The sequence below is a fragment of the Lutra lutra genome, chromosome 3 (assembly GCF_902655055.1).
Source record: "Lutra lutra chromosome 3, mLutLut1.2, whole genome shotgun sequence".
Lineage (NCBI taxonomy): Eukaryota > Metazoa > Chordata > Mammalia > Carnivora > Mustelidae > Lutra > Lutra lutra.
The window spans coordinates 179,493,261-179,560,107 of record NC_062280.1 but is presented as its reverse complement, the minus strand read 5'-3'; the positions used below and the strand labels follow the sequence as shown (position 1 = coordinate 179,560,107).

The following is a 66,847-nucleotide window of genomic DNA, read 5'->3' as shown; positions in this document are numbered from 1 at the left end:
GAAAAGCATTAATGTTGATCTTGCCCAACATAGTCATTCTGCAGATGAAAACACTAAGACTAAAACAGTTACAGTTTTTTGGAAGTACCTTCCAAAAAAAAAAAAAAAGTGATCGATTGAAGGAGAAAATTTGAATTTGAGCCTATGTCTTTCAGTTCCAATGTCTAATTATTAATGGATAGAATGCATGCTTATTAAGTTTTGGTTAAGTTGGTTAAGTGTTGGTCACTGTAGTGAGTTTTGGAGAGCTAGTTGTGAAGTGGAAGTCCATGTTCTCTTACATCACTATTCTTCATCTAGTTTACATCATCAATATAGGGAGGTAAGCAGGAACTCAAGATATGCTACAATAAGCTACAGCATTAATGGGAGAAGAACAGCATGTTTTCAGATCAACTAAGAGCAATATCTGGCCTAGCCTCAAATAGACCTATGGGGTGTTTTAGGGAAGACTGGTTGGATGAGGTGGTATAAATTAAAACCTGCAGTTTGGTATTAGCCAGGAAGAGCAGGAAGAACATATGTTCCTGGCATGTGTACCACCACCCTGGGCGTAAGAGACAACACAATTTGAAGCATGGAGTTCAGTTTATGAACTGTCCTTCTTTGCCTCTTTCCCTTTTTCTTAGACAGCCTTTGCAAAGATGAAAGATGAGATGAGATGAAATGTAGAGGAGAGAGGGGGCGATAAGAGGGAAGATAACTGGCAAAAAGACCTTCACATGCAGACCTCTAGCACAGATGACACATTCCTAGTCAGCTGTTTGTAATTATTTTTCAATAGTTGACAACTTCTGGATATCCTTTTTTTGATTTGCCCATGTTTAGCATTTTTCAAAAGGGGGAGAGGTACTTACTCCTGATTACAACAGGTTTAATAAAATAGACAAAGTTTTCCAGAAGTTTCTCCAGAAAACTTTCACACTTGGAGAAGCTTGAGTGGGGACACTCGATTGCCTACTTCTTACAGAAAGGGAAAATGAACCAAATTCTCATGACTGACTGCTCAGCCCAGTGCAAGATTCTATTTATAAACTCTCTTATATATTCAAATTAGATGATAAGAAATGGTTCTCTTATTCCTCAATGTGTTAAACATGAAGTTATATAGCCCAGAAATTCTATCCCTAGTTATAGACCCAGTAGGTAGAAAGCATATGTCCATCCATTCAAAAACATATGAATGAATGTTCATAGAAAAATTGGTCTAATAGTCAAAAGGTAGAAAAATCCAAAGGCCAATCAATGATGATTATGTATAAGCAAACTGTGGCATTTCTATGCAGTGCCATATTATTTGGCAATAAAAAGGAATGACATTCAGGTACATGCCACAATGGGAATGAACCTTGAAAACATTATGTTAAGTGAAAAAGCCAGACATAGAATACCATATATTATATGGTCCTTGAATTCATGTGAAATGTCAAAAATAGGTAAATCTATAAAGACAGAAAATAGATTAGAGTTTGCATAGGACTGGAAGTAGGTGGATGAGGACTGACTGCCAGTGGGCATGGTGTTTCTTTTGGGGTGATGAAAATGTTCTAAAATTAGACCATAGTGATGGTTGCACAGCTCTGTAAATACACTAAAAAACAATTAATTGTACACTTTATTGACAAACTTTGTGACATGTGAGTTTTGTTTTTATGTTTTTTAAATTAGTGTTTACTTACACTCCTTGTAAGTCCTTCATAGATATCTTGCACTTTGTTTAAGATTAGCCTATGTGAAGGAAAAATAAAATTAGCCTATGGGGTACTTTACACCAGTTGTTTACAGCTTTGAGAACAAATCCCAAAATAAAATATTTATGTTAACATATATATACAATTTTACTCTCTTTAGTCACAAATAACTAAAGATGGTTTATAAGAATACATATAATACAAACAGAAAAGTATATTTTTTATGGAATCCAGGGCCAAATATAAAATTAGAAAAGTAATAGGTCAGTAAAAAGGATAATTTTCAGGAATGCAAGCCATAAACTTTTTATAAAATTTCAAGATCCTAACTATATATTAGTTATAAAAAGTGTCATAAGCATCCTAGCCACCAAAACAAGTAGGAAAATATCAGTTGAAAGTCTAAGTTTGTAAAGATTAAAACAAACCTAATTTTCAAGATATGCAGTGTTTTTTTTTTTTTTTCCAATACAGATAACTGAGAAATTTTTCTCCCCAGGGACATAAGAGGATTCTAAAAGATGCAGACTAATGCAGCCTTAACGTCATTAAAGCAATAGGTACAATTTAGAAAAAAAAAAAAAAAAGTCATGTTGTTCTTCGTTTTAAAAGCTTTTAATGTTAGGTAAAGGTATACTCTGGAGTTCATTACAAGAAATGAGACCAATAAAGAAACTAAAACGATACGTTTCCAACATTTTGTTCTCTGATTATCTGTCTTGGTCCATTGTTTCAAGTTTAACTTGAATAAAAATAGAAGGATTACCTCCAAATTAGTTAAAGACATGTCCCATTATTTAAGTGGGCTTTTCCTTGAATAGCTGAAAATTTCAAAATCATGTCCTCTGAAAAGAACATATTTTGTGTTGCCTTTCATGGAAGGGCCCTTTGGATTATTAATTAATAAAATACAGTAATATAAATATAAGAAACCCTAAATACATCAACCAAGGTTCCAACAGAAGACCAATTTCATACTCATTTTGGGAAATTTGTAGAAACTTTAATAAGGACCACTGATAAAATCCTGGGAGTATAAGATAACCACAAGAAACAGCTCATCATTCTAGGAGCTAGAAATAGTAGGGTTCTTCCCACCAGTAGTTCCTGAAGGAACAAGGACAGGAAGCAATGATCACAATCCAGACAGAGAAAGGGACGGGAGACAAGGCTGGTTTCAAAGAGCTGTGATCTCAGATCAAGGGAAACTACATAATGAGAGAGGAGAATAAGAACCCAGGCCTTCATCTTCTCCCATGCATTGATTTCATGCCCCCATGGTTATATGCAAGCAAAAGCCAGAACACAGGAAAACCTATTGATATTTGGATTCCCTATAGATCAGCCTGCTGGGCACTTATCAGGGTAGAAAATGATTGTCAATGGATCAGGAGGGACAACACTGAAATTATGCATCCAAATCGTAGAATACCTAACTCATATTAGAAAAGTCACCCTTGTTACCAAACTCAACTTAAATTATGTACTTATTTTTATGTAGTATTTTCTACCACCCAGAGACTATCCTTTGAATAATCAACATTACTATAGATGTTTTTTAAAAGATTGAAAGGATCAATATTTAAGGTGATGACAATAATCGAGCAATGCTGTTGCCAGATAACAGTTGGTTTACTCTAGATGAGAAAATATTGGAATGAAATATTTAGTTTTTAAGTAGCAATAGGACTTGTAAAGTCATTTCAGCATTATATTACAAATGCCCTCCTACCAACTCCCCTAATCTACTGTTTTTGTTTTTTTTAAGATTTTATTTATTCATTTGACAGACAGAGATCACAAGTAGGCAGAGAAGCAGGCAGAGAGAGAGGAAGGGAAGCAGGCTCCCCGCTGAGCAGAGAGCCTGATACAGGGCTCGGGGCTCGATCCCAGGACCCTGGGCAGAGGCTTTAATCCACTGAGCCACCCAGGCGCCTCCCTAATCTACTGTTTTAACCAAATTACTCTGAGTGAGGGATGGTCGTGCCAGAAGCAGATTGAGGGAAATTGGAAGGGGAGGTGAACCATGAGAGACTATGGACTCTGAAAAACAATCTGAGGGTTTTGAAGGGGTGGGGGGTGGGAGGTTGGGGGATCCAAGTGGTGGGTATTGGAGAAGGCACAGATTGCATGGAGCACTGGGTGTGGTGCAAAAATAATGAATACTGTTACGCTGAAAAAATTAAAAATTAAAAAAAAAAAGAATGTAAAGCTATGTTTTTCTCTCTAAGCATAATAAATGCCTTCTGCAAGTATTAAAAAAAGAAAGAAAGAGGAACCAGAAAGAATATTACAGTTACAGTTCTGTTAGTGAGAACACCTGGGTTAGTCATGAGGCAGAGGGAGAAAGGAGAGTTGTCACCAAGAACACCTATCATGGTTCCCATGGGAAATAATGCTTAGAATTAGTAATTATAATTTCTGTGGCACAGGGGCTGTCCCAGATTATCTGATATTTAGCCTGGGGGAGATAAGGAGTGCTGTATGAGTTGTGAAGGCCTGCTAAGGCAGGTGACCAGGGTGTGAACTGATTCAGCCATTTAATAAGGGGAATTGGCTGGCCTTTAGCCAGTATTTCAAAAACTGGTGAAGATTTTTAAAAAATTATATTACATCTACTCACCTTCTAAAACTATTTAAAAGTAAGAGGAAGAAAAAAAAAGAGGAAAAAATTTACAGCTTCAGTAGTGAAAGAGTCATGTTACCTCACTTTTTCTACTATGTAAATCTGCATTAGGAACATTTTATTGTAAGGCAATTTTATTTATTTTTTATTATAATTTTTTTATTTCACAGATTTACATAAATTGATCACCAAAAATATGTCCCTTTTATTGATACAACAAAATTATCTCTCCAGACTCATATCCGAGTATCTTGTTAGAACCAGTGACTACAATAAGGCAGAAATAATATTATTTTTAAGTGTTGAATTAAAGTAAACATTTTATCACCCAAAATAACAATAATGACAAAATTAGTTGACTGATTACTGTGGGTCAGGCACTGAGCTGTTTTACTTATGTTGCTTATGATCTCAAGGAAATATTTGAGGTACATATGATATTCTCCATTTTATAGATCAGAAACCTAGGGCATTAAATATTACATTGCACAAAATCATTTAATTACAAATAGCAGTGAGATTTGAATGATACCTTCTGCCTTGAGTACTCATGTACATAACCCCTTATTGTTAGTATTAAGGAATTATTTATGTTGCTTTATATATTCTTGGGTTTGCAGTTAATATGAACATAAGAAACAGGAAGCAATTATGACTAATTATATGAATATTTTATGGATATATTGAGCCAAAGAAGCCATGGTTATTTCCCTCAGAAAACTGTGTGCTTCTCAATTGGTTTACAAAGTGTTGGGCAGAGCAGATGAGCACTGCTAAAAGCTTTTAAGCATCCTAACATATTATTTAAATAATATAATATTTATATTGTTATATCTTCTGTGATTTTTAAGAAAATAATGACAATCAAAATAGAAGAGAAAAAAAAATGTGCGTTAAGCTTCTGCCTTTGGCTCAGGTCATGATCTCAGGGTCCTGGGATTGAGCCCCACATTAGGCTCTCTGCTCAGCGGGGAGCCTGCTTCACCCTCTCTCTGCCTGCCTTTCTGCTACTTGTGATCTCTTGTCTGTCAAATTAATAAATGAAGTCTTTAAAAAAATAAAATAAAATGATCATTTAATGAAATTAGAAAAATACATAAGCAAGAGATTTGTATAAAAGCAGTGCACTAAAATTCCTTAGTTATTTCACCTAAATATTCTAATTCATTTTCTAAATATTTTACAATGGATATGAATTTTTCAAAGCATTTTATATTTGTATGTTCCCTAGAATGATCAAAGTCATTATTTTAATTTTTTTCATGATACAACACAGTAAATCTTATCTGGTGGTGGGCATTGTTTTTTTTTTTTTTAAAGATTTTATTTATTTATTTGACAGAGAGAGATCACAAGCAGGCAGAGAGGCAGGCAGAGAGAGAGGAGGAAGCAGGCTCCCCGCTGAGCAGAGAGCCCGATGCGGGGCTCGATCCCAGGATTCTGAGATCATGACCTGAGCCGAAGGCAGCGGCTTAACCCACTGAGCCACCCAGGCGCCCCAGTTTTTAAAAAGTATCTAACGGGTACAAAATTTACAACGAGGATGTTATTTAAATACCTCATGAGTAGGGTGCTGTAAGTCTGGCATGGACCGGGTTTTGAAGTATAAGTCTGCACCTGGAAATGATACAGTAGATGCCAAGGTAATCTTGAGGAAGTAAATCATGACAAGTTATAGACTTTCCTACTATCTCTTATTTCTGTGGTGCCTTTATCTAATGTGATATAAAGATCCATTCAACTTCTGTTCTATTTCTAACTGTTCTATGTTCTGATTAATGGCATATTTGGAAAAACTACTGACTTGGGAAGGTAGGAGGAAGTGCCACTTTGTATAAAATATGTAATTATTTTTGTACAAGTGGGAATATTTTACTGTTCTCACCCTGGGTTTTGAGGGTATGAATACCAAAGAGTTTTCTATAATATATGTGTTTCTTAACAGCATCTCTCTTTAACCTTAGTGAACAATTTTCCTTCACCTTACTGAGAAAAATAGTTTATGAAGGATATGAATGACTACTTACACAAACCAAGAAGGACAGAGAGGAGGTAACTAGCAGTTAGTAAAAGAAAATAAAGCGGCTCAGAGAATATTTCTCCTATCAAACAAAATGAGTGATATATACCATATATATCTATATCTATATATCTATATATAGATAGATATCATATGTATATACATATATATGTGTATATATATATGTGTGTGTGTATATATATATATATATATATATATGAATGACCACTTTCCTCATCCTTTGAGAAATATTTAAAAAGCTTATTGTGTTTTGTATTAATGGCTATCTAGTAGGATTTAAAATACCTAATGATTCATAACTATTTTGCCTTAGTTTATAAGGCATTTCTGCATAAAGTATCACAAATAGTCCTCATAATTATTCTAGGTACCTCTTATATTTTATAAGCAAAAATGTTTAAGTTGCAAGGTAAATATCCATAAGGTATGTCCAATATTTCATATGCTGGTTGAAAAATTCTTTTCCTGTTCTCTTCTCATTTAAAACACTCAATGGAATAAACTATAAGTGGGTATGAATCACAGTACCAATCCCTGAATATCATAACCTTTCAAAAATATCTCTTCGATCTGTGACGAGTCAGAATTAATGAGCATGAAAATAAAATGCCTGAGGCTGAAGGCTCATAGGACGCTACATGGACCTTCACTGCCTGATTTTGTAAAGATTGTTTCCGCTCTTTTGTCCAACACTAGTAGAGTTGTTCTTTAATGGGTCAGTAGTATTTGTGTATGTGTGAAGCGGGTAGGTGAGGTCACATTACACACTCTATTTATTCAAGATCTCAGGCAGTCCTTGCTTTAACACTCGATATGGCATACTCTAGCAGAGACACTAGCTTCTTTCCAATGGACAAAGGCATAGTTGCTGAACTATATTGTTGATGAAAAATAATGCTTTCTTTGAGTGCATATACATGGGTGAATAAAAATAATTTTGGGTTATTGGACTTCTAGGAAATTTGTGAAACTGATTGCTCCAGATTTCTAACTGTTGCCCTTATACAGAAGTTTATCCATTTTAATTTGGATTTTATTTTTTTTAATTTTTTTAAAGATTTTATTTATTTATTTGAAAGACAGAGATCACAAGTAGGCAGAGAGGCAGGCAGAGAGAGGAGGAAGCAGGCTCCCCGCTGAGCAGAGAGCCCAATGTGGGGCTCGATCCCAGGCCCCTGAGATCATGATCTGAGCTGAATGCAGAGGCTTAACCCACTGAGCCACCCAGGTACCCCTCAATTTGTATTTTAAATTGTATTTTATTACTTACTTACTATTTTATAATTTATCTAATGCTTTTACAATATTTTCAGTTTTTCTTCTGAAGTTCATAAGAATTTTCTATATTAAATTATATTCTAATATTGCCTGAATATTCTCATGCTCCCCATTTCTTCATCTGTAATTAAGTTGAGCAGGCCATGTAGTATACAGCACTACTTTCTAATCCGATATGCATATTTATCTCTACACTTCCTTCCAGTATGTTTAATTCCTTTACCTGACACCAGTGAATTGTGTCAACCTCCTGGTAGATATGACATTTTCAAATAAGCAAGTAATGAAACACAGACACCCACCCACATGCTCAGACACACAGAGATACACAGATTCATAGATAGATAAATTGATCGAGACTTTTGAGATCACAACCTGATACAATATATATTCTCCTTTATATTACCCATTCTTTCATGATTATCTTTTTGTTTGTTAGTATAATCATGTTCATGGGTGCACAGTAATACATGTGTTTTACTTTTATAAATACTGAAATTTTTACCTAAAGTAATGTTCAATTTTGTTTATATCTTTTAGGCCCAAACCAACAATATTTCCAAGTCAAGTGACTAAAAAGTGTGTTATGTTTGATCCATCAGTTTCCCAAATCACATTGGTATGTTTTCTGGAAAATATATCATTGCTCTAGAGGCACATTGCACATATAACATAACCCCTTGATAGTGCTGAATAGCAATCCTTAATGTCTTTCCAATTTGATAATCAATGAATATATTTACATTTTAATATTTTATTTAATAATTTGCTGAAGAAGTTGACAATTCATATATTTTGAAGTAGTCACACATTAAGTCTTACAAAAGATAAAATGTTTTATAAGTATACTATTTAACTTATAATATTTTTAAGGTAAATCATAAGTTCAATTATCCAAAGAGAGAAATTCAGTGAGATGAATATTCACAATTAATATTTATATCTGATTTGTAGGAATCCATATCAAACATAGACTCTATTCCTTCAGCTCCCAACATTTTCTTACCATGTTTGTAGAAGATCAAGCAAGAGAAAAACTGAAATATGCAGTTACCCCCTTAAAATAATTTACAGCCTCTTCTAACACTGTGGTAATGGAAAGTATCAGAGGTAGAGACTCTTGATTTATTTGAGATGATAATTTTTAAGTGAAAATGACTGCTAGTCATACATTTTTGCATCTGACACTTTATTAATATTTTCAATGCCAATATTTGCTCTCTCCTCTTCATTTTCTGATTATCACAGCTTTTAAAAACACGTCTAGAGGCTTTTGTGATCCACTTGCTATGTGAATGAAAACGTGAAAGAAGCTGCTGCGACCACCCAAGCTTCCTTCAAATTTCTTAGGACCAGCTGTTCTTCATATTTCCAGTGTTTGATAGGAGAAATAATCAGATTGCTCTATTCCTACAAGACAGCACTGATCACTCCCCGAAAAAATTGGTATGTGTAACTGAGAAAAAAGATATGTATTGTTTTAATATTTATGTGTATGATTACAAAAAAGGTTTCTCTGAAAATATATGGTAACTATAGTCTTTAATATTTCTGCACATTAATCACGTATTTTAATTTTTTCTTTATAGAACATCTTTACTTCATATTCTATAAATTCCTGGAAGAAGAAAGGCAAAAATAACTAATAATCTTAATTTAGAAAGTATAGTGGAATTTGATGGCCTATCAGATATAATCATTTTAATCCTCCTATAAGACAGTATTAAATACTGGCCTATGAAAGTGACATTAATGGACATAACATGAAATCCATATTTTTGTAGTATTAATTTTTCAGAGAATATACCTATTATATTATCATTTTTAAAATAAATCGTGAGCTTATTTTATGCATGTGTACATGTTTAGGGAAAGTGGAACTCCAATCACATAGTGTGAGATATTTGCAAACAGCTGCTTTTTAAAGGTAATCAAGAAACTTATATGATATCATGGTGTTAATCAGTAATCAACTTTTGACATAGAGCACTAATTATTTGTTTTATAAAAGAAATTTGCAGGAACATACACATCAATAATTTTAATAGTTAAAATAATAATTAGTTGTTATGCCTCTTGCTGATAGAATGATAATCACAATGTATGAGTTCTCGAATTCTGATTTCCTTAACAAAATAGAATTCATATCATTTTTTTCTGTCATAGAAATGGATATATTCAGTCTTGGATCAATAAGGAGGTATCTTATTTACCCAGTGCAGCAGCCTCTGTTCATAAAACATCATAATCTTATCTTTCTACTCACATATTCTTCTGAAAAGTGAAATTGTCTCTCTCCTATCCAGAAGTAGAGTAGTGTATGTCATTCACTGAATCTGAAACAATGGAATATCATAGAAGTAATGATGTTGGACCATCAGTGAGCACAGTCGTTAAATTGCTAGCCATTTACATTTTCCAGAAACCCTGTAGGAAGTGCAATTACCCTGAGACAAACATTCCATTAGGGGGGGGAAAAACCTGAAAGAAAGCCAGAGCCTTAAAAACGAGATGAAATACAGACAGGGAGAGAACGAAAACACTTAAGATGTGTAAGAAAAGGATCCGCCAATTCCAGGCACTCCATTTTCTGCCAACTGGACATGAACCACGAACTGGGCCCTTCTACAAAGCCATGAAAAAATGAATTTTTAAAATATTTTTTAAAAGATTTTATTTAATTATTTGAGAGAACGGGAGAGAGAAAGAGCATAAGGAGGGGGAGTGGCAGAGAGAGGGAGGAACAGGCTCCTCTCTGAGCAGGGAGCCCAATGTGGGGCTCTATCCCCAAATATCATGACCTGAGCCCAAGGCAGAGGCTTAGCCCACTGAGGCACCCAGGTGCCTGAAATTTCTTATTTTAAACCACTACTTTGGCTGGTTAGTTATGAAGAGATCTAAAACATCCATACTTGTATGGAGGAAAAGTAAAAAATAGTGAAAACATAGGTTATTAAATTCTATTAATAATAGAGAATAGTAGATCAACAATTAAATTTAGACTGTGTAATGAACTTCAGTTACTTTTTGGCTGTTTAATTTGTTTTTCCTTTCAGGAAGTGTCCTTTCCCCACTGATGGTGTCAGCATTGTCACTGTTCTGCAGTACTTTTCCTAGATAATGACCCTGGATAGTCAATAATATCCCATTCCACTCCTGATATAGTGATGGTATTAGAGGTTATACAAAGGTAGATAATAAGCATCCTTTTATGAGATCATTACTGATTCTAGGAATGAGGGAATTTCTCTTTTTAAAATGGATATGACTGAGAAACAGGTGATCCTTGGACTGCCAGGGGATATTAAGGCCAATATGTGGAAGGCCCGCCTAAGAATTAACTTTAAAAATACATAAATCAAAGTGAATCAAAGTAAACAGAAAAGGATAGACAAGCTAGACAACTGATGACATCTTTTGAACCCTAGGGCCCAGTCATGTCTTAAGCAAGAGCTTTCCCTTTCATTTCTCAGAATTGTGAGCAGCAAGATATGTTTCCTCTTCAACCAGTTATAACTGGTGTTCTATCACTAACCTAACAAACCATATGGAATATTTTATGATCTGTGGAGATGGAAAGAAATCATTACAGAGATCCTGTCCATCATGAATTTATTATGAAGTTAAATTTACCTTGGATGTTGCCTGAACATTCATTTAAAAATAATTGTTAAACATTTATTATATGCAAAATGTGTACTAGACATATAGAGGTAAATACATGTGTCTACACATGTTCTCAAGGAACTAATAATAAGCTAAGACTTCTTATATTGTTAGGTAATACAAAGTTAATGGATTTCAAGAAATGAGAATTTTGGTTTAAAACAGAGCCATTTATTACCAAGAGTTCCCATGGGAGCATGTAGCTATTAAACACTGGAAAATAAATTAGAAGAACCCTTTTCGTCACCCTCTCCTTTTGTCTAGTCCTTTTTTTTCCTTTTATCAGTTTCCTTTTATCAAATCTAAAGAGATTAATGTGCCCATACAACACTAGAGTTGTTTGAGTGCATACAGCAGTATTATAGGAAAACGTTTCCAAACTATTATTTTCAAATAGTTCTTCAGTTTGGACTGGAGGACTTACATAGATAACAGTATCAAATCCATTTGAGGGTGTGATTTCACTTCTACTATCACATCCAGCAGAATGATGCTCCAATGTAAAATACTTCCGTCATGGAGTGAACTGTGCTATTATCTCTTCCACTATTTAGTTTCTTATGTATTTAGCAATACATAATTTCCCCAGCTGAGTCAGTCTCCTCTCAATACCATAAACAGTTTTTTTTTAATTATTTTCTTTTCAGCATAACAGAATTCATTGTTTATGCACCACACCCAGTGCTCCATGCCATATGTGCCCTTCATAATACCTGGCTCCCCCAACCTCCCACTCCCCACCCCTTCGAAACCCTCAGATTGTTTTTCAGAGTCCATAGTCTCTCATGGTTCATCTCCCCTTCCAATCCATAGACAGTTTACTAATGTTCATTTCTTAAAGAAATATCACTCTTCCTCTTGAGACTATTGATTTGCTCTAATCTGGGACCAATATCTCCTCTAGGCTTACTGCATATCTGGCATGTTAGGAATGCAGTTAATGAAAACTACAATAATAATAATACAGATAGTAATTAGTATTCCTAGGCCTTTCAATAAGTGCTTTATCTTTAATAATTCAATTACATTTATTTTTAAAAGTTCTACACATGAAATTTTGAGGTAAATATAGAAAACCTGATTTGCCCAAGGTCATACAACTAACAGGTGACAAGGGCAGGATTATAACATAGGACTCTGTCTCAAGTACTTAAAAGGTCTGAAAATGACTTTTAGTGATCGTTTCAGAAAGTATAAAATTTTATTGAAAACTGTTGTTTTATCATTTCCCTTCTTTCTAGCTCTTTGAAAAAATCTGATTGATGACTCTGCAGCCCATGTCATGTTGGCAGCTGGAACTTCTTCCAATCAACATAATCTCTCCTATCTGTCTCATTGACTCGCTGAACTGTGTAAATATATCTTTTCTTAGGTACTTCCATCAGATCAGTTTCTTCACTCCCATTGGAAATGCAGACCAGCATTGTGCACCCAGCCCTGCTGTTTTATACAGGATTGATTGGTTTCCACTGTCAGGATGCACCTTTTGTACTGTAAAACAATATTTGACAGTCTTATCTGAGATTTGCTACTGGTTAAGTCCCCCCAAGGATTCTTCAAGTAATATTCATTACATTTTCCTCCATTGTTCAGCCCTTACTCATGAACAGTGATTCAAAATTACAGATATCTAACAGCTTCTATCAGTCCTTTTTGTTCTGATACTTCTCTGTGACCAAACTGATTGCATATTCCCTTTCTCTTTTTACTTTTATATGTTTCTCTCCATCCATTCATGTATTTACTAAAATTACCTCTCAGTAGCTTATTCATAAATTTGAGTTTACAGTGACCACTTATTTCTTGAGATCCAGATTCATATTTCCAAACTATATCCACATCAAGAAAGTAAACAATCAAGCAAACAAACACACCCCAAAGCAACTTACCTCATAATTCCTATCCTTAAGGATGTGCTATCTCCAGGTAGTCATGTATTCTATACGGTTACTCCGGATTCAAACTTGTCATTGTTCCTCTTCCTCCTAATTTTCACTTACATTCAATAAGTAACAAATTGTATTGATTCTATCTCAGCAGTGTTTCTAAATCCCTTTATTTCAGTTGCAGTTAACTCCTTTATTTCATAACAGATTATCTCCCTCCTATCACACCTATCCCATCCCCTCCTATACAATGTTCAGGTTATTCTGCAAAGGAAAATTTTGAACATTCTCAAGGATATTCTACTTCCCTTGTTTCAGATAATGAATTGTCATTTTATTTTGAAGACTATATAATTTATAAACGAACACATTTTAGAATTATATTTTGCATATAATTATGATATATAATATACATACTAAAATAGGTAATGAAATATATAGACTTTTAGAGATGTCTTTCATTTTCTTCCCTTAAACTCATTTTATAAATGAATTTAAATTCCTAAGAAAAGAGAGTATGCTAACTATTGTTAAATAAAAATTTAAAAACCTCATAAGTCAACTCTCAACATTAATTAGCAGTTATCGACAGGGAACTTGATATATTCATACTTTATTCATATAAATTCCATATTTTATTTCAAAATAGAAACCTGAAATACAAAAATAAAAATATTATCTTTAGATAATTAGCAAGTTTATTCACTAAATGTTTATCAAATTTTATGAAAATTATAACATTTTTATGAATTTTCTAAATTGTTCATTATTTTCTACTGAGGACCTTAAGAAAAATTGTAGAAGTACATATACACCCAAGTGCCTCCCCAACTGAATCTAGTTAAGTAGAATGAAGAGTATAAAATCCATGTCAAAGTTAACCGAAATCATCATGAATTCCAGATCCCTCAATATTTGATATTTTCAAGGACAAAACTAAAATAAAAAATGTCTATAAAATAAGATTTCTTTATTTCTTAATTTCTCTTTCTACTGCTTTGCTATTGGTGTGTAGAAATCCCACAGATCTCTGTACATTGACTTTGTATCTGTGACTTTACTGAATTCGTGTATCAGTTCTAGCAGTTTTTTGGTGGAGTCTTTCAGATTTTCTATATAGTATATCATGTATTCTGCAAATAGTGGAAGTTTCACTCCGTCCTTGCTGATTTGGAGGCCTTGTATTTCTTTTTGTTGTCTGATTTCTGTGGCTAGGACTTCTAGTACTATGTTAGATAATGGGGGTCAGTTACAGTTTCTTCTTTTACATTTATGATTAAAATTAAATAAAAATTATACTGTTAGAACCTACAGTTTAAAGTTATAGAATCTTAGTAACATTTGGCTCAACTAATTATTTGTTAAAGTTTAAGAACATACAAAAGTGCTATGAAATATAAAACACTCTTTTTTTACTGTTTATTATAGATTTTATTTTACAAGTACCTAATATCCATGCTTAAATAAAAATTAATAGTATATTTTGTTAATATATAAAGTTAAATATCATATTTACATACTTATTTATTTGTGTTTTGTTTTCTATTTAGTAAGTCTTTTATTAATGTGGGCAGCATTTACCGTGGACACTAAAGAGTGAATTGCCCCTATGTTAAATGAGGGAGAACATCATTTGTCTCCAATTGAGGTACCCTTTGATAAGGACTTTGTTCCAGTTTAAGTAATGAGATGGGAGGATACAGATTTTATATATGAGCAACAGCTCTTGAGGCCATATATAAGAAGAAATTATTACTCCTATACTTCTCAAAAGATTTTATCTGATTTACATTCTTTTAGAAAGACCTAAATAGAATAATTTCTATATCCTTACTCTTTTTATTATGTTTTTATTTATACACTTTTTTATTATTTTATTATCTTTGACTATATTTAATGCTTATGCATGTTTATTTTCAACCGTATTGGCTCTTTGATGTGGAGCTTTGTCAAATTATTTTTATCTACTTATACTTTATAAACCTCTAAATATTTAGTACATTGATAAGTCTAATACGTAACCATTACTGGAATTTCAAAATTCATGACTTATTAAGCAGGAAAAACTAAAAAAGAAAAGTTTCTTCCTTTTTTTAACCTTTAGCTTAAAGTATTATCTATTGCTGCCATAATTACTAAAATTCTTTGAACTGAATCTCTGCTTTTCTCTTCTTCTTCTCCTATCTCTATCTCCAAAGCCTTTTGATTAAAATTTCAAGTCTCTTAACAGCACTCCTTTCTGAATAATCCCCACATGCTTATAGGCATTCCCTTGGGGTTTTGTTCAATTAAAAATATCACATGAGATATAGAAAATTCAGAAATAATATTCAGAGCATTGAATCACAATTACCAAAAAATGTTCTAAATAAGGCACATTTGTACTTGGGACAAAACTAAATGTAATATATTGAAGTTGTATGAGACGTGGTAGGCATTCATAAAGGATCATATAATTTTTAAACTAGATATTTCAGATTTACTTAAAACTGTTTAGCTTTTAGCAGGCTGAACTAGTTTTGCTACATAAATAGAGTAACAATGCATAAGGAATAGAAGCTGATGTGGAAAATGATTATTAATAAAGACTGTTTTACATAGCGTCTTATTAAAATGTTGACCTTGAAATCAAATAGAGATTTGGGAAGTTAAAATTTATTTTATGTGGGAAAGCATATCAAAACTGAAAATAATTAACTGAGATTGGAGTCAATGAGTATAGGTTTTGTTTTTTTTTTCTTTACGTTTGGGGTGGAAAATACATGACTAAAGAATTTATGTAGTCTGTTCTAACCTGACCCCGAGGACTGTCCTCTAACAATTAATTGTGGTCTTTTCCTCTGAGATTTGGTTTCACTTTTAATTGTGGTCCTTTCCTCTAACTGAGATTTGGTTTGACTTTATTCTAATAAATTAGCCCTGTTGTTCATCATTTTATTTTTTTTTAAAGTATTTTATTTATTTATTTGACAGACAGAGATCACAAGTAGGCAGAGAGGCAGGCGGAGAGAGAAGGAAGCAGGCTCCCTGCTGAGCAGAGATCCCGATGCGGGGCTCGATCCCAGGACTCTGGGATCATGACCAGAGCCGAAGGCAGAGGCTTTAACCCACTGAGCCACCCAGGTGCCCCTGTTCATCATTTTAAATGCTCCAGTGAACACACGCATTTTCCAGTTTCAAATGAATCCAACTGATGCATTGCCATGAACGTACCTTGATACTATGTTTCAATAGTTTATAGAAGTTCAAGTTAGCTCCTCGTTAAAGAAAGTTTCAAGAAAAGAGAATTTAAAAATTTACATCCCATTGTTGTGGATTAATGTATCTTTTAAAATATTAGCTCCATATTTCTAACTCAAAGTGTTATATCTCAAAATGTTAAGGAAGCTATGGGACAATCAGAAGAATAGACTGTGTTAACTGATGTATTTAAAAAAAAAAGAACTTTAGAAATTGTAGTCATTTTAGATTGGCACTACAGGTGATTTGAAAAAGAAAGTCTTCTGGTCTTTTAACAAACTGTAGGCAACAAAATGGTGTAGATACTAATAATTTAACATAAATTTGAAAATTCTGTCACAATTTTGGACTGTATAAACAGAACACACAGGTTAAGATAACAATAATTAGAGCAGCATTTTCAATAATTGTTTCAATTATTTTATTATTATACTTAATATCCAGCTACTTTTGATGAGAAGTGTATTTGTAAAATTATTTCATTTGCTTATAGATGAATATTTGGAGAAGATAACTCACTCATTACACTTCCAAGGATTTTTCTCACACACACAGATTTAAACGGGGAAATACTGAAATATTAACCTCTCATTTACACACTTAGAGTAGTACAGATTGCCCCCACATTAATTTTAAAAATAGCATACCATAAAAAGTCTTTTATGACCTGATTCTTGTTCTTTTTTAAATTATATCGATAGCCACATTTGTAATTTTAATATTATTTCTCCCTTCAGGGCAGATGTACATTCATCATTTCTACCTGGAATTCTTTTTCCTACCTTCACCATTTCCTATCACCTGGTAAATACTATATGTCCATTATGATTCAGTTTCAGATTTCTTCTTTGTCCTCTCAAGACACCTATACCTTCTCAGGTTAGTTAGTACATCACATTGTCCTTTTAGTAATGTTCTCAGCAGCTAACATAATATGCAGAATAAAGTAGGAATGCAGTATTCAACTGTGTCTCATTAGGAGCCCAAAAAAATAATTGCACACAACCAATTCACACTCTTTGAGATTAGTTTGAACTGCTTCTTTTAGTGATCCTTTTATGAGTGGAATACAGATTGGGAAAATGTTAGAAATTTAGAGAGGATGAGAACAGTATTACAGAGGAACTAGATTGTGGAAATCTGTAAAATTTTAAGTGGTTACGGTCTACTTGGAGATCATAAATGAAGTAGTTGTAGGAACTTTATAGACTGTGAGAAGTCAGATTTGATCTTATGGGAGATTCTACCTGGGGCATTTTAGATCTACCGCTAGATTTTCAGGCCCAACAAGCATATTGAAAAACAGTTATACTTCAAGAAAGTGAGAAAAGTAAAATGAAATAATGAGAAATGAAGAAATAAAAGAAAAGAAAAAAAGTAAAACACTCTTAAAATTGTGGAAAGGCATACTAGGTGTATCAGTATAATGAAATCCCACACTCTGATGATGCTGTCCAGAATGAACTCTACTGACCATCCTCAACCTTTTCCATCTCAGCCTCCATTTACACCATTCACACTCTTAAAAATTATTGAAGACCCAAGAATGATTTATGTGAGTTATATCTCCCAAGATTTATAAATTATAAATGAGAATGGAGAAATTTTTAATATATTTACTCTCTTAAAAATAATGAAAATAATCCCATGCTAACATAAGTAACATATTTTAATAAAATGCAACCGCATTTTAAAATTATTTTTTAGTGATTTTTTAATTTAATTTTATTTTTTCGGTGTTCCAAGATTCATTGTTTATGCACCACACCCAGTGCTCCATGCAATATGTGTCCTCCTTAATACCCACCACCAGGCTCACCCAACCCCCACCCCTCTCCCCTCCAAAGCCCTCAGTTTGTTTCTCAGAGTCCACAGTGTCTCATGGTTCATATCACCCTCCGATTTCCCCCAATTCACTTTCCCTTTCCTTCTTCTCATATCCTCCATGTTATTCCTTATGCTCCACAAGTAACTGAAACCATATGATAATTCACTCTCTCTGTTTGACTTATTTCACTCAGCATAATCTCTTCCAGTCCCGTCCGTCCATGTTGATACAAAAGTTGGGTATTCATCCTTTCTGATGGAGGCATAATACTCCATTGTATATATGGATCATATCTTCTTTATAGGTTCATCTGTTGAAGGGCATCTTGGCTCTTTCTACAGTTTGGCGACTGTAGCCATTGTTGCTATGAACATTGGGGTACAGATGGCCCTTCACTTCACTACATCTGTATCTTTGGAGTAAATACCCAGTAGTGCAATTGCGGAGTCATAGGGTAGCTCTATTTTTAATTTTTTAAGGAATCTCCACCTGTTTTCCAAAGTGGCTGCACCAACTTGAATTCCCACCAACAGTATAAGAGGGTTCCCCTTTCTCCACATCCTCTCCAACACTTGTTTACTGTCTTGTTATTTTTGGCCATTCTAACTGGTGTAAGTTGGTATCTCAATGTGGTTTTGATTTGAATCTCCCGATGGCTAATAATGATGAACATTTTTTCACATCTCTTCGACATTGGCCACAGCAACTTCTTTCAAGACATGCTTCCAAAGGCAAAGGAAACAAAAGCACTTTTGAGACTTCATCAAGATACAAAGCTTCTGCACAGCAAAGGAAACAGTCAACAAAACAAAGAGGCAACCCACAGAATGAGAGAAGATATTCACAAATGACACTACAGAAAAAGGACTGATAGCCAAGTTCTATAAAGAACTCAAACTCAACATTCAAAAAACAGATAATCACATCAACAAATGGGCAGAAGGCATGAATAGACACTTCTCCAAAGAAGACATACACTTTTATTTATTTATTTTTTTTAAGATTTTATTTATTTATTTGACAGAGAGAGATCACAAGTAGACGGAGAGGCAGGCAGAGAGAGAGAGAGAGAGAAGCAGGCTTCTTGCTGAGCAGAGAGCCCGATGTGGGACTCGATCCCAGGACCCTGAGATCATGACCTGAGCCGAAGGCAGCGGCTTAACCCACTGAGCCACCCAGGCGCCCCAAGACATACACTTTTAAAAACAAAAGAAAATTTAATTGGTGAATGACATTGTTTTGCATTTTTGGAATTTCTGTAATGAATAGCTTAATCTGTTGCCAAATGTTTTGGGTGAGGTCTATAAAAGATTTCTGTTCTACACAATGTGGATTTGAAAAGAGAAGACCTCGAGAACTTCAGGGGTCCTCAGATCCCATGTTGATGATCATGTTGATTAAAGGGAATATGAAAACTGATCAAATATGAGACTGGTATAACTCTTAGGTAAAAATATAAATGGTTTCATCCAACTACTTAACATACAAGGCAATATTTTTTTAACTTGCCAAGACTAATTCCTAAATGAAGACATTTTAACTCCCTAATGTGTACCTGGAATGTAACTGAATATTCATTAAACAACTTTCATGCTGCTGCAAAGATTTGCAACAATATGGTTAAAACAAATTCTAAAAAAGTAGTCTTATGAATGTGTTTTATGCAGTTACTCTCTTTCTTTTGTAACAAGGCAGAGACAATGTAACAGAGATCAAAGGGACTTTCACTTTATGCCAATGAGTACTCATACATGTTCTGGGAGTGCATCTGAGCAGATGCAGCCTAGCATTGTCACAGTGACACAATATACATCTACATGTTAGGTAATGATAGAGAAGAATTTACTTCTATTATTCCACACCTTTCCTACCTCCAATAGGCCTCATCTCTTTCAAACATCTGCTCCCCACATGTCCATTAAACTCTCACTAGTAATAATGTTTATTATTTATTTAATTATATCTCATTAACAGCTAATTACATGTGCAGCTAATTATATGTCATCTAGAGGCTTTATTTCTTATACAAAGATGGATCATATCGGTGGACTTAGCATTTCTCTTATGATATTTGCTTAATCCATCCCTGTGCAGTACTGAATTTCTCCTTGATTAACTTATATGGAATAAATCCTCTATGTTTTCAGAACCAACTATTTTTTTATTAACATATAATGTATTATTTGTTTCAGGGATACAGGTCTGTGAATCATCAGTCTTACACAATTCACAGCACTCACCACAGCACATACTCTCCCCAGTGTCCATCACGCAGCCACGCTATCCCTTCTCTGTCCCGTAGCCCTCAGTTTGTTTCCTGCAATTAAGAGTCTCTTATGGTTTGTCTCCCTCCCTGATCCCATCTTGTGTCATTTTTCCCTCCCTTCCCTCATGAACCCCTGCCCTGCCTCTCAATTTCCTCATATCAATGAGATCATTGTCTTTCTCTGATTGGCTTATTTTACTTAGCCTAATACAGTCTAGTTCCATCCACATTGTTGAAAATGGCAATATTTCATTTTTATGGCTGCATAGTATTCCACTATATTTATCTCACATCTTCTTTATCCATTCATCTGTTGATGGAGACATCTAGGTTCTTTTCAAAGTTTGGCTATTGTGGATACAGCTGCTGTAAACATTCAGGTCCAAGTGCCCCTTCGGATCACTACATTTGTATCTTTGTGGTAAATACCCAGTAGTGTGATTGCTGGGTCGTAGGGTAGCTCTATTTTCAACTTTTTGATGAACCTCCATACTGTTTTCTAGAGTGGCTGCACCAGCTTACATTCTCATCAAAAGTGTAGGAGGGTTCCCCTTTCTCTGCATTTTCACCAGAACCTGTTGTTTCCTGGTTGATTTTAGCCATTCTGACTGGTGTGAGGTGGTATCTCACTGTGCAAAACCAACTATTTTAAAAACAGATGTCTTTAAGTCAACCTTTTCTTACACTTGTCTACTACTACTACTACTATTTACTGGATATATATACCATGTAAAACAGGACAATATGCACTTCAAAGAAGACAGAAGACATTCATACATGTCCAAAGTATCTATATGAAAATAACCAATAATCCACAATGAAAAAGGTAATGAATAAGTAATATGAATGAGTTTTTGTAAAAGGAAAAATACCATCTTTTCTTTAATCATATAACCATATTTTTTCTACTTGATTTCTTGTCTTGAACAATCTATATTCTTACTGCAAATGTGTCCTATTAGCCACATATTTTATCAGCTCTCAATATGTTCTTTCAGAACTCTACTTTCTATCAGGTAATATTGCTGTTCCATTGCTTTAACCTTTGCTTTTGTGCAGATGCTTCCTGAATTTGTATTTATAATTCCTCACCCCAAATCTGTCTGGGAACATGACCAGAGAGTTTTCACTTTGAAATCACTCTAAAATCCAATTTTTGCTTTTATTCCTAACACTAGCATTTAGATCATGGACTCCATATGTCTTGCTTAACAATTTCGCCAGTATCCAAACTGTTATTTTTATTACCATACTGAACAGCTTTCAGTGCATTCAAACACTTACCATTTTATCTTCCCTGAAACAGAGGTGCATTTTTGCCATTACAGTGTTCGAATCCCTTAATATGGATCATGGACTGACATCCAGACCCATATGTTAAAATTTGAGGCTATCCTTCCTTTATACTTCATTGCTCTTCTTTTAAAATTCTTATTCAAGAAGACAGAAAGCTGAATGAAAAGAAAATAGATGGAAAATTGCTAAAACAATTTAAGGGGCAAGAAAGAGTAAGGATAGTTGTGGTGATGGTCAGCTGCTATGCAGATAATTCATTACTTTAAAGGAAAGTTTCTCCTGACAATTGGTGGTCAATGAAAAAAAAGGGGGGGGATAGAGACCATTTAGTTCCATAAAGATGAATATGCTTTATTTAAGGAAGCTGCTTCAGCCACTGTCAAAAACAGAAAAAAAGAGCATGCTTGGAAATTCTCAGGGGCTTCAACAGGCAATCCAAATGAACTGACCACATGAGTAACAACCACTAAATAAAAGTGGATTCAAATGAACACGTTTGAACCTGGGAGTTGTTCCAATATTTGACTCATCTAGCTTTGTGGGAAGGTGAACCATCTGTTTAATCCCATGCTTGTGCTATGGCAGGGGAATGAGGGGCAGGTGCACTGTCATCCAAATGGAAAGGATAAGTGGTCTTCAAAAAATGACTGCATGGATGTAGTTTCTAATGAAATATTACAAAATCAAAAGGCTTTGCAGTTGGTCATAGTGACATCTTTCTAGATATGTCTCCTGACCCAAGGAAAATAAAAGCAAAAATAAACTATAGGGACGACATCAAAGTAAAAACGTTTGCACAGTAAAGAAAATGACCAATAAAACTTTAAGCCAACCTACTGAATAGGAGAATACATTTTCAAATTACATATCCAATAAAGGGTCAGTATCCAAAATACATAAAGAATTGATATAACTCAATACCCAAAAAACAAATATCAACAAATATTTAAAAACAAAAAATCTAATTTAAAAATGGGTAGAAGACACAAACAGACATGTTTCCAAAGAAAACATGCACATGGGCAACAGATACTTGAAACTCAATCATGTGAGCTCAACATCACTTATCATCAAGGAAATGCAATGTCAAACTACTGTTTGGCATTTGGCATTTGGTATACTCACACTGTCCAGAATGGCTAAGACCAAAAATTCAAGAAATAATAAGTGTTGACAAGAATGTGGAGAAAAAGGAACCCTCTTACAACTGTTGGTGGGAATGCAAACTGGTACAGCTACTGTGCAAGACAGTATGGAGGTCCTTCAAAAAATTAAAAATAGAACTACCCTACAATGCAGCAACCACACTACTGGGTATTTACCCAAAGAATGCAAAAACACTAATTTGAAGGGATACATGCACCCCCATGTGTATTGCAGCATTATTTACAACAACCAATTATGGAAGCAGTCCAAGTTCTTTCCATTGAAAGAACAATATAGGGGGCGCCTGGGTGGCTCAGTGGATTAAGCCGCTGCCTTCGGCTTGGGTCATGATCTCAGGGTCCTGGGATCAAGTGCCGCATCGGGCTCTCTGCTCAGCGGGGAGCCTGCTTCCCTCTCTCTCTCTCTCTCTCTCTGCCTGCCTCTCCGTCTACTTGTGATCTCTCTCTGTCAAATAAATAAATAAAAACTTAAAAAAAAAAAGAAAGAACAATATATAAAGAAGATGGGATATATGTATAAAGGAATGTTAGTCAGCCATAAAAATGAATGGAATCTTGCCATTTGTAACAACATGGATGGACTTAGAGAGTATAATATTATGTGAAATAAGCCAGCCAACTGGAGAAAGACAAATACCATATGATTTCACACATATGTGGAATTTAAGAAACAAAACAAATGAACAAAGGGAAAGAGAGAGGGAAACAAAAAATAGACTCTAATTGTAGAGAACAAATAGATGTTTACCAGAGAGGAGGTAGGGGGAAGGAATGGATGAAATAGATCATGGGGATTAAGAATACCCTTATCTTGGGGTGCCTGGGTGGCTCAGTGGGTTAAGCCGCTGCCTTCGGCTCAGGTCATGATCTCAGGTCCCTGGGATCAAGTCCCGCGTCGGGCTCTCTGCTCAGCAGGGAGCCTGCTTCCCTCTCTCTGCCTGCCTCTCCATCTACTTGTGATCTCTGTCAAATAAATAAATAAAACCTTTAAAAAAAAAAAAAGAATACCCTTATCTTCATGAACACTGAATGAATAATATATAGAATAGTTGAATTCCAACTATATTGTATACCTGAAATTAGAATAACACTGTATGTTAACTACACTGGTATGAAAATGAAAATGAAAAAAAAAATAAATAAGTAACATAAAATAAGCTGAACTCATAGAAACAAAGAGTAGATTGGTGGTTGCCAAGGGCTTAGGGTATGGGAAATGAGAAGACATCAATCAAAGGGTATAAAGTTCCGGTTATAAGAAGAATAATTCTTGGGGATAAAATGTATAGTATGGTGACTATAGTTAAGAATACTGTATTGTATACTTGAAAGTTATTGGGAACATTGGTTTTAAATATTCTCACCAAAACAACAAAAATGATAGTTATGTGAGATTAAAGAGTGTGTTAAATAACCTTAGTTTAGTAATCATTTCTCAATATATGCATGCATCAAATCATTACATTGTGCCTCTAAACTTATACATTTTCATATGTTAGTTATATCTCAATAAGCTGATGGAGGGAAACAAGCTCTTTGACTGGCAGAAAAATTTGAACCTACATTAAATCTTTTGACAGAACTGACATAAATTTACTTCTGATCATTATGTACCCAATCTAGTGGAGATATTTTTGTATCACTATGAAAAAAAAAGAATGACTTTGATCAGACGGTTTAAAACTAGGGATAATATAAAGTATACAGTACATGTGTAATGTTACCTTCCTAATATCTGAGAAAATAAAAGGAAATCTGAAATCTATATGGCCATAAGAGATTTGAATAAGCCATGGTGGGATGGTGGGTCTGAATAGCTGTGATAGTTATAGAAGAAAAAGACCCCATGACACCGCAGAATCAATCAAAGAAAGAGACCTCTCATTAACCTCATCACCCATAGGAAGGAGTTCTTCCTTCGAGCAAAGTGTAATCCTGAGGTAAGGCTAAATAGTAAGAATTATTTTCCTTATGAAATTACATGTTTCCATCTTAGAATCCAAGTGAGGAGAACAGAATTAATCAATATGTAGTTTTTAGTTTGTGAGGCATGTATGACTATAAATGATTACACTAACAAGCATGAAAGTCTATCCATTCTCCTTATTATCAAGAAAAGATCTAGCTATATTTTAGCTTTTTACATTCAGGTAGGACATGCTTTTACTGTTGCTGATGTTTGGTTTTTTCTTTAAAATTTCCCAGGGCAAAATACATAATACATATAATGAGTTAGAAATGATCGTTATTCATTTATAGCCTCTCCAGTTAGACTGAAATACTGTCGTTTTTAGGTCATTGTATAATGGTGTTTCTGGCATATGTGAATTGAATAAAGTAACTTTCAGTGCCAAGGTTAATGTATCAACTTCAGGTAGTTGCTTTGTTGAATTTTGTTAAATATTCTTGAGCTTCTCTAACCCTCTGAGACAGACTGAAATGAAAAGGAATTTAATTAGTGTGTGCTGGGAATGTAATGTGATACATTAAGTTTTTATTAAGAAAACTGGTACTGAACCACAATGTTATTGGTTCTGAAATTATCTTTCTAGATAAACAAAACACACATATGTGTAGATACACAGAGTAAATGTAAAGGGAGCCTATCAAAAAGGACTAATTCAATGAAAGTTTACATCATAAAATGATTTTGAAGGAAAAGATTTTTCTTATACCACGTAAAATTCAGAAATAAAGCTCCTGTTTAATTTTGGAAGCACTGTTCAAGAGCAGTTAGGCTGTACCGTTTTAGTCATTGGGATTCAGTACTTCTATGATTAATTTCAAAGGCACATTGGTCCAGGATTATTATTAGGTTGGTCTGTTAATGCAAAATCTGTCAAGAAGGCCTTGAAGTGGAAACTACACAGATGCATACAAAGTTCTGGTTTAAAATACCTTTAATTCAAGGATTTGGCTATTTTAGTTTCATTTGGTGAAGGAAGCTCAAAATTAAGACAATTAATCCAATTGACCCATGTTCTTAGCAGTGTCTAATACATTTTTGGGAATAAAAACGCTGATACTTCTCAAAAAAGCTCAGTTTAATAGAAGCCTGTTTGTTCTAAGGAGCTAATATGAATTAAAATTATTAATATTATGTTAAAAATTAATAAAAGTGTGTATAATAACATACAAAATGAAAGAGATAAATTTCATAAATAGCAAAAGTGTTTTCCAGAATTTTAAAGTGTGACTAAAACAGATAAGACTTTTTTTCCCCTCTGCCTCATCATGCCCACAGACAGTATTTATATTATTTTGATATCAAATAGTCATGTGTGACCATCTCATATATTGCACTTGAAATTTAAATTTCCAATTCAACTAAACCATCATCACAATATTTAACCTGATTCATTCACTTTAATATAATCTATTATTTAAATTATCTTAGTAATTATTTGACCTTACTTTTAGTTTAATGCATGCAAATACAATGTCATAAAATAACCATTCTATTTTATATCATCTTGACTACCTCAATCATCCACTATTAGAAATCAATCACTTAGAATATTTTATATAGGTTTTCTAACTTCTATTATGGTTAGTTTAAAAAAGGAAATTTCATCTTTTGACCCAAACACCATAAAGTGTACTACTATGTCATGTGTTTTTCTTATAATCAGTAGGTTTATTTTCTTTCTTTTTTTTTTAAGATTTTATTGGTTTATTTGACAGACAGAGATCACAAGTAGGCAGAGAGGCAGGCAGAGAGAGAGGGGGAAACAGGCTACCTGTGAACAGGGAGCCCGATGCAGGGCTCGATCCCAGGACCCTGGGATCATGATCTGAGCCGAAGGCAGAGGTCCTAACCCACTGATCCACCCAGGCGCCCCAGTAGGTTTATTTTCTAAGGAATACTACAAACAAGTCTGACTTATGATGGTTCAACTTAAATTTCTTTGGGGGGGGGGGTTGATAGTCCAAAAGCAATACACTTTTAGTGGAAACTGAAGTCAATATTTAAATTAAATTAAGTTCACAAATTAAATGTTGAATTTTGCCCTTTCCCCAGGCTAGAGATAAGCAGTTGATATTGTCTCATGATGCTGGACCCTGGCAGCAAGCCACAGCTCCCTCCCCGTCAGCCACACCACCACGAGGGTCAAACAACTGATATACTTAGCAATGATTCTATACCCATCCAGTGTTCTGTTCTTCACTTTCAGTACAGTATTCAACAAATTAGAGGAGGTAGTCCTTTATAAAATAGGCTTTGTGGGCAAGGATTTTGCCCAACTGTAAAAAGCTTTGTGAGCATGTGCAAGGTAGGGTAGGATGTTCCAGAGATTAGATATAGTCAGTGGATTTTCAACTTAATGATACCTTCATCTTAGAGCGAGTTTATCAGTACAAACCCTATCATAAGTTGAGGAAGATCTGTAGTTCTTTTCAAAGTTTCTTTTAAAGTGACAAATATATTTTTTAAAACTAAATGGATTCTAGAACATATTTAATGCAAACTTGTAGATTTTAAATCTTTTACCCTCAAAAATTGTAGGCCTTTTGATGAATAAGCATCACTTTCAGTGCTTATATTTAAGGAGACTTACTCTGCCAGCCAGGAAGGGAGCCTTGCCAGGAACTGAAGCGACAGGTGCCTTGTTTTTGGACTTCCAGCCTCCAGAACTGTGAAAAATATGTGTCTGTTGTTTAAGCTACCCAGTCTATGGTATCTTGTTATGGCAGCGTGGCTGACTTATACATCTGCCAATATCATAATATTACCTCAAAATGAATTACAAGTCAAAATAATATGCAATGTATATTCTGAACCCAAAGCAAGTCATCTCTTTTCTGTTTAGAATAGTAGAAATATACATAATGTAGCCAGTTCTTCATGACTTTATGTTTTTCATTAGTCACAACATTAGCAGCTGTGTTTCTCCTTACCAAAAGATCCTAGAAATAAATGCAGGTGTTCCTGGAGACAAATGCAAATGATATCAACTTCCTCATATTTTAATCCACTGAGTGTTTAATTATGAAATGTTGTCTTTAGATTTTATTTATGATAATAGTAATGCCTTACAAAATAGATGGAGAGCAAGAGTTAAAATTTCAGAAAAGTTCATGAATTATTCTCATCATCAATCACGCCACTGTTGACAAATGCTCCATATGTTCATAACGTCTCGTCATTTGCTTGATTTTTAATGTGCTTTGAATATCAACACTTGAATAAAACCATGTCTCAGTTATAAAAGGAAGATAGGAAGCTACTCGGTAACTTTAAATGTTAATTTACCTTTATCTGTTACAAAATCCTGACTTACATCCTTTGCTACATTTATATATATATATGTATCTTACTTACTTAACTGAAATGGGAACAATGTAAAACTAGGGCCCATGTTTTATACTGTTTCCTGATTTCAATAACAATTACAGGGCCACATTTCAACAGGTGTTATGAAGAGTGTACAAAATTTTATAAATGAGAGTTATTCATAAAATATTTTGTAATTCTCCCTCTGACCTCCACCATGTGGTTGTGACTTGAAAGTCTTGGATACTTTGCCTGTGTTCATAGAAAATGACTTCAGGCAGATTACTTAGACTCACTGGGCCTCATTCTGTCATTGAAAAGAAGGATGTTCAGGGTACCTATCTCATTTTTGTGGGGGATTTAGAGGTTTTATAAAGCCCAAAATATAATGCTAGATATGGAAGCTCTATATAAGTGTTCACTACTATTTTCTAACTATGTTTGATTATATTAATATTAATTTATCATTTAAGGAAATTATGAATATATGCTAAGAGGCTTCTGCAAACATTCCCTGAACACAGAGGGGTATTTAACAAATCCAGGCAAATAAATCCAGTCGGCAATACCCAGTGGCTCCATGCTCTGATTGTTGTGATTCAATCCTTTGGATGCATCTTTGTTGGGGACTCATTTATAGAAACACCCCAAGTTCTCTTACTATTCAGTTTACCTCTTCATGTTCCCTTTAAGTCGCTCCTCACCACCATCCCACTTCTCTTCTTTATTCTGTACATTCCTATAAATTCAGAAGTGAATTTTTAATCTGTGAATTTGTAATCTGCGCTGGGGGACATAACTTGCTACATGGATAAATTCAGACTTATACTGAGCCTTTTCTTGAAGCTACTATTTATTTAGAACAATTTTGCCCCATGGAGTACTCGGTTTTTATAGTAATTATTTGTAATTCTCAGAATTTCAAGGAATGAATAAGGAAGCATGCTTGGAAAACAAATGGCTTGTCTAGTTTTAGGCAGCTAAGAAATGACAAATATTTGTTTCACCTCTGACTTAATAGGACTCAAAATCATATGTTATTTTCAAAAGATTGATAGGATCTGGATATATATGAGGAGTAAAAATGTACATTTTGCAGTTTAAAAACTCTCCACTGTGAAATTTCTAGTAGGAGAATTAAAGTACTAATACAGGAAATCACAGACCACAGAGTCATCTGTGAATGGAAATCAAGGCGTTTGTGAATTTAAGTGGAAAGAATATAGTTCCATTTTTATTAACCTCAGGCAGAAAGAGATTATTTCTTTCAAACATAAATATAGGAAATAAATAAAAGCAGCATATTTGTTAGCAGTAGAACTTAAAGATTTTAATACAATATTGCAGCTTTTGCAGATATCCCAAATAAGTTTTTCTCATTACTACTTCAAAATTATCATTGTTATTAAATATGCTGCTATATCTTATCTTACCCTGTTAGTAAGGAAACATAAGTTCTAATTTTTGTGGTTTTATTTTGATGAGTAAATTTTACACAGTCTGTTTCCTCTGCATACTCACATCTTTTATTTTATGTATTTAAAAATTATTCTGGAAAGTGATCCATTGTCTTCACTGCATGGTCCAAAGGGGATCACATACAGAGAAATTTAAGAATTTCTTTACTACAATATATGGTACCTGAAAAAATGAAATTTTGAGAAATACATTCAAAACATGGGTTGATTTTGTTAAGCAAAAACAAGCTCATGACTTCTCTTGTATTTCACAGGGTATGGAATAATACAAAAACATAATTATACTATCTACATATAGAATTTATAACATCTTACTAATGGGCTTAAAAGAATGGTATAGGGTAATATTATAACACAGTTGGTTAATAGATCCAAAGATACCAATTAAATCAAATTTCTGATTTTTTGAGAATATATTCATTAAGCACTTACTATCATAGTTTTGGGGTCAAAGGAGAAATGACCTGTGCAAAATACCCAGTCGTTTGCAATCATTATGATTTTTATGCCCTGGATGGCTATAAGAGGATATAAAACAAACACAATGAATAACAATATGGAAAATGAAAAAAGAATACAATGGAATGGAATAGAGATGTGAACAATGTTCTTTTATAAAACAAAAGAGAAATTTTATTATACATATGAAATGCTTCTTGACTAACTTGAACGGTAATTTTGCTGAATAACAGGGCCCTGAGATAGAAGACACCACTTGTTAAAAGAAAACTTGGGTGGTGACCAGAAATTTGGTTTCCATCCTATTCAATCTTAAGAATCTCACTCTATGAAGCTGCTTGTCATGAACTGGGGGCATTTCAGAATTAGATAATAGAGAAGTTCAGTGAACTATAATGTGCATTAAGAAATAGAGAATTTTTGTGTTACCTTTGGGGAAAATGTCCTTTGGTTCCACTTGAGATACACTGTCACTGACCTGCATTAAACATAAAATGTAATATTGATTTTTAAATGCATTTTTAAATGTATTCTACATATACTACTTAGATGAGAAACCTTCTATACTTACAATAAAAACCTTGATAGTTCTACATGATGACTCCGCCAACTGATTTTAGATTAATTCTTCGCTAAGCAACAATAGCTAAATAGTAAAATTTGATAATTTTAACTAACTACATGAAATTAATTAGATCTAACAGCTTATCATTGTTAAGATACGCATTTTTATGTGAATTCCTGCTAGGTGTCTCTAATATAACTTAAACACTAGCACTAAATATATAATTATATCTCTACTTAGATATTGATATATGTATATATTTATGTAAAATTTCATTTGAAGAGATATGCCATGTGTGAACTGACAAATGGTATCTGTCCAAAATAAATGAGACCCTGTGAACACTTGTTTTTTGTGATTTTTGCTGGGATATGTTAGGATTACTTAAAGAATTATTTTAAGAAAAAATTATCTTGTTTTACACTCTTCCTTAGTTATCATTTTCCACCTGATTGCTTAATTTTTTTTAACTTTTCTTAAACATCTGCTAGGTGCCAGGATGACATTCTGCTGGAGTGGTCAGAATTTTTGCCAACTAATTCCTCAGATCTAGTCCAGAAAAGTGTAATAAATTAACCATTGAAAGGTACTATGATGTATTACAGTACAGTATGAGAGACTGTGAACTCTGAGAAACAAACTGAGGGTTTTGGAGTGGGGGTGTTTGGAGAGCCTGGTGGTGGGTATTATGGAGGGCAAGTATTGCATGGAGCACAGGGTGTGGTGCATAAATAATGAATCTTGGAACACTGAAAAGATTAAATTAAAAAATATATATGTATATACATTTCAATACAAAACATCTGGTTCTGGGGGCGCCTGAGTGGCTCAATTGGTTAAGTGTCTGCCTTCGGCTTGGGTCATGATCCCAGGTCCTGGAATCGATCCCCCCGTCCGGCTCCCTGCTCCGGGGGGAGTCTGCTTCTTCCTCTGCCTCTTCCTTTCTCTCTGTGTGTCTCTCATGAATAAATAAATAAATAAATAAAATCTTTAAAAAAAATCTGGTTCTGAAGTTTAGAGCTTATATATCTGCAACTGGCATATTATCTATGACTACATAACAAAACGGTAGGTAGTTGTTTTATTATGTTATATTTTTATAAATTAATTATGTAAGTGAACAAATGAGATTCTCCAACTGAGTATTCTTGGGAAAGATCATGAGAGCTTCTTGTTGAGCTTATGATATGCTTAAGTTGATTTGTAAAGAGCAAGTAGAATTTGTACATCAGAAGAACATGATTATAGAGATGGGCTGGGAGCTAAAACCCACAGTACAATAGAAAATACAGTTTGCTAGAATCTTGGAGAATACAGAAGAAGATGGTACTGGTTCCACCTTCATGGAACTCCAAAAGAAAGTGCACCATGAGAGGAACTAAAATGGAAACATAAATAAAAGTTGTGGTAGAATAGAATACGCAGTGGTCCTTTCTGACCGGTAGCAACATCGGAGTGATAATCCTAAGGCACTCTTCTGATTTCTGGAGACATTACAGAGATTGGTTGGTGAACATCCCCCAAATAGTTTAAAGGCTATTAAAATGGCTAGATTTTTTTTTAAACTTGTAGGACAATAAAATGAAGAATACATAGAAGAAAGGAAGGAAGAATACTTACTGGCTTACAAAGGAAGAGATAAATTTGAAAGATTCTAAAGCAGCAGACTATAAAGGCATTCATCATCAGCAGTGGAAAGCTGGTGGAGGAACGAGTCTAGTTCAGTCATTCTCCAGGCCTCTGTGTGAAGGGTTCCTGACTCAACACCTCTGTAAAATACAATAGAGATGAATTACTAGAAAAATAAAATGAAAATTAAAAACCATAAGAATATAATTAACTTTTATTACCGGATTCAACGGACTTAAACTAAAGGAATACAACAAGAACAAAAATAAGAAAAAAGAAAAATCTTTCAAAGGGTGTATACATTACTCATTAAAAGGGTGTGAACCCATACTTAAACCGTAAATTTTGAAATTATGAAATTATGACAAAACAAAGTTTTGAGTAGAATAGCAGCTCTTTATATCAACTTCATATACACACTACTTGAACTAACAACACTGTACCAATTTTTGAAGACTTTTATATGACAGGAGAGCTTGCTTCTTTTCAAACTTACCAAGTAGAGACTAGATTGATGATGGCCCTGCACTAAGGAAATAATGTGTAAATTGCTTATATGCTTTTTAAAAACAACTTTACCAAAGAATGATATAAATACAAAAAATCACACATATTTAGAGTGTATAATATGGTGAATTTTGACATATGTATACAGCCATGAAATATCATAATCAGTAAAATCAACATATCGAACACCCCATATATTTTTCTCAGGCTTCATCCCATGTATTTTTCTCTGATCCTTTCCTGCCACACTTTCTTTGTCTGATCTACTTTATGTCACAATAGATTAGCTTACAGTTTTTAAGAAATTTATGTAAATGGAACTATATGATATAGTTATATTTTTTGTCTGGATACTTTCACAATGGACAATTATTTGGGGATTCATTTATGTTGTTGCATATACTACTAGCTCATTCATTTTTTTAAAAGTTTTTATTTATATTCCAGTTGGTTAACATACAGTGTAATATTAGTTTCAGGTGTAGAATTTAGTGTTTCAACACTTACATAACACCCAGTGTTCATCACAACTGTTCATTCGTTTTTGTTGCTTGGTAGTACTACATTTAATAGATATACCAAAATGTGTTTATCCATTTACCTGGGTTATTTCCATATTATGGTTTATATGAGTATAGCTGTTATATACAAAAGTCTTTGTAAAGATCTATGCTTTGTTTTATATTGGGTCAAGAGGGATGGTTGGAGCATAAAGCATTTGCTTACCTTTATAAGAAACTACCAGGGGGGCGCTGTGTGGCTCAGTAGTTTAAGCCTCTGACTCTTGATTTCAGCTCGGGTCATGATCTCAGGGTGGTGAGATCGAGTCCCATGTCAGGCTTTGTGCTGAGTGGGGAGTCTAATTCTCTCTCTCCCCTTTTCTCCCTCTGCCCCTCTCCCATTCATGTTCACTCTCCAGTTCCCTCAAATACATAAATAAATAAATCTCAAAAATGAAAAAGAAACTACTGGGGCACTGGGGGGCTCAATCAGTTAAGGGTCCAAGTATTGATCTCAGGATAGGCCTTGATCTGAGGGTCATGAGTTCAAGGCCCATGTTGGGCTCTATGCTTGACGTGGAGCCTACTTTAAAAAAAAAATTAAAATTAAAATTAAAAAACTACCAAACTCTTTACCAAAATGGCAATACCACTTTATATGCCCACCAGCAATGTATGAGCATCTCATTTACTCCACAGGTGGTAATTGGCACTATCCCAAACTCTAGGTCAACTCCAGGTACTGTTACCTGTCAGAAGTGATTGTTCTTTTCCCAAACTCCAGCATTTTCTTCACTGACCTCCACTAGGCAGTACTCCGCTGAACACATGAAGGGGGACTCTCTTCATGTTATTTCTGCTCTTCTATTCTGCAAACTGACAGTCTTGGCTTCTGTTGAGATTCAACTTCTTTCACCTAAGGAACCTGTAGGGTTCAACCTAGGCTCCAAATACCACACTGCGGTTAGGAAATTCTCTCAATGTAGTAAAGTGAGGCAATCTTAGAACTCACCTCATCTATTTTTCATCTCACGGGGATCACTGCCATTCATTTTCTCATGTGTGTTGTCTTAAAATCCACTATTACATTTTTTTTTATTTGTTTCAGGAAAGAGAGTGAATCTGGCCTTGGTTAGAATTTAATGTTCTCTATATTCTAATGCATAGAACTATAGAAATTGTCAAGGTACAATTTCCAAAGGAAATATGGTGGGAATTGAATAAAGAAATTATTAAGAATTTAGGAACTTAAAAAAAATTAATTTCCAAGTCTTTTTTTTTTTTAAGATTTTATTTATTTATTTGACAGAGAGATCACAAGCAGGCAGAGAGGCAGACAGAGAGAGAGGAGGAAGCAGGCTCCCCGCTGAGCAGAGAGCCCGATGCGGGGCTCGATCCCAGGACTCTGAGATCATGACCTGAGCTGAAAGCAGCGGCTTAACCCACTGAGCCACCCAGGCGCCCCTTAATTTCCAAGTCTTAATCATGGGCCTGTTTCAACATTGTTTTTAAAATCTAAGATAAAAATATGTTATCATTTAAATGGATTCTCAATCCATGAATTTCCTGTGTAAAGATGTTTAGTTTGATATAAAGTAAAATGGAAAAATGTTTTTATATGGTATTTGATGATGTCTTTAGCAGATGTCATGTATCTAGATCATTACCTACTTCAATATTAAAACATAGTTATAATATGGAACATGTCATAACTTACTATAGAAACTCTATCTTTCCTTATTTTCCATTGGAAAACATATTGCCTTCTTTTCCTTGGATAGAAATATAAAAATAAATTTAAAATAATAAGTAAATAAAAATAAATGGTATCAGAAAATTAAGTGGTCCTAGTCAATTAGGAACTATTCAATTATGCTATTCAATTAGCATCTTTCAAAATTAGGGGACCCTGGGAGGCTCATTCATTAAGCTTCTGCCTTTGGCTCGGGTCATGATCTCAGGGCCCTGGGATCCATGCCCAGCATCAGGCTCTCTGCTCAGCGGGAAGCCTGTTTCTCTCTCTTCCATGTCCCTGCTTGTATTCCCTCTCTTGCTGTCTTTCTCTGTCAAATAAGTAAATGAATAAATAATTTTTAAAAAATAAAATAAAGAAATAAAATTGGGACCAAGTTGTTTTTAATCTTGCAGATATACTATATGTTTATTCCACAGTTCAAACATTCTTGGCAGGATTTCTCCGTGATATCTTTTTTATTTTAGTATGTATTATGAGTTGTTTATAATCAACTTTTGTAGTATCATAAAACAACAATATTTAATATTATATTTTATATAATTTATAATATACTAGCCTCTTCATCATTTGCAACTTTACTATGCCACTAAACATACTGTTTATTTCACTGATTTTCTTTTTTCATAGAAATTCTTCTTTAAGGAAGGAAGCATTCTGTTGATTTATATTCTGACATGGGTTTCTTAATGTGGATAACTATTCTAGTATGTTTTTTGTAACTGTAGCTGTGTCATCAGATTATATTTCACAACAAATTTTAAACTTCAAGTTATATATATTAACAATGTAAACCTTCATAGTTCAGTTCAATATGACTATTTGTGAGCAATTAAGCTCAAAACGTATCCTCTCTTTATATCGTCATTATATTCAAATTGCACATATGCTGGAAGAATGTCTATGTTAGAAATATATATGCGTTCATCACTTTATAATGAGAGTTCCAATGCTAAGTTTTTTTTGCTGTATGATTTAGCCAAACTATGAGCTATGATGTCATTGGAAATTGATGCTTCAGCTCACTTCTTGGCCACAAATTAATTTTATTCTGTCACATATCTTTGATGCAGGCTATGATTAATGTCTTGTCAATTATATATAAGAATTTATTTTAGTTTTAATTTATTAAGAAGGACAAAACATTAAGTTTGATATGTGAAATATTGCATACTGTCTTTTATCAGCTTTAAATATGGTTCTCTTTCTGTCAAAGACATCTGAAGAGGTTTTTAATACTTACTGGCTATACTTTGCATGTAAATGTCGCTTGTATAAAATTGCAATGAAAGTTGTCTCTCAGATGATTTGCTTATATCATGGACTCGTAGACCAACAGTAATTTGTGGAGTAGCACAGGTATAATGTGGTTTTCTAACTGCTTTGATTTTGGTGATATAATGAATAGTGTCCTAGTAACCACTGAGGGGAAAATGGAAGGAGAATGTTTATGCCAACCAGGCAGGCTGAGATCACTTTTCAACATTTTGTGATCAATATTCCTCATGCTGCATACTTTTCATTGTGAAAATGCTGGTCTAAGAATTGAGGAGATTGATATTAGTAAGAAGAATGTCCTTGAAATGTTTCTTTTCTGGTCTGCACTGAGCTATTAATATAATATAAGAGAATGCAGATGGAGAATGGGAAATAGGGATAAGTCAAAGGTTTGTAGTCTTGATAAAAGGAAAGAGTAGGGTTTAGGGGAATCATGAATATGGGACATTTGGAGAAAGATGTTTCTTGTGGATTTTGCCCTCTCATTATCTATAAGACTCTGAATTTCATAATCTTTATCCATTAAATGAGAATTGACCCTATTTCTTACACTCTAATTGTTGTAACATTGTCTGTTTCATAATAGAGAATATGCCTTCACACCGATCTAGCTAGAGAGAGAAACAAGAGCCAAAGTTCTCTGAAATACTTAACATGCCTAGTCGTTATGGCTTCCTTTTCATCTCTCTGATTAAAATGTTTAAACTTTTCGATACTTTTACTGCTCAGGATTGATGGGCTCAAGCAAAAGCAGCTTATCACTGTAAATTACACTTGGTTGCCAGGCTTAACTCAAAGAAAATGTAAAATATCTTCAGGCCTTCCGATATTTCAGTGCAGTTTCTGTAATATATATGGAAGAATGGAAAACGCACGTCATGCTGAACTGTTCGCTTAAGTCTTTGCATTTGATAATTCATGAATATTTCTAGTGTAAGGTGAGGATAGTAATAATGAAAATAATCTGGCTTGTGGAATAATAAAACAGGCTTTGACATAATTTGGAGGAACATATTATCTATAAATAATAATATTTTACAGTGTTTTTTTTATGTTGTTTGTAAAATATTTCCTATCCTGACTTAGGGATTCTTATATATAAAAGATATCATATAAACTTGCTGCGTCTATATTTCAGTTAAGGGTGCAAGGCGGAAGGCCACTGAAAGCTTCTATGAGTGTAATGATCGTAAGCGGAAGCTCCATTCAGAGATGCGCTGCTTTTTGTCTACCAGAGATGTGTTTCAATCACATCGGACCACTGATCTACAACTTGAATTTCTCTAAGTAGACACAAACCCAAGAAGATTGTCATTGGAACCTGGAAACATAAGAAAGACATTGCATGATTCCACTTGAAGTAAACTTAACTCAACTGTATACGAAGTGGAAACCATATTTTCTTCTTATATGTTTGATATCATGGCTGCAGAGAATATGCAGAAAAGCTTCTAGCGGATTTTGAAAAATTACTACTTAAAATGGAAGATGCAAAAATAATTTCAATGCTAAAGCAGCACTTGTGATCAAGAATTACTAATAATATGAGTATCTATATAATCTTTAAAATAATTTCATATTCTGTGTGTAATGTATTACAATGATAGTATTCTTATTTGGGATAAAAGTATTTTAAAGCATCGGTCGTGATTTCCTCTACAGCTTTATGCCAAGCGAACAAGGTGAAATTAAAACATGCGCCACCTAGTGGTCCAGAAACATATGACTCAATGTTATTGTTTGGAAAAGGGAGGGAGAAATCCCTAATTCCCATTCCTCTTCCAGTTTCCAAGTAAAGTGGAAGGACTATAGTAAAGTAAAGGACTATAGAACTGTCAAGGAAAATTTGCACCCAGAAGGAGTTAAACAGTCAAGGAACGTTTTAGTCAGAACTATTGCAATAGAGAATTAAGACTATTGGCCTGGGGAGAAAACGTGATTTCAACCGCTGAAACAAAAACCGACTGTGGAAAAGCACTGAAGGACGTTAGGGCTGAATTGCGCAATGTGTTAGGCTCTATTCGTTTGCTAATGGCTCTTACAGAAGCCGGGATCCTACCCTCCTGGTTGATCTTAAGGCATTACCTTCCTTGAGGATCCTATTTCAAGGGATGGATCCCAAGTCCTTGAGAATGGCATTCCTAAATTCCAGGCAAGAGGCAGGGAGAAGATTTACATTTTAAAAGGGTGGAAGAAACTTGACAATCTCAGATTTTCTAAAGTAGAAGTTCTAAAAACTGAGAGGTCAGGGGACTGTATTCAGGAAGAAACCTAATGCTTAGTTGAAAATAGAACTTTAATGCCATCTTGGTCAAAGCGCGTGCGCTTGTCTGCGCGCGCACATACACACACGGTTTTCCCCTCTTTCTCTCGGTTTCTTGCTAACATGGTAAATGACTGGGGCAATTAGTTTAGTTTTCATAAACTTATTTATTTGGGACGAGAAATGTCCAACGTAGTTTAGTTTTCTTGTGGTTTATTTTTTTTAAATATTTTTCATTACTAATTGATTACCCATTACCTGAGAAAATTCCACAAAATACGTTTAAATGAAAAATTTCTAGAAATCAAGATATGCATTTGGAAACCAAGATGTGCTTCAGGAATAATTAAAGCATAATGGAGTTCTGTTCATTCTTTCTTTCCTTCCTTCTTCCCTCCTTTCTTTCCTTCCTTCTTCCCTCCTTTCTTTTCTTTCTTTTTCTTTCTTTCTTTCTTTCTTTCTTTCTTTCTTTCTTTCTTTCTTTCTCCTTCCTTCCTTTTCTTTCTTCTCTTTCTTTCGTTCTTTTTCTCTCCTTACTTCTCTCTTTTCTTTTCTTTTCTTTTTTTCTTTCATCTCAGTTTCTACTCACCCACAGTCTGTGACAATCATACCTTATACTGGTATCTTGTTCCCCTATGTATCCTCTCAACATACTTTTGGGTTATCATAGGAGTTAGTAAACCAAATAATAATCTTAGAATTCTGAATCTGAAATTAAATTTACTTGTTGGTTTGTGCCTTTAATTTATGATTCCATTTTTGTATTTTCCCAGCTTTTGATGTCACATTGTAATATGTAAAATGGAAAATGAAACTTAATCAAGCATTATCATTAAGGGAAAAGAACAAATGTAATTTTATTTTATTTTATTTTTTTTTAAAGATTTTATTTATTTATTTGTCAGAGAGAGAGAGGGAGAGAGAGCAAGCACAGGCAGACAGAATGGCAGGCAGAGGCAGAGGAAGAAGCAGGCTTCCTGATGAGCAAGGAGCCCGATGTGGGACTCGATCCCAGGACGCTGGGATCATGACCTGAGCCGAAGGCAGCTGCTTAACCAACTGAGCCACCCAGGCGTCCTACAAATGTAATTTTAAATGAAGATATTTATTTGATGACAGATAACTAATAATCAAAACAGTTAAAGTAGTTACAAAGTAATTAACTTCTTCTTCACCTGATGACTTTTCCTCATCCTTTGAGGAGATTCTTTTCATCTTGCATCCCAGAAAACCTCTTACAGCTGATTATTAAAGCTGTAGCATAGTTACCTCTAATGCTATCAATTTTCAAAACATTACAGTTTTATTGACACTACTGATGAACATCATATTATATAAAACACAAACTAAAAACGGAATGTATGCGCTCCCTCTTATATTCCTAAGAAGGGACAGGGATAATTTCTTGGAGAGAAATTAATTAAGGGAGAGACCTTTATACATAGGATGCCACTCTTGATTTGATCACTTATCAGAATTCTGCATTATGTTTATTTTTTGCAGGCATTTTTAGGATGAGTTTGTAGATTTGAGTTAATTTATCTCTTTAAATTGAATAACTTTTTAAAAAATGTTTAACTTACCAATATTTTGTAAAATATTCCAGAAGCACTAAATCGGGGCGAGGGGGACTCATTTGACTTAATCTCAGTCATTTCCAATACAACTTTTTTTTTTTTTTAAGATTTTATTTATTTATTTGACAGAGAGAAATCACAAGTAAGCAGAGAGGCAGGCAGAGAGAGAGGAGGAAGCAGGCTCCCTGCTGAGCAGAAAGCCCGATGTGGGGCTCAAACCCAGGACCTGGGATCATGACCTGAGTCAAAGGCAGCGGCTTAACCCACTGAGCCACCCAGGCGCCCCTCCAATACAACTTTTTTGTAGACAATTAGAATTTCATTAAAATCTACTTTCTCTCTGAAAATGAGCTCTAGAACAAACAGCTTGTCGCTGAGAAAGCTTGGGTGAGCCTAATGAACTATTGTATTTAAAGTAAATACATTTCTATGTTCCCTTCTTTTTAAAAGCTTTATTTATTTATTTATTTTAATTTATTGAGAGCATGCATGATTGTACATGCTCCTGTGCATGCTTTTAGGGAGAGGCAGAGGGAGACAATTTCAAGCATGAAGCCAGGTGTGGGGCTGAATCCCATGACACTGAGATCATGACCTGAGCCAGAATCATGGGTTGGTAGCTAAACCGACTGAGTCACGCAGGCATCCCTCTATATTTCCTACTTAAGTCTTTATTTTAACTATTCAAAAATCTTCAGATGGTTATAATTTAACAAATATGCTTTATTCTTCAGTTTTGGAAAGCTGCATTTCCTCATTCCAGCATTAAGAAAAGCATAAAACTCATTAAAACTCATTTTATATAATCTCTACCCTTTCCAGCTGACAGTGAAACAAAATCTTTAAATAGAAAGATAAGTAATTTGGAAGGCGAGTAATTTGCTTCTAATTATTCCATTGAAGAAACCTGTAAAGTTTAGCAGACTTTGAAAGATTCATTCAAATATAATAATATTCCAGTATCTATACAAACTCTAAATGCATCTATTTACCATTCATGGAGCTGAAAGTAAACAGAAATGAAAATATTTCATGTTATAAATGATGTGGATGAAACAATCATATTGTATAGTAATATATTCTAATTTGGAGGATATGTAGTTTATTATATACTTGCCCTTCTTTCAATGAAGGAGGAGCCCTAGCACCATTTTATACAAATATGACACGCCCATTCATGTGTGCATGTTTTCTTTTTAATGTCACCTCCATTTCCAGACTTCATCAAACTCTTCATTAAAATGATCATTCCCTACCTTGTGTCCCTGCTATGACCAGTTCTGCCCCCACTATAATATCTATACTTCTATAAATTCTCCTTTAACTTCATGGAAGTCCCTTCAAGTGAAAAACTGTTCAATTTATCCTCCCATCTTGATGATCAGATAAAGAGAACTGGTAAAATTAACTATGGAATTATAATAGACACCAGTGAAGTCCTATTTTTTCTCCTTTCTTCTCTTTACTATTTTAAAAAGCAATTGTACAAAATAATCGATATATGTTATTATAGATATACACTCTATATATATATTTGCGCACACACACGCATGCACACACACACACACACACACACACATATATATATACAAACATTATTTAACAATAAAGAAGAATGATGCCCTAATCCATATTACAACCTGGAAGAAACTTGGCAACACACCAAGTAAAAGAAGCCTGACACAAAATACTCCATATTGTATGTATTATATAATTTCATACAAAATGTCCAGAATAGGAAAATCTATAGACACAGAACATAGATTACTACTTAGATTATTAGGTTAGATTGGGATTGTTGGAGGGGATAGATAACAGGGAAATGATAGCTAAAAGAAACAAGGCTTCTTTAGATTTTTTTAGATTTTTTTTTTTAAATTCATTTATTTGACAGACAGAGATCAGAAGCAGGCAGAGAGGCAGGCAGAGAGAGAGGGAGGAAGCAGGCTCCCTGCAGAGCAGAGAGCCCGACGTGGGGCTCGATCCCAGGACTTGGAGACCATGACCCGAGCTGAAGGCAGAGGCCCAACCCAGTGAGCCACCCAGGCGCCCCTTTTGAGGTGAAAAAAAAAATGTTCCATTGGCTGTGGTGATGTTCACACATGTCTTGGAATATACTGAAAAATATTGAATGTACACTTTAAATAGGTGAATTGTACAGTATATGAATTGGATCTCAATGAAGCTGTTAAAAATTTCATGGGATAACATACTAAGCGGGAACTAAAAAATAGAGTTTGAATTTTTGTTTCATTATATCTTAAAAGTCAACAAATATGTGTAATAAGTTTTTCCTTGGTAATATGATATTTTCTATGATCACAAGATGACACACTTAGACTAAAGGGTTTATACTTATTTTTTTACTATGAAGCCTTGATGAGACTGTTATTTGTGGCATGATTTTTTAAATATTATTTAGGGTTTCTATGATCAAAGAATGTGGTTGTGTCATTTACCTCTTTTCAGTATCTTTTCCATAGTAACATTTTATGTGTCCTATGACCAAGCATTTCAATGCATATGTGAGGAAATCTCTAGCCTTATATGAATTTGTAAAGGAAAAATACTCAAAAATTTTTATTAAGTGACATAAAAATGGAAAAAACTCATTTACTTTTAGATTTAATATTTATAAATAGCTCTATGAAAAATAATTTTTTACTTGGTAACTACCAAATATTAATAGTGTAAAAAATCGCTGAGGGAAAAAAAAATCCAAATTCACCTCCAAATTTGTACAAGATTTAAATTTCCATTTACAGATAGTAGAATCTTTTTTTCATCCTTAGGAGATTCCCTGGAGAAGTTTCGCATGTAAGTTTTTTAGCAGTGATCTTTGGAACAAAGTTTATGAAGGAGTCAAGGCAAGCAAAGATGGGCAGAAGAAGAAGTCATGTTGGTATATAGTCGCCACAACCTCCTATAAGCAAGTCTGGAGCTGAGATGGACCTTCAGAGATGTTTTTCATTGAAGTAAAGGATGGAGGACTCTTACTCCCTCATCACTCAGTTTATAGAACAAGTTGTCTGTCCCCCAGGGAGTGGGTCATTTCCTTGAAGGAAACAACTCCCTTAAGCCAAGGGAAATCTGGGAAGGCACTGTATTATAAACTCCCAGCAACCACAGAAATGGGGGCCTCTGCCCTGAAGGGTGTATTTGGGTTGGTGCCTACACTACAGCTTGCAAAAGAAAAGGGAGAAACTGAAAGAAAATATTTAATACATATAACAAGTTACATTGAGATAAGGCAGGAGAAGTAGAAGCATGTAAAGTGTAAAACCAAAACAAAAAAAACATTTAAAGTTTAAAAATTCCTTTATGTTGGATAATGAAATATATCATTTCTTACCATTTATTTTGTATTTATTGAACTGTTAAAAAATCCATGCATACTCAGCCTTAACATACATGTTGTATGCCAGGTAATTCACATGTGATAAAACTAAATACTAATCTTTAATGATAATCTAGGAATAAACATCCACTCTCTCCTATTTTTCTTCCAAATTAAACTACCAATGATTTCTTTTACTTTTGACCAAAATATGAAGAAAAAAATCCTTTTCACTACTGAAGGGAAAACACTCTTTCTTTGCTTCTGTATACATTTGATGGATTTTTACAGCCTCTATTACTTAGGTAAATCCTCTGCTATGTTTTCTTTCCCATTCTTTGTATATTGTGTTAACCATGTCATCCCAAAGCCACCGTCAGCCTTCATGAGGGGAAGGTTGGATCTTCTATATCTTTATAATTCAGAAAGACAAGAACTGAACTTTGATTTATAGATGTTAAATCCACGTTGGATACTCAATTATTCTGGTAATACTTTCAAGGACTTTTTTTTCCAGAAATCTTAAAAATACAGAAGAACAGAAGTATATAAAAATAATAAAATAAATCACTTCTGTTTCCATACCCAGAATTGACAACCATTATTATTTTGCAATTTTCTAAGAAAATGATGACTGCTTCCTCTCACCAAATAGCCTAAACCTAATTATTTGAAAATAGTCATTCAGAATCTTCCAATAAAATTATCTGGACTACATTTAAAAAATTATTATTGATTTGTCTTTCTTATTGAATTTTCTCATAGATTTCAGAGTTTGGGCTTGCCCATACATTTTGAGTAAAGCATACAGTTAAATATCTCCTGTCCCTATGTCCTTTGTGCGTTGCCTCCAATATTTGACTTGTCAATGGCTTCCAATAAATCCTCTGTAAGACCCATAGAAAAACAGATCTTAGTATGTCAGTGTTACCCTACGGTGATGAGAAAGAAAACACGCAGTCTTGACAGCTGACATCTGCTATCTGGTCTAGTTACCATCAGCTAGGTTGTCTTGTTCTCTTGCTGAAAATAAACATTTTCACAGAATATCAACATCAGATGTGGACTCTCTGTGATCATGATGGAACAAGACAAAAACAAGACCATTCTGTAATCAGGAACTGTGAAAACAAACATGCAGCACAACCACGTAAGTGACCAAGCGTCCCTCTCCACCAGCTCACTTGAGGAGCTATGGCTTCTTCTCCAAAGATAGCTCAGCTCATTCCTCTAACCTACTATATAAAACACATTATGACACCCAGTCCCTCGATTCTTTCGGCTTTCTGACAACACCCACTCTGAATCAGACTCCCATGTCTTTGAACCTTCCTCCCACTCACTGAATGCTGCACAAATCTTAAACAAGGGCCTCCCAAGCCTTTCTGACATGGAAAGAGACATACCATGGTTCTGACGGTTTGCATCGCTCTGTGTTACACTGAGTACTAAACACAGCTTTATTGGACTGCGAGTGTGTGACTGATGATCTTTGACTTCTTTTGCCTCAACTGTGTGATTGAATATCTTGGCTCAGTTCATGGTGCACAGGTCGTCTCTGTGTTGTCTTTCTCTAAGCCCATATGCCTCGCTCCCAGAAGAATTCAGTCTCAACATTTTCCACCATCTTTTCATCAGTTGAAGAATTGTATCCATGGTCTTTGAATTTCCACATTAAACATGAATCATTCTCCCATCTTTTTTTTTGTTTTTGTTTTAAATCAGTTTCCCCTCTTAAGGGAAACATTTTAAACTCTTTTATTATATCACTTTGAATCAAAAGCCCAGCAGGTCTGCACTTCAGCCTGCTCACCATTTTTGTTTTTCTCTTTATGTCCTGCAGAGATGTTTATCTTGTCTGAAATCCTCATTAAAACCTTTGCTTTCCTCTTTATCTGATAGCAGTGTGTGTTTTTGAAAGAGGGGCAGTTAAACGGAACTGAACCATCTTGACCAATGAAACTGGATTCATACGTTGGTCTTATTTCCCTCAAGTTTTAAAACAAAATAAATAGAACATTTATTTATAACATCAAAATCTCTTTGGACTACCAGCACAAACCTATACCTTTATTCTATCCCCAAGGCAACCATTCTCATGAGTTCGTGATATATCTTTTCTGTCTATTTTTCCACTTTTCCACGCAACATGTGCAACCATGTAGAATATGTTATTCTTGGTCTGTGTTTTAAAATGTACATAAATGGCATCATGGTCTTTGTATCATTCTGTAATACTGTTTTTTTCACGGGATAGATAGATTCAGACCTACATATGCTGGGCTCCGTGCTTCTACGTATTTCCGTTAACTGCTGCCTCCTGGATGATAGAGTTAAGTATCACCTTTTCGTTAAAGGATTTTGTCACCAGAATATAAACATCGGATTATCAGTTCTCATATATGTACGAGAGGAAACACGTGTTCTAAGGCTATTTGAAGATGCGCAAAGCATCCTTTAGAGTATGGTTATTTTCCAGAATTATGATCGATGTATTTGTGCACGAATTTCCAACATTCATAAGGTCTCTAAAATGCCCTATTGTAGTCTGTTATCTATTTTTCATGCTCTATTAAGGCAACTTGAAATGTTTGCAAAGCTTAAATCTTTTTCTTCCTATCTTGCTAATTTTACTTTTCTCCATTCAAAGGGTTAATAATTTAATAAGTTTATGAGTCTAATAATCTGAGACAATGACTACATAAGTCCTAAATTCTGCAGAAATTTTCTGCCTGTCTTCCTAAGGTTTAAGAAAATCCTTATTTATAATTCTTAGCTTGACTCAGGATCTGGGATTTAAATTCAACTTCTTTTCACTACATCTGTATCTTTGGGGTAAATACCCAGTAGTGTAATTGCAGAGTCTTAGGGAAGCTCTATTTTTAATTTCTTGAGTAATCTCTACACTGTTCTCCAAAGTGGCTGCACCAACTTGCATTCCCACCAACAACATAAGAGGGTTCCCCTTTCTCCACATCCTCTCGAAAACATTTTGTTTCCTGTCTTGCTAATTTTGGCCATTCTAACTGGTGTAAGGTGGTATCTCAATGTGGTTTTAATTTGAATCTCCCTGATGGCTAGTGATGATGAACATTTTTTCATGTGTCTGATAGCCATTTGTCTGTCTTCATTGGAGAAGTCTCTGTTCATATCTTCTGCCCATTTTTTGATATGATTATCTGTTTTGTGTGTGTAAATTCAGCTTCTATAAATCTACCTTCTACCTTGTGGTCTAGCAATTTTACAATGTGATTGTTCCTTTCCTAGGAATACCTAAACAAAGCATAACTAATTTAGAAGGTCAGAGGAAAGAGCAGAAGAAATAAAGAGACTGTAAATGTGTTGTGCAGACATGACTGATTGGTAAGAGAGAAAGTTGCAGGGAGGGCAAGTTTCAGAAGGAGATAGCCTTTCAGGATCTGGTCTTGGATTTGGAATTTTATTTCTGAGCCTCTATATGCTAATTAAAGAAGATGACTATTTAATATTTCAAATGATATCTCTTTTTTTCCCCTTTGAGTTCCTCCAAACATATTAATTTCTAGCTTTTGACATGTAAAAACTTTCCCATAATGATGATCTTCATTTAAGGTCAAGATTTTGCCTTTTATAGAAATAGGTGAAACTTTACATGGGAAGCAGAAGGAGTTTTGGAAGGAGACAGCAGATCTGACATTTCTTAACAGAAAGAAACCCTGATAGTTGGTGAGCCATGGTTTACAGTGTTTTGGGTTTCCCTACCAGAAACAGAAAGAGGCTGTGTGAATAACAACCTGAAAATCACTGACCCCAAAATATGGAATAAACACAGAGCCAGAAAGCAGTTTCTTGAAGGTTTTATAGGAGATCCAAGGGGAAGTTGGACAATTCTGCTCGTTATCACAAAAGTCATAAGTCAAACAGAATTCTGACCATTAGTTTTCAGAACTAGCTTTTATTTCTCACCTTTCTACATTATTATATATTAAAGTAATTGCTAATTATGAGAAGCATCTATCTGCTTTTAAAAAACTCAACCCAAGCATCCGTGGTTTGAAATTGTACACTCTTTCTATCCTTTTTGTTCCTATTTAGTATGAATTTTCTTTGCTTAAGTGTGTGTGTGTGTGTGTATGTATGCGTCTGTGTAAACATGATTAAAAACATATCCTTCTCAGGATACATCTAATTTTCAATTATAAGGATTAATATCTTCTTGAATTCCCCACAATCTTCTGTAATTGAAATCTCCTCCCTTCTTGGTTCAGAGTTTTGAGAACTCCAATGATGCATGCTTTATTAGTAAGCTCCTTCTCTTTAAATTTTGTGACTAGCTTATACTTCCTATCCTTCTAACTCTGTTCATACAACTTGAAACATTTATTTGATTCTACCATCTAGTTTGCCAATTATGATATTAGTTGTTGCACATCCAGTTTGTGGGATTTTTAAATTATTTTTCCAGTGACTTTATTTTTATTAAAACAATGTCTGTTTTTTCAAGTACATCCATTCTTCTTTTATGGGCATTATCTCCCCACCCTATTTAAACTGAGGCTACTTAAAAAATACTTCTACATTTTAAAAAGCACTTTTAATGCATTATTAAACTAATTTAATGAAGTGTAAATTTGCCCATTTGTTGCACCTGTTGCCAATCATATCAATCTTGTGTCAATCATGGCACTGGGATTCCCCTTGGAATTAAAAATATTTTTGTGAACTCATCTTGAATAACCTTCTTTTCTCCCTAAACAAGCCAGCCATTCAAGTTGTATATCTCTTTGTCTCTTCTCCAAGACTTAACTGCTTTGGGTCTCTCCAGCTGCACAAAAAAGTTCAATTCTGCTTCTAAGGTTATAACGCAATATCTTGTCAAGCAGATACCTTTATGTTTCCCCCCACCCCTTTCAAAAAGGAATACAACCTTTCTAGGGACTAGTTAGGATAGTGGAAATAGCTATTTGCCCTTAACCCATAATCGTGGAGATCAACCCAAAGATTAATGTACAGATCTTGGTTGATTTGCAGGGTATATTTAGCTCCCATTCTAAAGCAGGCATTAAAGCATCGGTTCTTATTCCAAATGCTTAATATCCAGCCCTCCGTAGACCCTCAACTTAAGGTTATAGATTTTCTCTTTATTAAGTCCATGGTGATTTTCTTTGTGTTCATTATTATTGTTGTTACTACCCTATCCTTCAGTTCTTTACAAATACCCTTTGTGCTGTTTATCTATGTTTGGATCAGAGAAAGGATTTTCTCCCTGTTCCAAGCAACTCAGTGGTAATTTTTTTATTACCTTTTTAGTGTTTTGTCTGTTGAACTCAATTTTTTGGTCACTATTCTATAGTTTTCATTGTCTTCCCAACTAGAATGTGATTTGAAATACTGGAAGAACTACTCCTGATTCATTATTGAGTGTGTTTCATTTAAATTATTTTGCTAAGGGAATTCTGAAATATATGGAGGAGGAGGAGTAGAGGGGTGAGAAGTTGGAGGAGTAGAAAAGGATGATGAGGAAGAAGAAGAGGAGGAAGGAATAAAATGTTACATCTTAAAATGCCAAATGCTTTTTATTTTCCCCTAGAACACTAACCTCTACCAATATAACTTGCTCTAAAGTGAAAAATTACAGTCATTTTTATTCATGTGTCCCCAAAATGTAGCCAAGAGCCCGATATATAGCAGATCCTCAAAAAGTGTGCATCACATTATTTTATCATGTTATTGCTAGGGAAAAGTTGTGGAACTGCAGCTAATTTTGCAGAAACTGGTTAAGGTTAAAGTCATTACAAACAAAGTTATAGCATGAGGGTCTCCTACAGGGTTTCTTCAAATTCTATATAGCTGGGAAACATGAGAAAATTTGGATTTCTCATTTCTAGGGATGACGAAGAAAAGTTATTTCTGTGCTGACACTTGTCAATTGTTGCAGTTGTCATGATTAATATTTAGAAAGAGTTGCACTTTGCTGCCAGGCTCTGTGGGTGCCATGACTTCCTAAGAAAACTGTGGTTCCCAGACCAGTTATAGAACACCAGTAAATCTAAATGCAAGCCCATTGCCCTGATACCATTGGTTTACTTGTAAAAAGGAGCTCTTACTGTAAAGAACTCTTTGATATCAGAGACCAGGCATCTTTGCATTTGCCCTCATAGTGAGCATAATGAATATTTGTTACTGCCTTCTCCATAACATTTATACTCAGCCCATCTCTCTCTTCAACCCGTTATGAATGGAGAGCAATATGGAACTGCAGCAGAAAAAAACAAAAACAAAAACAAAACAAAACCAAAAACAAAAAACCACACATCAGATCCAGTCACCATCACCAGGCCTGCAGTAAATTGCCCAGTACTTTGTCAGTTTAAATTAGTTATTTTACCTTGAATCCCACGGTACCCCCTTTAAGCACTTTTCATCCCCTTTATTTCTTTTTATCATTACCCAGTTCTGAGTAACCTTCATGAAATTTTCTGGGGCCACATTTGAGGAACTATTGGTTTAAAAAGTAGGTTAGTGTTCTTTTGTCTGTAAGAATTTTTCCTTCTCTTTTCTACAGAGTTTGATTAATATGATCAAATTAGACAAATACATAAAAATCTATGTTGCCAATGAAATAATAATAAAAATTTCTTATAATTTTTCTGCAAAAAATTATTCAATTTGAGATAATTCTTTCTTGTGCAGCCTCAAAAGTTTATTTTCCGATAAAGTAAAATGTACTTAATTATAAACTTATCTCACAGTTTTTAAGCAAACATTAGAGAAAATCTTGAGCTTACACTGATTTAAGAAGTATTCTTTATTTACTGATTTTTTTGGTAAATGTATTGTGTACACAGCAAAAAGGGGAAAAACAACTTACTGTACATTGTTCTGGAAATTATTGTTCGTCAACAGAACAGATTATTGGTGAATACATATAATAAGATATGAAAACTGAATGATAAAGCATTGTTGATTAATAAATAGTAATAAATGCAATACATTTGTATACAGAGCTTTAAAGTTCAGTGTTTTTAGTGGTCTCATTCCGTTATATAAAAATATAAAGTAATTCATAAATCTTTCAGCACTACGAACCAAGACTTTTTTTCAGTTCCTTCTGCATGGGTCAATTTTTCCATTCAGTGTGGGAATTAGTTGACTCGGCTGGGAATCTAAAAATTGTGTTTGCTAGCGAAGAAAGAAGGCAATTGGCAGACACTCATAATCCAGTTATTGTTTGACTTAAACATTCTAGCTGCCAACTCCAAGAGAAAGTGGAAGAAAAAGAGCAGGAATGGGCTTAAAATTCATTTGTTGATTTGGTGGAAAAGCACAATACAGTTTCACTACATTAGTTGCTTTTCATGTTTTCTTTCATTAGACAATTTTTTTTTTCTAGTCTGCAGGATTTAGAAATGATGTCTTGGTACACAGTTACAATTTAAATCATGTAGCCATTTGTTGTTTTCATTTAAGAAAAGCAAGTTTCCAATTGAAATAGAAGGGAAACAGAAGTTCTTACAGCATCTCTGTATTTATCAATGAAAAGGAACAAATGTTTGGCTCCTCCAGAAAATTCAGAGGTATTTGCCAGCTAGGAAGGGTGATGGTGATCAGAGAATTGGGGAAGTTAAACATGTTCTAACAAACATCTCTTTGCAAGAAAACTTTGCAAGGGGGGGCAACAGGTGCTTACTTTCTCACAATCCTGAGAATTTTAATGCTACATTTTGAGTTTTAGAATAGAACACAGAACAGAATACAAAGAGCCCAAACGTTACATTCTGTCTTCCTCAGTGCTGTTTCTCTTTATTCTTAAAGTGCAATGGCTCAACCTCCCACTGATTCTATGTGGTAACTGCAAGCAAGGTGCTTAAAAAGTGCTTTTCCCTTAATTTTTATGAAGGTTGAAACCATAGGATCTATTCAACTGAGAGTAAACAAACTCTCTTTTGCAAAGGATCCAAATGTTCCCAATGTGTTAAAAAACAAAACAAAAACTTTTAAAAGCTGTCTTAATTCTAATGAGGTCTCCTTAACTTACTAATGAAAACACAGACTAGTCCTCTCTGTTTTAGGAACTGGAGTTGCTCTGGGGCTCGTGGGATGGACTACAAAGAAGTGTTGTAATTTTACAAAATATGTTCTAAAAGCCATAAATACCTCCTTATGACCTTTACTATAATCCTAGTACTTTGGTCAGAAACTATTCTTAAACAATTACCAGTATATTTCTTAATGTGTTCTCTCTATGGCTTGTTTTAGAATCAGAGTGTTTGTTAAAAATACAGATATTATCTTCTACCAACTGAATCTATATTTTAAGGTATGAGCCTACGAATCTAGCTTTTTTTTTTAAAGATTTTTATTTATTTATTGAGAGAGAGGCAGTGAGAGAGAGCATGAGCTAGGAGAAGGTTAGAGGGAGAAGCAGACTCCCTGTGGAGCTGGGAGCCTGATGCGGGACTCCATCCAGGGACTCTGGGATCATGACCTGAACTGAAGGCAGTCGTCCAACCAACTGAGCCACCCAGGCGCCCCAAATCTGGCTTTTAAAAAAGTCCTCCTAAGGGTACCTGGATGGCTCAGTGGGTTAAAGCCTCTGCCTTCAGCTCAAGTCATGATCCCAGGGTCCTGGGATCGAGTCCCACATAGGGCTCCCTGCTCAGCAGGGGGCCTGCTTCCTTCTCTCTCTCTGCCTTCCTCTCTGCCTACTTGGGATCTCTGTCTGTCAAATGAATAAATAAATAATCTTAAAAAAAAAAAAGTAAATGTTGTGCATTCTAAAATTTGAAAACTATTTTTCAAATGTATGCCATATATATGCTTGCTTTACCTGTCTAGTCATCAGGTATCTCTACAGTACTGGCCAAATAGGCCAAACAATTTCCTAATAATAAAGATGAGACTTAAAAAATGCTAAAAAAAATCTTCATTTAAAAAGTGAACAGAGAGCAACATGGACTCCTCCATTTTCCTCCATCTTCAAATCTGCTCAGGTACGTTTCAGGTACATTTCTTCCCCCCTTTAAATGCCAGTGTAAGGCTGTTATAAAGATGACATAGATAATCCATGCAGAGTACTTGGCACCAAAGTGAAATCAGACAGTAAAAAGACGAAATGTCATTTATTGAGTGTTTAGTACACGCCAGGCTCTCTCCTGGGTGTTTTATATGTACCGACTCATCCAAACCTCACAGCAAACCAGTGAAATAAATGACTTTGTATCTGAGTTTTATAGATAACAAATTGAGGCAAATGTGAGATTCTAAGCTCCAGAGCTGGTAAGTGAAAACCCTAAGTCTGGGGCTCCAGTCCAAGTAATGGGCTTAAGAAACACGAGTCAGACTGGCAGGGGATGCAGAAGTGACACAGGGAAGCAAAGGCAGAATGCTTTGTAGCATTCACCATCAGCCAGCTAACGCTGTGGGCAGTTCGACTTCATACAGTGGGGAAAATCAGGAGACACTGTAAATGCCCCACGGGGGGATGCCACAGGCCCCAGAGGACTGAGCTGGAATAACGTTAGAGCAAGTATCCAGTCATCCGTTGAGGAATGCTCCTGTTGATTTTACTCCCTGGGCCAATCACATGCAGACAGTCTTGCTTTCCACTGACGAAAAGGGAAAAAAGAAACTTCAGGTACACAGATGGCAGATTCTTGTGGTAGGATGCAAACGGAAGCAGACAGAAAGTTCCCAGGGATACACGTTGGACACAAAGAACCTTCGTTGCAGTGGCCCCCTGGGGCTTTCTTTCTCTATCTCAGTAATATAAGATCATATCTATTACAGTCCATTTCTTCTCTGTATTTTAACAAAATCCCAGCACAAACGTAGCTCTAACAATTTTAATATAGTTCATATGTCTTTACTAATTCATTGTTTTGGGCTGCTATCAGCCATTTTGCCCATAATATGGCAAATTTGCTTTATTTATTAACATTCATTACTAGATGGCTGAGTGAATCAACATGCGTAATAAATGGGCTCCAAATTCAGGGAGTATAATATATTCTAAAGGAAATGATAGAAGTTAACAGATACAGCATGCGCATCTGATTCAGGTCAAGTTAGAATATTGCATATAAAGTTAGCAAACTTAATGGTCTTTAGTTGTAGTTCTAAGTCAGAACTTAACATACTCAGTTTACATGTAATTAGGGGATGCCTTTTAAGCCATATCTGTAGTAAGTACTTGGAGTAAAATTAAAAACTATGATGCTAAGGCTCATGTGGCACCGAGAGAGAAAGAAAGAAGCATGTGCACAGTACATAGATAATTTAATGAATGGGTGAGTGATATGAAAAATGCAGAGATAGACTAAAAAAAGAATCATTGTGTACCAATGGCTACCTTGGCTTTGATGGTTAAGAAAAACCTTCAGAGTAATTCAATGGAATGCAGAATGATGAGAAGTAAGTAGCTTTGAAAAGCTCTAGGGAAATCTAGAACTCGGAAAATGATCAAAATGGAAATACTAATAGAAACCTAAATGTAAGTTGGGAGAGAAAGGACTAATAAGAAAGAAATTAGTAAAAACTTCCATGTATTGAGAAAATACTGTGTGTCAGAAAACACACTCACAAACACACAGACACGTCACTTGTTAATTTCTCAGTTGTTTCACAGGGTAATGTTACCCACGGTTTAAACATTTGGAAATTAAGAGACAAAATTAAACTGATAAAATTGAACTAAGATCACACACAAATAACAGTGACAAAATCTGAACCCAGATGTTTAAACTTGAAATTCCTTTACCTGTTCAGTGGTTCTTAAGGGTGGATGAACAAAAGAATCCTTTGGGAATACTGAACTTAACCCTGGAAGATTCTGAATTAATTGCTCTGGGTCAGTTGCAGGTGTCAGCATTAATGCCCCTGCATTCTAATATAAAGGAGTGTGGTGGTTCATTGTCCTGCATCTCACTTCAAACCAAATAAAGGAGACTAAGGGTTGGCACTCTGATAGGCATGTTGCCATGCCATCTCATTTAATTCTCAAATAATTCTGCGAAGTTATTTTTAAATGCACTTTAAAAAGGACAAACGTGGTTAGGCTTAGAAAATCTGAGCATAGTGGTAGGAACTGGCAGAGTCTGAATTCTGACAGTCTACTTAAATAAAATTTATATTCACAATCTTATTGATATTCATCTTTATTGATGAAAATTTTTGAATATTCTTGTTTATAGACAGACCTCGAAAAGTACTCCAAAAATACTCCATGGACTTCACAAACACAGATATAGCCTCACTTGGCCAAATTAGTATGAGCACCACATCCTACTTTTTCTGAAAGGATTAAAGAATGCATAATGTATTATCACCCCATAACTTACGAACAGTTTTTAGTTCATCAAGAGAAGAGGTTTACTATCTTTTCTATCACCCAACCGATGTTAGTATCATGCTTTATATAAACCACATTAAATGCCTGCTCACTAAAGCTCTTCTGCTGTTTCTCCTCTTGGATATAAACAAGATATTTCTACTCTGGACAATGAACTAAGTGTTTTGGTTCACTCTTCCACTGAGAAAGACTAGATAAGTAGCTTGTGCTGGGTGTGATGGGGACCCTATTTCAAAATTTTAGGTTGCTAATTAGGCACTCTAAAGAATGCCAAGAGAGACCACAAAGTACTTGGGTTCTCTGCTTCACTGTTAGGGTCTATTGCCAATTTTAGGATCAGCAACCTTTTTTTGCAAATGATTAAATAGTAAATATTTAGGCTTGTGGCCCTTAAAGTCTCTGTTATACTTTCAAACTCTGCTGCTATTGTAGTAAAAAAGAAATCATAGACAATAGGTCAGTGAATGGGCCTGACTGTGTGCCAATAAAACTTTATTTATAAAAAACAATCCTCATGACAGATTTTTTCTCCTGCTTTAGGTAGAAAACCTAGTTTGCCAACATCTGATTGAAGTGGATGAAAGTTTCAGAAGTCACTAAATATTGGAAGTTCAGGGTTAACTGGTCGACACAGTGCTTTGGTTGAAACCTGGAAGTTTGAATTGGGGAAATATCTGATCCTCAGAAGATCTGAAAGCCAGCTTAAAATGTTTACAGTTCTGAATAATATTGCTAAATTGTCAATGATGTTGCTGAAATACTACACCCTAACCTTCTGCATGAAGTAAATATAAATCTTCTCTGTAAGAAGATGTAAATAACCAGTTTCAAATTATGTACACATTTTTCATATATAATGTATAAAAATCAGTGGGAAAGGATCAGGCACACCAGACACAAGTTTACATGATCAAAAACAGGACAGTACATCTGCACAAGGAGTTTCTAGAAGCAGACTGTGAAATAACTACACTTAAGAAAGAAAAGACAAATTTGAGGATTTTAGTAGGTAACTATACAATTTACAAGAGGACAAAAAGGGGATTTTATAATTGAAAAACAAAATTCCATAATTCTGTTTCACAGTAGATAAAGTCTTGCTGCATATAGACAAAACAGAACAGAATATAGATCAGAAGAAAATAAACAGAATATTGCCCAAATATTAAATAGATTAAGAATATGGAAAAGAAGTTTCAGGGCATACAGACTAGTGTGAGAATATCTATCATTTGTGTCATAGAAGTCCCAGAAGAGGGGAAAAAAAAAAGAAAATAGAGACATATAAAAATGTATTTGACAAAATAAGGCCTAAGGCTTTCACAAAGTTGATGAAAGACGGAAAGCTGGAGATTTAAGAAGCTCAACAAATTTTAAGCAGCAAAAATAAGAGGAAATGCACTCTGAGGCACATCATAGTCAAACTGCCAAAACCAAATACAAAGGGACATCTTAAAAGTAGCCAGAGCTTGTATGGGTGGAGTGGGGACGGTGTATCACTTTCAAAGGGGCAGCACACAAAACAGGCAAAAAAAAAAAAAAAAAGAAAAACTGAATGTCAAAAGACAAAAAAATTGTATTTTCAAAGTACTGAGAGAATTAGCTGCCAGCTTAAAATCCTATACACAGGGACATAACCTTTGAAAAAGTGAGATAAAGATATTTTAAGGAAACACAACTTCCTACCTTTTGTTACCCTGGATCTGCACCAAAAAATTATATACTAAAGGGTAATCCTCATGAAGAAGACAAAGAATCCCTTTGTGAAAATTCACAAATGCAGGATAAATTAGAAAACATTTACATATGCTGTCAGAATATATCTTTTTCCACGAATAATTATGGAACATTAATAACAACTGACCAAACGCTGAACCTTAAAGTAAGTGTCAGCATTTGCAAAAAATCAAACCATACATTGTTTTTCTCTGACATGAAATTAAGCTGAAGTTAAACTAAAAAAACCTGTAGTTGAAAAGTCTCTAAATGTTTAGAAATTGTGAAATGCACTTCTAAATAATATTTGACTAGCAAAAATCATAAGAGAAATTAGAAAATATTGAAATGACTAATAATGAAAATATTACATATGGAAATTGGCAATATGCAGCTAAACTGTGCTTAGAAAAAAAGCATAACTTTCAGTACAATCATTAGAAATAACAAAGGCAAAGATAATCAGTCATTTAAATGTTCTCTATAGAAACTTAAAAAAGGAAGCAGCATTGGATAAAAAATAGAATAATATGGATAAAAATAGAAGAACTGTATGAAACAGAAACAAATAACAAGAGCAAATTAGCCCAAAACTAGTTCTCTTAGTATTTCAGTAAAGTTGATTAGCCTGAGATTAATAACCTAAAAAGCACTACGGAACTCACAGGTATTAAAAAAATTATCTTAAAAAAACATGTGAATAAATTAGAACATTTAGATGCTTTATGTATGAAATTACTAAATTTGAATCAAGAAGGAACAGAAAATTGAAAAATTTCATAAACATTAAAGATATAAAGCATGTTTAAATTTTAAATATTTAAAATTTCCTATAAAGGAAATCCCAAGACCCAAACTTATTGGTGAGTTCTACCAAATGTTAGAGGAAGAAATAACCCCTATCTCAGAGAAATCTTTTAGAGTTTTCAGCGTAGTAAAAGAAGAAACATTTTGGAATATATTTTACAAGACCAGCATCAATTTGTACCAAAATCCGGCAAGGACCTAATAGGAAAAAAAAAAAAACAAAGATTAATGCTTCTCATGGACATAGATACAGAACTATAAACCAACACAACCAATTCAACAAACTGAATTCACTGTTTGAATATAAAACAAACCTATGAAGCAGGAACCTGCTTCATAAAGAATTTTCATTCATCCAACTATTATAATGTTATTTTAGCATTCAAAAAACATCACCATAATGTGCCATATTAAAAGAGTAAAGAAATATCATTCATCCAATTCAATAAATGTAGAAATAGCATTTCTACATGATGAGTTTAAAATTCTTAGCAATCTTAGCAGAATAGCGCTAATAGTGAACTTTCTTAATCTGAAAAACATAATAAAAAAAAACGTGTTTGACATGATACTTAAGACATACAGTAGGTACTAAATCACTTCTTCCTTCCTTCTCCTGAACACTTATTATAAATGAATCCCTGTATGTTTTACTGCATTATTTAATTAAATCATGCCAGGATCCTCAGTAGCCAGTTTCTGAAGTTTTAGCAGCAAACGCAGTATAAATATGCCATTAAATTAATAAAAGGCTTAAAATATTTACATTCTCATTTCTCTTTCCTTAGAATATTTTAACACCTAACCAACTAAGAAAATAAGAATTAAGATTAGCCACAGTAAAGAGCAAGAAAAACAAACTAAAGACAACAATGAACTTTACCTTTATTCATTAGCAAGCAATTTGGACCTGCTCATAATTCACATTTTGCCAATGAAGTAAGTGGTCATTACCAGAATAAATTTAAGTTTACTCTATGGTCAAATTTTCTGAAAATGCGCATTTTTCTAATGAATAGTAAACATTCCAAGAAAATTGCAGAGCCATTTTCAGCTAAAACCGTTCAGCCTTGGAGGTTTGACTGGACAAAGCTTCCAGACGAGTTTGCTATAGCTCTTATCTTTATTTGCTTTGACTCTAAATTAATCTCTGTCATTGTATAGTTTGCTTGATTTACAGTCATTATGAAGGGTTGAAATAGGCAAATGTTTGCTTGAGGGACATTATTGCTTCAATTCAAAAGGAATTGACTCCTAACAACTCTGCTTCATTGCAGAAAAACATTCTAATCAAATAGATTCAAGTACAAGAGCTTTAAAATATGGTCATTTCTGCTTCCTTGCCTTAAGTGAAAGTTTTTGAGTAATGCTTTTGTCTATTTCTTTTGTGTTCTTTTCTGTTTTAAGGTACTTTGGGCGGCTTTAGCTGATGGTTGCTTATTTCAAAATATGCTTCTCTGATTTTATTTTATTATTATGTGATTTTTTTCTGAAACAAATCTAGCCTGCTATTTTATTTGATTATCATATCAAGATTTCTTTTGTTGCAACATAAAAGTTACCAAGGAATATGTCATCACGTTTGAAAGATGTTAAAATCACATACCTAAACTCCTAGTACAGAATGTTTTATCATACTTAACAAACAAATTCATCAATCAATTCATTCCTTTTGAGACCAGTTCTCTTCAGTACAGCAGAAATAATCACTTATTTCACATATCCCTCTATTTTGATTTTTATGACAATTAGTAAAAATGGAAGTACAGACAACTTCTAAGTCCTCATTTTTCTATATCTTTAAATCATCCATCTTCTTTTCTTATTTTTCTACATCTTGCTTTGCCCATCTCACCTGCAATGTTCTTTGCCTTTCCTTCTTTCCAGCAGGTAGTGGAAGCAGAAAGAAATGAAGCTTGGAGTTAGTAATTTGAGACTTTACTGCATCTTCCATTAGCCACAATTCACTGAACAAATTGGACACTCTGGTAGACTACTTTAGTAAATAGATAAAAGTTTCTTTGGCTTACTTGTAGGATCTCTACTTTTCTAGCATTTATGATACTTTACCTTAACTAATTTTCCTAAACACATATATTTTAATATATGAAGATTATTCTAGGATCTCCAGATACCCAGTACCAGTTAAGAATGGAGTTCTTGCCAAGAATTTAACGGAGAAGATAAGTGAAATTTATGATTTGTGAGGGAGAATAATAACATGAGTACTTTGTGACATAGCAACAAAATGTAGACCCCAGTGGAATGAAATTACATTGGTTAACCAGGTTCAGGGACATTGTGGATCTGCCCCAACTTTATTTCAGTGTAATTTCCTTTCTGCCCTTATAGCAGCCAGCCCCAAAGAGTTTTCTTGCTCAGGACCCCAGCCTGGAACTGTCCTCTGTATCTTTATAATCTTCAAGGTAATATAATTTGTAAAGCCATCATACCAGTTCCTCTTGGAGGCAGGTAGTCCTTCAGTGCTCTATATAGGTATACTCAATGATTTAATATTTTTGAGTGCTTATTCTTAGGGTATCTATGTCCTTTGATTCCACCAACTGTACTTGCCATACACTTCAGACCAACCTTGAGCTATTACACTCACTTTGCCTGGAAAGAAGTGACCGGGAGGTTATGCCCACACTCCCCGCCCCCCTCCTCTGCCCAGTTCTACTCTCCAAGTATTCACCCCTCCACTGGTGTCGCTCAGGGAGAACGCTTGCTCCAAATGCTCCTGAATAGAATCTCCATCTCTGAGTGTGATTCCTAGAGAATGATACCTGTTATGGTTTGCAAACAGGACGCAAACTACTCAGGAGGACCTGAGTCAAAAATTCTGTCTCAGCAAAAGAACAATTGAATTGCTATCAGCTGACGTGGGGTAGATAGTGGGTGGAGCAAGTTCGAGACAAGAGCCAGAAATTAATTTTTGGACATAGTATGCTTTTGAGATATTTATCTATTAAATATTCATGCGGAAGGACCAATAGATGGAAGGTTCTGTAAGTCTGGATTCAAAAGAGATCAGGTTGGAGAAATAAATTTTGCAACAATCAGTACATTGTTATTTTTAAACTTATTATTTTTGGCATTGGAGAGAATATTATCTGCATGATCTTACATCAAAGAAAGATACAATCTGTATTGGCTTTCAGAATTTATTGAAAGCCTCTTTATCAAATATGTGTGGTTGAAACTGGCATGTTCTCTCTTTGTTGAATGTGGAGTTCTACAATAACATTGTAAATTTATTAATGGTATTTTTGTCATATGTACATACAAACACATGTATATGTAGTTATAGCTTATACATGTATGTGTTTAATTAATAATTACCACATATATGCATTAATTTTAATTAATAATACTATTTTATCTTTAAATAAGAATACTACTTACTTTTTTTCAACTTGACCTATTTGCTCTTGAGAAAGATTTGTTAAAGTCCTTGTGGAGTTTTCTATTATAGCCACAGCTTTCTCAATAGCAGCTTTGTGTATTTATGCAAATGTATTGCTAATGGCATATATTTTATAATAATTAAGTGTTTTTATTCTATCATTTCTTTTACCAATGCATGTATTTTCTTTTGTTTCTTATAATATTGGTTGCCATAAATTCTATTTTGTTAAAAGTAGCACACATCTTGTATTTTTTTTTAAGATTTTTAAAATTTATTTATTTGAGATAGCAAGAGAGAGAGAGGATGGGTGGGGGTGAAGAGTGGAGGGAGAGGGAAAAGCAGACTCCCTGCTGATCAGGGAGCCAGAAAGACAATGGAGGATCCCAGAACCCTGGGATCATGACCTGAGCCAAAGGTAGCCGATTAACCAACTGAGCCACCCATGTGCCCCCACAGCTGACTTTTAACTGATATTTTGTCTGATACAATTTTTCCCATCAGTTATGTTTGAAATGTCTGCGTGTCTTTAAGTGTTTCTTCTGAAAATAATAGATGGCTGAATCCTATGTTGTTGGTTTTTTTTTTTTGTAATTTAATTTTAAAACATCTGAATTTAATAGTTTAGCTTAAACAATTTCTATATATTTAATTACTGCTAACATTTAGGACTGATTTCACTCATTGCTCTTGTTATTTCCTACTTGCAGTATTTTTTCTTCTTTTCTGATTTTCAATAGTAAGATTTTTATAAGTGTAATGTAATCTATTTTCTTTCTTAGAGCAGTTATCTTAAGATGTATACCCATGTTTATCATGGTTTCTTAAGTTTAAATAAATAATAGTTTTATCTTTTTATAACAAAACCTTATATTATGTCATGCTTACATATCCTTTTGATCTCCCTCTTGTTCTCGTCATCTATCCATCATTTGATGTTTAGGATTTTAATTCTAGCATCTTCTCCGCTACCTTCTCCTCTTCTTCTTCTACCTCTTGCTGCTTCTTTACTAGGATTTCATTAGACAATAATCATATCTATTGCAACACTTTCCAAGGCTTACTTCTCTTCTCACTGAGTACCTTTCTAAGAGTGTTTGACAGCAGATCTTTATATGATAAACCTGAGACCATGGATATCTGAGAATATTTTTATTACATCCATACCTTTGACAATTTGATTGGATATAAAATTCTAGGTTCAAAGTTCTTTTTCTTCAAATCTCTTCTAAGCATTACTTGATTTCTTTTTTACATTCAAGTTTGAAGTCTTATCAATCTGCTTCTTGTTTCTTTATAATGGTAGCTTTTTACAATTTGCTTTTGCCCTCTCATCCTTTAGAATTTGATATTTTTACATTTCACTAATATGTACTTAGGCATGAATTTTTCTTCTCTTCTGTCACAGAATTCACATTTTTAATTTTAGGTTTTAAGTCTTTCATCTTTCTTTAATTTGGGAAAATATTTTCATTATTTCTTTGAAAAATTTTTTACTCTTTATTTGTATTTTTCACCTTCTCTAATGCCAATTATTGTGCTGTTGGGCCTTCTCTGTCTTCCTGTCATATCTCTTCGTATTTTTTTAAATTCTTAAATTTAAGATAAAAGAAGTATTTTTGTCTTTCCCAATGCATTTCTTCAGTCTTAATTTTCAGCTCAGAAATTGTTCTTCAGCTATCATCATTTTTATGTATTTTATCTGTTGAGAACTTTATTTCAAATATTATACCATTCAATAATTACAATCTATTTTTAAATGCATTATCTTATGGTAATAAATTACTTTGTTATCTAATTTTATACATTTTTAAGTGCTTATATGTAAAGCTCTTATCCTTTTCTTTTAAGAATTCAGATTCAAGTGGTATTAGATGATAAATTTGTCATGTTTCTTTACAATATTTTCCATTTCTCAGATGGCTGGCTGTTTATAAGCCTGAAATACTATATAATTGCCCTGAAAGTATTTACTTCTTAATCTGGTCATCTTTCCTGGAAATGTGCTAAAAGCCAGCCCTGTGACCAAAACATTAGGGAAGGGAGCCAAAGAACCACAGAGGTCTTATGCACCACTCAAGTTCATGGTACCCAATGAGTCAAATGTGAGGTTTTCCCCACTTAACTAAGCAACAGCAGCATTATGAAAATACTTGTTTTCTCAACTTTTAGGAATTGGAGGTGGAAAAATTGAAGAACAAATGCTCATGGGCAGTTCAACTGGTTCATAAACACATCAGTTTTCATAGATTGTTAATTCAATGGGCATTTACAATGTGTTGGGTTCTCCCCTCTCCTGTATCAGAGCCTGGCTGTTGCAGAAAAATTCTGTGTGAAGTCCAACATAAGAGAAAGAAAAAAGGTGAACTTAAATTATTTCGTGAAACTTATCATCTTAGTGACATTGTTATTTCCATATCTATCCATACCTGTAGTTCAAGATAGTATTAGTCTATCCAAGTGTTCCTAAAAGTGCTGTTTGCTCACTTCTAGCTTATTCCTGAAGTATATGATGTTGTCTTCTAAATTTTCTCTGGGGTTGGTTTTAGGGGAAGCTAGCTTGATGCTAGTTTGCCACTGGGATAGGAATCAGAAGCACTTTCTTCTTTTTTTTTTTTTTTAAGATTTTATTTATTTATTTGACAGACAGAGATCACAGTAGGCGGAGAGGCAGGCAGAGAGAGAGAGAGGAGGAAGCAGGCTCCCCGCTGAGCAGAGAGCCCGATGCGGGGCTCGATCCCAGGACTCTGGGATCATGACCTGAGCCGAAGGCAGAGGCTTTAACCCACTGAGCTGCCCAGGCGCCCCAGAAGCACTTTATTCTTTACTACATCTCTTAGTTTCTATCCATCTTTAAAACATTTTAATATCCTTAGTACAACTCCAACTGTCTTTGCTATGAGCTCTTATACATAACATTGACTTTGCATTTCTAATTTTTAAATATCTTAAACATGATTTCAAAATAGAGGTCAGACTTAAATATTCTGAATAATGGAAAAATACCTATAATAATAACCATTATTTTTATTCAGTTACCCAAATAATCTTATTTTGGGCCTTTTAATGGGCTCAACATTGTGAATAATTGACATAAATTGTAAAATAGAAATGTGAGACAATCCTTGCTCTTCAGAAATGCATAATACAATTAAGAAATAAAAAACAATTACATAAAGCCCCCAGATGTCAGCAAAAAAAGACCATCAGCACATGGACATTAACCTCATAGGTAGACAGATACTTGAACAAAGCCCTGATTGGCACAACTCAGCATACCCTGATTGCTTAAGATAGTCCTGCAAAAGAACTCACAAAAAAACCCCAGATTTAGAAACTCTGAGGGCAACGCTCTCAGGCCAGCCTCCCTCTCTGGGAGCTTTATACCATTGCTCAATAAACTTTGCTTTGCTGCCCACCGCCCCCCACAAAAAAAGTATTACATAAATGAATTAAGAGTACAGTATTACACTTAATAGCATTATCAGTAATATTTTTCCTATAAAATATTGCAATTCATCTATACACATGACTTATTTCCTGCAGATTTAGAGCTTCCACATGCAAGTATTATGTAACTTATTTTTATAATTTAAATTCCTAGTTATTAAGTAAGTATTCAATGAATAAGTGAGATTTTATGATTTTAGGTAAAGAAGATATTAATGGAGGCATAAGCAGTGAAAGAAGATCATGCAAATGTCAGTTTCTGGGATTGGTTCTGAAGAGCCATGAAGGTTTGCTTGGCAAAGGGAGTGACAAAGGTTAATATATAATAATTAATATTTATATGATGGATACATGAGTATTAATGGAGAGAGGACAATGGCAAGAGAAATCAAGAGCAATTTTGATGGTGTCACGGGAACTGAGGTTTAATAAAGATCAGGTCACACAGCAGAGACTTAATATTATTCTGTGACATTTCTCAGACACTGTACTAGATGATTTCCAAAAGTATTCGTCACAGTTCGGTCTTTAGAGTTAGGCCCATCAACTCCATGTTTCAGTTGAAGGAATTGAAGTTCAGAGAAAAAAGAGACAAAGTCAAAATTACACAGAGTAAATGTGGACTTCTATATCAGGTGGAGACATTCTGAATCAGAGAGAATCAGGATCTTAAGACCACACCAAAAGTGTGGCAAGGGGAGAACTGTGGCTCTATGCATTCGTTCTATCCCTCTGTTGGTTAAGAAGTTGGAGAACTTTAGAGTGAGTATAAGAGCATATAAGGGTTAATTTCTTGCTTCTGAAAACAATGGGAACATGATGAAAGTGATGGCTGGAAGGCATTAGTAAAATAATGACACTGGAGAGAGTAAATGTGCTAACTACTATGGTAGGCCCTGACTAAACATAACGTGCGCACTGTCAACCAATGTGTCGCGTGAGGCATTATGAACCCGGTCTTACAGATAAAGTCAAGTGTTGGTGGAGATTATATAAATTGGTCAAACTACATCAGTAGTGGGTGTGGAAAGTGCAAGTCTATCCTAACCTGCATATTTTGCCACTGAAAATTTAAAAAGGAAATCCTCTGTAACACTAATAAAAGCACTATGGAGTGTGAGTTTCTCTGAAGATTCTGAAGGACTTTGAGTCTCAATTTAGGAGATTAATGAGACAGATGAGTCACTTGGAACTATTCTGAACCTAATCTAGTCTTTCTTTGATGATTCAGAAAGCATTTTGGGAGCCTCATTATCAACACAAATTATCATTATACTAGTGATTCAAAATTCGGGATGATAAGAATATTCAACAACATCACATAGCATAGGAGTGATTCAGTTCATGAATAGCTAATTTTATTAGATTATGTGGTTACAGCAATCTCAAATATACTTATAGAAAGAATAAAAATTTTCATCTGATTTTAAAAGAAGATGAAAATTGGTTAAGAATCTTGTCCAAGGAGCTATGAAAAATTACAGAACTAAAAGTAAAATCCACCAAAAGCAGTAAAGAAACTGATTTCAGTTTCATTGATTAATAATCAAAATACAGTGACCAGAGTAGATTTTCCTCAAAGGTGGTTATTTAATTCAAACACAAAGATTTTGTGTGTGTGTGTGTGTGTGTGTGTGTGTGTGTGTGTGTAGGGGAGGGAGGGCTCTCTTATGGGTGGATCAGTTTCAAATTTACATCAGATTAAGGTATTCAAAACATAATTGAATACTATGTTCAGATTTACCAAGAAATCTAATTCAGAATCCAACTAAAACTTTTGATGACCTCTTGGTATCACATACATGGGCACATATAAGTAATTCAAATTCCCACACATTTTGAAATGGCACCTTGAAATCAGTGCATTACTGGTATTATCCTACACTTATTTTAGTTTCAGTTCTTAATATTCTTGAAAATGACTGTTAATTTTTCTCTATCATCTTCTTAATTTCTCTAAGAGTTTGCTTAACACCCAATGAATGAGAGTGTTTATCTGCATCAATAAAACTCAAGCTGCATGGTTTTTCCATATCCTTGTTGTTTAAATATGTATTATTGTAAATATATTGTTTAAATATGAATTATTTATATATCCATTATTAATATATTAATAATCTTGAGGAAAATCCCAAAACATTCCTCTTCACTGTATTTGAAATGTTTGTAAATTTCTGCTACTTAAACTATTCACAAAAGTAGTAAAATTACTGGGTTATTTTTAGTGACTAGAACATACTAATATTAAAAATCTCATGTGAAAAGTTTTCCTGTTCTGGCAACATGTTGTACAGAAAATATGAGAGCCATAGAATAACAAGTATCCCAAAATGTTGACTAAAGCACATCGAACAAACTTAGATATATAGCTGAGTTCCCAACTAGGTACAAAGATTCCCCTCAGGATACAAATAAAGAGAAAACTGAAAGCAGACTGGTGCTTGGCTCCGGAGTTTGGCTGTTGGGAGTAAGTCAGAGAGGGAGTCACTGTGGTTGGGAGTTGGGGTTTCAGTTTCACTCTGGCAGAGGAAAAG

General features: G+C 34.4%; 1 long non-coding RNA gene across 1 annotated transcript; it reads left to right on the top strand.

The window, feature by feature from the left end:
- Positions 1-8,891: 8,891 nt before the first annotated feature.
- Positions 8,892-32,456, top strand: LOC125095424 (uncharacterized). Its single transcript, XR_007125876.1, has 3 exons — positions 8,892-9,082; positions 27,006-27,158; positions 32,334-32,456. It is a non-coding gene; the product is annotated as an uncharacterized LOC125095424 (long non-coding RNA).
- The last annotated feature ends 34,391 nt before the right edge of the window (positions 32,457-66,847 follow it).